Consider the following 72,089-nt stretch of genomic DNA (forward strand, 5'->3'; position numbering starts at 1 on the left):
ATCCCAGTCCACTGAGTTTCCAAATCTTTTAATATGAACTGACCATTAGCTTTCCCAAATAACTGGCCTGTCCTAATCCACTGACTCTCCCAATGCATTGAACCTTCCAAAGGGCTTTGATAAGATAACACGTAGTAGACTCGTGACTAAGGTCAGTGCATGTGGAGTCAGAGGGCAAGTAACAGCATGGATAGCAAACTGGCTACAAAACAGAAAGCAGAGTAGGGGTTAAAGGTCGTTACTCAAACTGGCGGAAGATGGAAAATGGTGTTCCACAAGGATCCGTACTTGGACCACTGTTGTTCACCATTTACACAACTTATTTCGGCTCGATAATCAGAAGTACAATATCAAAAGTTGTGGCTGACACCAAATTGTGGGATAATTAATACTAAGGAAGACTGCCACAAAATACAAAAAGAATTTAACAAACTTGCAGAATGGTAATGAAAATGGACAATGAATTTCAACATAAATAAGTACGAGGTGTTGTATTTTGGTGGAGGGATTAGGAGGCCACCTACTCCTAAATAGAAATGACGATAAACTTGTATAGAACATTGGTCAGACCGCACTTAGAATACTGCGCAGAGTTCTGATCTCCATATTACAAAAAGTATGTAGAGACACTGGATAAGGTGCAAAAAAGATTTAGGTGGATGATACCAGAACTGAGAGGATATAACAATGACGAAAGATTGAACAGGCTTGGGCGCTTTACTCTGGAAAAGAGAAGCCTGAGGAGTGAACTAATCGAGCTCTTTAAAATCATGAAGGGGCTCGATTGGGTAAACAAAGAGCAAATCTTTCAGATTGGGGGGCATCCAAAACTAGGGGCCATAAATATAAGATAGTCACGAATAAATCCAATAGGGAATTGAGGAGAAACTTCTTCAGAAGTCTGAATATGGAACGTTCCACCACATGGCGTAGTTCAGGCGAATAGCATCGATACATTTAAGGAGAAGCTGGAAAGTAAGGTCAATTCAGATATTAACATTGAAAAATGATGGACAGCTGGTGTGTGACATCTGGAGTATCATGTCCAGAGTCACTAAGGGTGCATGGAAGCAGCGCAGTGGCCAAGCAGGGAAGCCGAAATATTATGCAACAAAGAGCGCGGGTTCTACTCCTGGTAGTGCCTTAGTTTTGAATATTTAAGGCGATGATCACGCTGCACCCCCTCCGAGGCCAATATATCCTTTCTGAGTGCAGTGCCCAAAACCGAATGAAGTACTCCTGATGGGGTCTGACCCAGGCTTTCTACAACTGAAGCATAACTGCTTCCCATTGTATTCCAGACCGCTTGAGATAAAGGCCAACATTCTATTAGCTTATTTGAATGGGCCACTAACAAGTTACTCAACAAACATTAAATCGAATGGGATCCTGCAGCATTTCATTTATTTTTAGTGACTTGTAGTGAAGTAGAGTGTGTTAGTGAGTGAGATTTCCATGGTGAGATTTCACTAACAGGTCAAGTCTGTTTTTTATTATATACAGGCCTAAGATAGTGACTGAAAGTTTCTGAATTAAAATATTATCGAAAGCACTGAAACTGTTGAATTGTAGCTGGCCTTAGCACCAGCAGTTTAATTCCCCTTTTCGTGTTAACAATCCTCTAACTAACATAGAGATGCCCCAGGAACATCCAGGACCTGAGTGTGTGCGAGACAGTACGGTCACTCCACCAGAAAATGTAAAAAATGACAAGCTGTTTCACCTTTTCCAGAACAGTAGAACCAGAGGACACGGCCTGGGCTTGAAGGGGTTAAATTCAAAACCAATCTGCAGAAACATTATTTCAGTGAACGAGTGATCGATCGATGCAACAGGCTCCTTTCCCAATCAGTATAATTAAAATTAGAGGATATGGGAATTTAGAGCAACGCAGTAACTGCTTAATTAGAAATAGAGGATGAAGTAAATTAGAAGAACATGAGCTGCTTAATTAGAAATAAAATAAAGGGGCATTTAAGCGGTTAGGGTAACTTTAATTATGAATAGAAAAGGGGGAATTTAGGTGAACACAGTAACTGATTAATTATAAATAACATTCATGGGAATTTAGGGGAATAGAATAACTGTTAAATTAGTTAAGGACAGCAAGGGAATTTAGGGGACTGCAGTGGCCATTTCATTAGAAATAGAGGACTGTGGAATTTCAGTGATTAGCAACTGTTTAATTAGAATTAGAGGAAAGAGGAATTTAGGGGAAGACAGTAATTGTTCAATTAGAAACAGAACAAAGTGGAATATAGGGGGACATGAGTAACTGTTTAATTAAAGGTTGAGAACAGGGAAGATTAGGAGAATACATCAACTCTTCAATTAGCAATGGAGACCAGCGGAATACAACTACCGTTTATTTAGAAGTAGGCGACACGGGAAAACTGAATCTCTTGAATTAGATATAGAGGAGACACAGGCTCTGTTCAATTAGAAATAGCGGAACTCAAGGGAAAATAAGTTTCTAAGTAAACAACAGTTTGTGATTCAAAGCCATAAGGTTGCGATTCCCCGCTCCCCGCCCCGGCGAATCACAACCATGTGGGATTGAATTTGACACGTTAATACAATGGTTTACTTGATCATGACTTTGCTTTCTATTTAACCTGTTGATTTTGGATGATGTGGTGGATTTCACATCGGCCTCCCCCGATTGTAGCTGGGTGCAGATACATCGCTGACCGATTAAATTAAAAACTCTGCCTGCTGCTGCACTCGTGCCGTAAATACAGTTGGTCGTCTGAATGCAGTTAAATGGGAATGTGCGTATTATACGGAACTGCCCACAACCCACCACCATTTCCCCAGAAGATCGATGCCAGCCGGATAGGCACAGCCTGTGATCCACGGAGACCTGCACCCATTTGGAGTTTGTTTTTTTGGAGAACGTCATGATTAAGTGGAACGTTAAAGACGGGCAAAGAGGCCACTTAATCACAATTAATACATGAAGGCCATTCACAATTAAAGTACTAAGGGTATTGTTCGCGAAAGATTTTCAATAAGGTTCTTGAACATTGAAGTGAGTTGTCATGAGTTTATTAAGCACACAATACATACAATAGTACTTAAACATACACTTAAAAGGTTGTACTTACAACCACACCTGATGATGGTTAGTTGGGGAATGAACCGTTTAACAGTTTTGAGCTCAGTATCTTAGCACTTTACGAATCCGAATACTTATTACAAATAGACAGTTTTTATTCATTTTTCTCACTCTCTGTACCTGGAAATAAACACAATTATGGATCACATAATTATATGGAAGTTATAATACAACTCCACAAAAGGAGAATGGAATTGACTTATCCTTTATCAATAAGGATAAGTTTCCTTACAAAACGAGCTCTTTTTCTATTGGGCTAAGACGTTTAATTCCCATGCTTCGTTGTTTCATCGATAGTTTCTCCTTTGATCCATACACTTGCAATTCTACCTCGAACAATAAGTCCATTCTTGTTTCTGTATCACTCGTACCAATTAAATTGGTTATATAAGCCCAAATGTTTTCCTTTGAAGAACTACCTGTTTTCCCACACTGTTAACAAATCATTAAAGTTCTCTGAAATTTATGAATCAGCATATAATGGTCCGTCTTTAATTAAGTTTCTTATTACTTCATCCTGTAATTGATCATTGCTGAAAGGTCAGCCCTGACCCAACAGCCCAGTGGGACCTCAAATTGACGTATACTTCCCTGTTTAATAGGCAAAGGCTAAATGTTATCATTACTACAATGTAAGGAGAAACCAATACAGTATCACATTAGCACTCTTCAGGACAGTATGATTTACCATTTCCTTACAGTGCCCCTTTTGTTGGCGTTTGAATATTTAAGGCCAACATTGAACAATGTCTCATCAGCATTATATATCTGTCTCTGTCTATTCTATTGCACAGATCTCTACCCATTGGTTTTACATACTGTCCAGTGCCACATTAAACATTTCATGTAGTGGTGGTGTCAGCGTGACTGACTTTGTCTTGGACCGGTTGTTCAGCGCAGCTTCATCACAGAATTATATAGAATTATATAGAATATACAGCACAGAAACAGGCCATTCGACCCAAATGACACATGCCGCTCTTTATGCTTCGCAAGACACTCCTTCCACCCTCTTCATCTACCACTATCAGCATTACTTTCTATTCTTTCTCCCTGACGTGTTTATCCAGCACCCCCTTAAATGCATCCATGCATATCGCATGCTGGTTGCTTCAAGGGCAAAACGTCACTTCTGCAAACACAGCGATATCCCAAGATCATGCAGCACGAGACATCCGATACAAGCCATTCCTGCCCTTTCTGGATCTCTCTCAAATGATCGTGAGCTCGGGGGGTGTTTGATTAGAATCTCCCCCTGCACGGTCCCGATGTTTCGGGTAGTGGCCAAGCATCAAATAAATTTTTCCCATTGCTCAGTATAAGCAAAGGACTCAACCATCCAGAATAGAAAGATATCAATTAACTATCTTAACTACACTTTCCTGACTTTCACTGGATTGTTTACTGATACCAGATTGATATCTTTTAGTTAGTCGTGTCCGGGTGATTTAAGATAAGAAGGGACGGGACAGGATAGAAAGAAGCAGACTGCTTCCTTTATTTGATGGATCAAGAAATAACGGCCATAGATTATAGAATAAATGTAAGAGGTTTGGAACGGAGAGTAGGAGAAACATCTTTACATGGAGAGTTTTGAACATATAGAGGAAGAAATCATGTCAATATTCAAGATGAAATTGTACAGATGTGTGAATAAAATTGTTTGAAGGGATTTTGAGACTGCTCGGGTTAAGTGATTGGAACTATTGTCTCGAGTGGAGGGAAAACGCCGACCACGACTGGTTGGGCCGAATGGTCTGTTATAACATACCGACATTTTGATGATCACTTGATATTTTAATAAATATTTGATAACAGGGATACCTAACGTCATATCGACGGTCAAGTTCCTACGGTCTCCATCATTAGTCACTTATCAGGAGACAGAGCCTCGTTCTATTAGGCCAGGAGACAATGGGGAGCGGTGTCTGATGGGGAGACCAGCGCCTGCAACATTCACACCAAGATTACAGAATAATTACAAATAGCCATGATTGTAACACACTTCATTGTTTCTATACTAAAGAAAACTTTATCCATTAATTCAACTAGCGCGTCTCATTCCAGTAACTATGATGTAAAACAGTTGACGCTGAAGCCACATGTTCTACTCCACTGCTGAATCTCAATCATGACTGTTGGCTTTGAATTTTGAGCGGGAAGTGCGCTGTTTTAGCAGGAAACGATTCTGTTCACCTGGGAAAGCAACAGACATCAAACACAGGGCACGCAATGGAAGAAATATTTTCTGATCCCTGTTCATTTCCATAATAACAATCCATTTTCGTCGTAACAGAAAGACGGACATTTTAAAATGGAACACGGACTGTAATTGAGCTCTGGTTAGGACAGGAAGCTTTGGTTTGATTTTTCATTTCTTTAACCAAAATCAGAATAAATGTCAAAGGAGATTTCACCACCTTTTTCAGCTCGTTCCTGAATTTCGTTTGGGTAACTGCATAAATGCACGTGTTTGTACAGGAACTCAAATACATAAGCATGTTTCCAATTTCATAGGCGATAAATGCAGGAGCTGTATAATTGGGTCGGTAATACACGGTCAGACTGCTAGCTAAAGAATTCACGGCAGCTGTCAGCCACAAGATTATAAAACAGCCCGATACAGTGAACAGTAAAATAATAGATTTCCTTCGGTTCTCCATCTCTGGATCGCTCTGATTCTCACTGCTGTGACGACAGAGGCCACTGCGGGCTCTGCTGGCCATTAAAATGCGTCTGACTGTCAAACAATTAAACAGTAATATTAAAAGAAAAGGAATCCATGTAATTAAAATACTTTCTAACCATGTGTACAATATACCTGCAGGCGATGAAAAAAAGGCCAATCTGGGGCGGGAACCCCACTGAACATTGTTAATTATTTGTTTATGTTCAAATGCAAACCAATAGGGGAAGTTTTCCAAATAGATCAGCACAGAAACCGTCATTATAACCGCGGCCGCAGTTCTCACTGTGCAATATCTTGTTTTAAACTTCTGACAACATATAGATACAAATCTGTCAAATGTGAAGGAGACTGTAAACCACACCGACATATCCAGGTTGGTACAATTAATGTACATCATCAACTTACAAACGGCAGTGTAGGACAAGAATGAAAGTGGGAATATTTTACTGAAAATTTGATACTCTATTACATTGAAGATGATGACAAGCAGATCTGCTGTTGCCATGGCCACCATATAGATAGAGATACATTTGGAAAGGCCGCAATTTCCTCTGAAGAGAATCACAATTGTCACCAAGTTCGCTGTAAGAAAGAGGGACAAGAGGTAAGTAACGGGGATATTCAGATAAATCTCACAGCATATTGTGGGGAAATGTTCCATTATTTTCCGACTTAGGGTTCTTATTTAATATAGGCAAGCGATGACGACGCTTCATTTAAAAGAAACAAAACATTAAACACTCAAAACAGAGGGACTGAAAATCCGCCGTCCTTCCTGCTTACTTCAGTCAGACGGGTCAATGCAGCGGGGGTAGGGTCGCTCGGAATCAGTCTTGGGAATGGTAACGGAGAGCGACCCCATGACTACCGACACCCCAGGTACTTATGAGTCAACGGGGGATTTTGACTTTGGGCGATAATGTGAAACAGGCGACATCGGACCATCCGTCCGTCATACATCTGTCCCGAATTTCATTTCCATCTCTATCGCCACTAACACTAGATTGAGGTTCCACTCACACTATAACTGTGCGGTCCAGGCTAAGCTGGAGCACCTCGCAGGGACGGTACAGGTGCAGATAAAAGCGCCTAAAAGGGAAACATTGAATGGTTCTATAAACGGATTTCCTTACATACGTCCAAACATATATTTCAATGCAGTGTTGAGCGCTAAAACCATCCGGCCATGAGGTTTGTACCCATGTGATGCACCGACTAAATTTTATACTTTACTGCTGCGGCCCCATGTGACAATTGATCGAAATTTATATTTCGTTCCTTCAGTTTCTTTGGCGAGCGGGGTCTCGGGAGCTGCATCAGATGTCAGCAGTACTAAATATAATTTCTGGAAAGATATGAATTCAAATAAAATATTCAGCTGAGACAGAAGCTTCAATTTAGGTGGAAACTCTGGGCTTTTTCTATTTATAATCGCCCCGAGGGAGCTGCTCGGTAAGAAAGAGGCTATTGGTGGAACCGCGAAAGTTATTTGCAGCTGAGGGGAGGGGAGCACTTCGCTGAACAGCAATTGATTCGCAAATTATCGTTCAAAGCCTTCTGTTGGGTGGAGGTGGCTGCAGACCGAGGAATTATCAACTGAAAGTAGACAGCGAACATCGGTACAATTAAAAGGATTACCAGGGACACTGGGCAATACATCCTTTAGTGATCTATGTACTATTAATTGGGTTGGGGAATCAGTCTCGCCCTCCCTCAGTATAGGGAGGAAAGTTGATCGCCCGGTGCCCACGATCTACCGATCAGAGCAGCGCCTCACCGGCGGCTCAGACTGCGAGGATTCCCGCTGATATTAACCAAATTATTCCGGTGGATAAGTGACTCGGTAATGAGGATATTCTCGGAATCTGTTACATAATCATTAACAATGAGATCGTGAACAGCTATTAAATAACAGGATTAACTGACTTACCAGGAAAACCAAAGGATGCGAGGACAGGGTAATAAATGTCCTTTATCCGGAGAATTGTTGGCCGTTCCATTTTTTCGAAGAATGTGTGAATTCTGTCCGGCCTCAGGGTTCCGACTGGAGAACATCTGAGATCCGTAAATACTCCCCCTTTATAGAACAATGGGCGCCCCGGTGAGAAAATAATTGGCGTTAGTTACAGTCGCTTAACAAACAATGAGAGATTTTTCGCTTGAGTGCGCCAATGGGGAAATTCTACAGCTCAGTCCATGAAACTCCGTCCATTAACATCAATGAACGGAAAGTAATCCCCGAGTGAATGTGCTCTGTGCACGCCCCGTGAACTGTGAAGGGAACATCCCTCCTGGACACCGCGTTATGTTATTGATGGCTCATATTAATTCAGTAAAATCGTCACTCATCGATTCCACAATTGAAATGTGTTTTGTATCGTGATCACTGATGATGACTCGGCTCGAACATTAGGTGACCTTACTACAACATTACAATTGGCAATTATAATCAAACATTACAGGTGGCGACCCTACACTAACATTATTGGTGGTGACCCTGCTCTAACATTATTGGTGGTGACCCTACTCTATTGGTGGTGACCCTACTCTAACATTATTGGTGGTGACCCTACTCTATTGGTGGTGACCCTACTCTAACATTATTGGTGGTGACCCTGCTCTAACATTATTGGTGGTGACCCTACTCTAACATTATTGGTGGTGACCCTGCTCTAACATTATTGGTGGTGACCCTACACTAACATTATTGGTGGTGACCCTGCTCTAACATTATTGGTGGTGACCCTACACTAACATTATTGGTGGTGACCCTGCTCTAACAGTATTGGTGGTGACCCTACACCAACATTATTGGTGGTGACCCTGCTCTAACATTATTGGTGGTGACCCTACACTAACATTATTGGTGGTGACCCTGCTCTAACATTATTGGTGGTGACCCTATTCTAATATTATTGGTGGTGACCCTACACTAACATTATTGGTGGTGACCCTACACTAACATTATTGGTGGTGACCCTACACTAACATTATTGGTGGTGACCCTACTCTAACATTACTGGTGATGACAAAACTCTGACATTACTGGTAGTGACTCTGATCTAACATTAAGGGCGGTGATCCTAATCGAACATTACAGGTGGTGACCCTACTCTAACATTAATGATGGTGACCCTGCTCGAACCTTAATGATGGTGACTCTACTGTTTCGTTACAGGAGGTGAATCTACTCTAATATTACTGGCGTTGTCCCTACTCTAATATTACTGGTGTTGACTGTACTCTAACATCACTGGTGGTGACCCTATTCTAACATTACTGGTGGTTACCCTACTCTAACATTGCTTTTGGTGATAGTACTCTAAAATCACTGGTGGCGAACGAAATCAAATATTACTGGTGGTGACAATATTCTAACATTAGTGGTGGTGATCCACTCTAAAATTACTTGTACAGATTCCACACTGACATTACTGGTGGTGATCCTACTCCAACATTAATGGTGGTTATTCCACTCTAACATGACTGGCGGTGACCCGACTGTAACATTACTTGTGGTAACCTTAGTCTAACATTACTGGTGATGACCCGACTCCAACATTATTGGTGGTGATCCTACTCTAAACTTTCTCACGGTGAACCTAATCTAACGTTACTGATGGTGACTGATGATAGGAGTAAATACAGTGTCATCCCGGGCTCAATGTAGCCCTTTCACACCGTGATGATTGGAGTAAATGCAGTGTCAGGCTTGGCTCAGTGTAGACCTTTCGCCTCTAACTCAGAAAGTTGTGGATTCAAGTCCCACTACAGAGACTTGAGCACAGAATCTCGGCTGTTGGAGGTGCCGTATCTTGGAAAGCCCTTAAACCGACGTTAAGACGTCTGACCTCCCGGGAGGATGTAAAAGATCCCATAGCACTGTGTGGAAGAAGGCAAAGGGTGTTCTCACCTACATCCCGGCCAATATTTATCCCTCAACGAACATCATTAAAACAGATTATCTGGTCATTATCACATTGCAGTTTGTGGGAGTTTACTGTGTGCAAATTGGTAGCCACGTTTCCCACATTATAACAGTGACTACACTTCAAAAGTACTTAAATGGCTGTAAAGCGCTTTGGACGTCTGGAGGTCATGAAAGGCGCTATATTGGAATTTTTTCTTAGGTAAGCATAAACTGCTGTAGAAATGTGCAGGACGGTCACTCCTTACAGTGAGCATTTAACGAATGGTGATGTGAATGAGGAGACCTGGTACACTGAGCACTGTGGAGGAGCAACCAAACAAACAGAAGACTGATCTACATCACCCAATCAATGTGATGTTACAGGCTCTCATACTGCAGCTGTGAAGTGCTCCAGTCAGGACTGACCCTGGGCACTGGCCTTACTTCTGGTCACCCTTGTACAAGGCTAGATTCCACCGCTGAGAGCGGGGTAGGAAGGAGCCACTAGACAGAGGTCCAGTGCAAGAGATCTCGTCCACCAGGGAAGTGAAGGGAAATGTCACATTGTTCAACCGTGAAAGGCGGCGCAAGAACATATAAGCACAGGAAAATTGCGACAGGAAAAGACCAGCTGGTTCATCAAGCCTGCTCCACATTCATGTTATCAGGAGCATCGCGACCAAACACTTTCTACCTCTCCGCAACCTTGTCATTTCCTGGGACAGCTCAATAGCAGAAAAAATAAAGGGCCACTCAGGGGAAAAAGCTGCAAAATTCCTCCCATAACCCCTCAAGCAATGGAAAACAGTCCAATAGATTACATGGACCAAGCGTACATCAACTATTAATCCATTTACCTTCTAAATGATGCAATCTCTGTCCAGGTCAAGAACCAGTCCAGCTCCCTATTGAAGGCGTGCAGAGAATCAGCACACACCGCTCAAACTGGCAACACATTCCCCAGGCTCACTACCCTCTGGGAAAAGTAGAGCCCCCTACTATCTAGCCTATTCCTACTTAAGCATAATGTAAATCCAAGTCCCCTGATCCATCCCAATCTGTCAAACTGAAATAATTTCTCAACAGGCACGCTCTTCGTTGTTTTATATACCTCATCAAGGTGGCCTCTAAGAGTGTGGACCCTGTGGACTTAGTCAAGGCACTGGGGGTGGGGGGGAGGGGGCGGGGGTACACAAGGTTGATCGGAAGCAGGATAAACGATAAAGAGGAGTAAAGGGCCAGATCTTGGACCAGGAGGCAATTCTTCACACTTGGTTGACTGAAACTTGAAGTTGTATTTTGGGTACGGGGTAGGGGGAGACTGTTGAATCATTGAAGGAACAGTTACAGACGGTAATGGAATTGTGGATCCCAATGGATTGATACGCTCGATAGACCGAATGTCCTGCCTTATCTTTACTTACCTGAGTAAATTCGGGCAACACCAGAGCTCGGAGCACACAAGGAAGAGTCGGAACGTTAAACAGAGGATCACTAGTTATTGCACTGAACATAGCATTAAGCGGCCAACAAGGGGCTTGATTAAAACTAGTAAATGAATAAACCAGCACATCTAAGGATTATCCATAATTTTGATTATAGTTTGATCATAACTAGTTACTGTTTTAGACAGAGGACTGAGCTACATTAAGAGATTAGTAAGATATTTGTTATAGTTAGTGAGACTGGGCATTGAAGGGTTAATCCTGGAATTTATTTTAGTTATTTCATTAGACACCGAGAAATTAACAAAGCCTTCAAATGTACCTAATTACTGAATTCAACATGACAGTAAGGGGTTAATAAATGTTTGGTTACAACAAGTATTAAACAGAACATTGAGAGCTCAACCACAGCTTTCGTTTTACCAAATTCAATGAGACAGAACACCAAGGCTGTTGACCCCAGTCAGCTGCTGGATTGGAGCGCGGGGGTTAATGATCCTGTTGGACAGATGCCCTGAGCGATTAAACAGATGATGTGAGCAGGCTCGCACACATGCTCTGTCACTCACACATGGACTTAAAGCTCCTCCTGCTTCACCAAACGTGTCAGTATTTTGGTCTGGTCAGCTCTGAGCTTGCCCGTCTCAGGTCAGGCTGAAGGAATCTGTGGTGCCCCCAGCAATGTCAGGAAGCCTGAAGGTACGATCCTCTACGAATCCCTTGGAAAGTCTGAGCCTCTCCATTAATGAGAAGATCCTCAGGGAATGTCACTTGCTCTACACGGACTCGAAGCACGGTAAGCGTTTTAGGGATGGTATTGAGCTGTATTTTCTACACATGTTTACAGCACACAGCCCAGTCCCTCCCCGCGTATGTGAAAGGCAGCAACTGACAAGTTTATTTCGGTGCTTCTGAGTCATTTGACTCTCGGGTTTCACTCAGCCTGAGTTGGCACCGATTTCACTTTGTGATGTTACTTTCAGCGTGACTTTGTCAGATCTATCTCTCAGAGATCTGTTTGGGTGAAACATTTTTCTTTCAAACATATTTAAAATATCTATAATGCTTTAGTTTTATATATATTTATATCTATAGATGTGTGTGTATATATATATATATATATATACATCAAGTTTTAAATATATCCATAATATATATTGGAAACGCAAGCTCAGTGGTTTACTCCAGCTTTAAGGATTATTTTTGCTTACAATGCGCTGGCTCCAATGGTACAGGTACTGCAGGGCAGTAGAAAGAGGAAGGATCGGAGTGAAATTTGTATTGCGAGTGAATGGGAGTGAGATTTACAAGGTGAGGGAATTGGAGTGAGATTTGCAGAGTGAGGAAATGGGGGTGTGATTGACAGAGTGAGAGAATGGGAGTGAGATTTGCAGAGTGAGATTTTCAGAGTGAGAGGATGGGAGGGAGATTTACATTGTGAAGGAATGGGAGTGAGATTTGCAGAGTGAGATTTTCAGAGTGAGAGAAAGGGAATGCGATTTACAGTGTGACTGAAAGGGAGCGAGATTTACAGAGTGAGATTTACAGAGTGATGGAATGGGATTGAGATTTACAGAGCGAGAGAATGGGAGTGCGATTTACAGTGTGAGTGAATGGGAGTGAGATTTGCAGAGTGAGAGAATGGGAGTGAGATTGACAGAGTGAGGGAATGGGAGTGCGATTTAGACTAAGCAGGAATAGAAGTGAGATTTGCAGACCGTGAGAATGGGAGTGAGGTTTGCAGAGCAAGAGAATGGGTATGAGATTTGCATAGTGAGATTTGAAAAGTGAGGGAGTGGGAGTGAGATTTGCAGAGTGAGAAAATAGGAGTGAGATTTACAGAGTGAGAGAATGGGAATGAGATTTACAGTGTGCAGGAATGGGAATGAAATTTGCAGAGTGAGATAATAAGAGTGAGATTTACATAATGCGGGAATAGGAGCGAGATTTAAACAGAGTGCAGGAATGGGAGTGAGATTTACAGAGTGTGGGAATGGGAGTGAGTTTCCATAGTGCAGGAATGGGAGAGCGATTTACAGAGTGCGGGAATGGGAGTGAGACTTACAGAGTGAGGAGATGGGAGTGAGATTTACAGAGTTAGATAATATGAGTGAGATTTATTGTGTGCGGGAATTGGAGTGTGATTTGCAGACTGAGAGCATTGGGAGTGAGATTTATGGAGAGCGGGAATGGTAGTGAGATTTACAGAGTGAGGGAATGGGACTGAGATTTACAGAGTGAGGGAAGGGAGTAAGATTTAGAGAGTGAGGGAATGGGAGTGAGATTTACGGAGTGAGGGAATTGGAGTGAGATTTGCAGAGTGAGATTTGCAGAGTGAGAGAATGGTAGTGAGATTTAGAGAGTGAGAGAATGGGAGTGAGATTTAGAGAGTGAGAGAATGGGAGTGAGATTTATAGAGTGCGGAATGGGAGTGAGTTTTACGGTGCGCAGGAATGGGAGTGAGATTTAGAGAGTGAGAGAATGGGATTGAGATTTAGAGAGTGAGAGAATGGGAGTGAGATTTATAGAGTGAGAGAATGGGAGTGAGATTTAGAGAGTGAGAGAATGGGAGTGAGATTTAGAGAGGGAGAGAATGGGAGTGAGATTTATAGAGTGCGGAATGAGAGTGAGATTTGCAGACCGAGGGAAAGGGAGAAAGATTTGGAGAGTGAGAGAATGGGAGTGAGATTTATAGAGTGCGGGAATGGGAGAGAGATTTAAAGATTGCGATTTGCAGAGTGTGAGTTGCAGAATGAGGGAATAGGAGTGAGATTTACAGAGTGCGGGAATGGGAGTGAGATTTACATTGTGCTGGAATGGGAGTGAGAATTGGAGAGTGAGATAATGGGAGTGAGATTTACAGTTTGCCGGAATGGGAGTGAGATTTACAGAGTGAGGAAATGGGAGTGAGAATTACATTGTGATGGATTGGGAGTGAGAATTGCAGAGTGAGATAATTCGAGTGAGACTTATAGTGTGCAGGATTTAAGGAGTGGGAGAATGGAATTGAGATTTGCAGAGTGAGATTTGCAGACTAAGGGAATTGGAGTGAGATTTGCAGAGTGATTGAATAGGAGTGAGATTTACGTTGTGCTGGAATGGGAGTGGGAATTGCACAGTGAGATAATGGGAGCGAGATTTACAGTGTGCCGGAATGGGAGTGAGATTTACAGTGCGCAGGATTGGGAGTGACATTTGCAGAATGAGATAATTGGAGTGAAATTAGCATTGTGCGGGAATGGGAGTGAGATTTACAGTGTGAGATAATGGGAGTGAGGTTTACAGAGGGCGGGAATGGGAGTGAGAATTGCAGATTGCGGGAATGGGAGCGTAATTTACAGAATGTGGGGATGGGAGTGAGATTCACAGAGTGAGATAATGGGAGGGAGATTTACAGTGTGTGGGAATGGGAGTGTGATTTGCAGACTGATATAATGGGTGTGAGATTGATAGATTGCGGGAATGGGAGTGAGATTTACAGAGTTCAGGAATTGGAGTGAGATTTACAGATTGCAAGAATGCCAGTGAGATGTGCAGATTCAGATAATGGGAGCGAGATTGAAAGCTTGCAGGAATTGGAATAACATTAAAAAATTGAGATAATGAGAGCGACATTTACAGAATGTGGGAATGGGAGTGAGGTTTGCAGTGTGCAGGAATGGGAGTGAGATTTAAAGAGTGCAGAAATGTGAGTGAAATTTACAGAGTGCGGGAATGGGATTAAGATTTACAGAATGAGGGAATGGGAATGAGATTTACGGAGTGCGGGAATTGGAGTGAGATTTGCAGAGTGCAGGATTGTGAATGAAATTTAGAGAGTCCCGGAATGGGAGTGAGATTTACAGAGTGCGGAAATGAGGGTGAGATTTACAGAGTGCGGGAATGGGAGTGAGATTTCCAGAGTGAGATAATGGGAGTGAGAATTACAGTGTCCGGGAATGGGAGGGTGATTTGCAGACTGGGAGATTGGGAGTGAGATTGATAGATTGTGGGAATGGGAGTGAGATTTACGGAGTGAGGGAATGGGAGTGAGATTTACAGATTGCAGGAATGTGAGTGAGATTTGCAGATTCAGTCAATGGAAATGAGATTTACACCGTGCAGGGATGGGAGTGAACTTGAAAGTGTGCAGGAATGGGAATGACATTTACAGAATGAGATAATGGGAGTGAGATTTACAGAGTGTGGGAATAGGAGTGAGATTTGCAGTGTGCAGGAATGGGAGTGAGATTTACAGAGTGCGGGAATGAGAGTGAAATTTACAGGGTGAGATCATGGGAGTGAGATTTGCAGAGTGAGCGAATGGGAGTGTGATTTACAGAGTCTGGGAATAGGAGTGCGATGGACAGAGTGAGCGAATGGGAGTGAGATTTACAGAGTGAGGGAATGGGAGTGAGATTTACAGAGTGAAGGGTTGGGAGTGACATTTACAGAGAGAGGGAATGAGAGTGAGATTTACACAGTGAGGGAATGGGAATGAGATTTACGTGGTGAATTAACGGGAGTGAGATTTACAGAGTGATAGGATGGGAGTGTGATTTACAGAGTGATAGGATGGGTATCGGACTGAGATGGACAGAATTTGAGAATGGAAATTACATTTATAAGTTTGTGGGCCTGAAGGTTAGCCTTTGTGCAAGAAGTGTGAGAGGGATAAACCATTTAACAATAGACCAGTCCACCTATCGTCTCCTTAGTTCAAAATTAACTTGAATGGAACGGTAAATCGGATGGAGAGCGAAGCGGGCTGTCAATTCACTATCGCTGCCGAAGATAAATCCATATAACCCCACTTCCGCCCCCCTTCTCTCTCTGGGAGTAATTATAATTTTGGGCGATGGTGTAGAACGAGTGATATTGAATTAGACGCCCATTATGCAATACGCCCGAATTTCCTTTGTACTGAAGTCAATAGACAGGGAAATCGGTGGGTGTACTTTGGGCGGTCAATGATACATCGTCCATTTTACACCATTGCCCAGAGTTAAAATTACCGCCTCTGTGTTTTTCTTACAAACAATTTGCATGTACATTAAACAGGCATTAACTTCCTCTATTTAACGTAGTTACTTTCTCCATCCGGCTATCGTTCTCTGGGTGGGGGGGGAGCTTTAACTTCTGTTAATAATGTAAAATTGAGAATATATAATTGGCCTTCCATTGACTTCAGTCGAAAGGAAAATGAGGTCACGTATAAAATAGGCGGCTAATTCGATCTCGCCCGTTTTACACCATCGCCCACAGTTAAATTCGCCCCTCTGTGTGATTTCTACACACACCGAACCGACAACTTTGCTGTTTTGAATGAGATGACGAGAGACCATTTTGTTGTTGACAGGCCTGTTGGGCATTGCCAACCGGTTGGGTCTCGGCCTCTTGGCTCCAAGGAAGAAGGTCACGGTGATGCTGATGGGAAACCATTCGGCTGGCAAGAGCTCCTTTATCAACTGGTGAGTATGTCGTTTTGTTCATTTCTCCCGGGACGTTGACAACGCTAGAAAGGCCACACTTATTCCCATCTCTGGTTGTCCAGCTGGCATTAACACTCACGGGGTGTGGGACTGGAGTCAAGTTTAGGCCAAAACAGGTAGCGGTTAATCAAAGACAAGCAGCACGGATTTGTTAAAGGAAAGTTATATTTAAAAATGTAGCCTTTTTTATCAAAAAAGAAGTGAACAATTCGATTGATAAAAGGTCATTCTTATGAAACATATAAGATTGTGAAGGGGCTTGATCGGGTGGATGCGGTAAGGTTGTTCCCAAGGATGGGTGAAACTAGAACTAGGGGGCATAATGTTTGAATAAGGGGCTGCTCTTTCAAAACTGAGATGAGGAGAAACTTCTTCATTCAGAGGGTAGTGGGTCTGTGGAATTTGCTGCCCCAGGAAGCTGTGGAAGCTACATCATTAAATAAATTTTAAAAAGAAATCGACAGTTTCCTAGAAGTAAAGGGAATTTGGGGTTACGGTGAGCGGGCAGGAAATTGGACATGAATTTAGATTTGAGGTTAGGATCAGTTCAGCCATGATCTTATTGAATGGCGAAGCAGGCTCGAGGGCCGATTGGCCTACTCCTGCTCCTACTTCTTATGTCCTTATGTTCTTATTCTGTAAATGTAATATATATGAATTTTCCGAAGGCGTTTGATAAGTTGTCTGACAGGAAGCTTGTTAGAAAATAAAGGAAAACGATATTCGAGGAAATATCGCACAACATTGAGACAGTTGGTTGCCGCAGGGGAAACAAGGAGTTAAGGCAAATGGGGATAGCTTGGCTTGGAGAAGGGGTATAAATGTTATACTCCAGACGCCAGCACTGGGTGCGTTTTTGCTTTCGGTGCATAGAAATGATTTTGAATTGAGCATAGGGAGCAGAGTCTCAAAATTTGCTCATGAGACAAAGCAGCGATTTGGGAAACAGAGAGGGCGTGGAGTACAGGAACGAAATTTTGGGCACCCCATCAGAGAAATGCATTAAAGCATAGATTCACCAGGGTGATGCCTTCACCCCGAAGTAATTATGTTTTGCTGTTTCAGAGAGCGTTCAGAGTTAACCACTGAGGCAGAAGTCATGTGTGGGCCAGATCAGGTCGAGGTGATAGATTCCCTGCCCTGAAGGCCTTCTGTGAACTAATTGAGTTTTTGAACTGTACTGTAACTTTTATTATTGTTATTTTTTCCTGCTGCATTCCTATACTTTACCAGAGAAAATGAATTCAACAATTTCCCAATATGCTACAGTGGGATTTGAATTCGTGGAGCATCCTCAGTTACAAGTCCAACACCGTATTTAACTTTGCAATAACGGAAACAGAACCAGGTGCTTTAATACATTAGGAAATGCCTAGCTGCAGGTGTTAGCTGTGGCTCAGTGGGTAGCACTTTCGCCTCTGATTCAGATGGTTGTGGGATTAAATTTCACTCCAGAAACATGAGCACACAATCCAGGCTGACACTTCAGTGCAGTACTGAGGGAGAGCTGCACAGTCGGAGGTGCCGCTTTTCGGGTGAGAAGTTAAACGGAGGCTTCTTCTGAGCTCTCAGGTGGACGTAAAACATCCCTTGGCGCTATTTAGAAAACAAGCACTGGAATTCTCCCGGTTGTCCTGGACAATATTCATCCCTCAACCAACATCACTAAAACAGGTTATCTGGCCACATACTGTTTGTGGGACATTACTGTGCGCGACAATTCAAAATTGCTTCATTGGCTCTGAAGTGCTATGGAACGCAGTAAAAGGTGCTCTATCAATGCAAGTCTTTCTTTCTTTTACCAAATGAGCTGGTGACAGAATGTATTAGTGCCATATTAGTACAATAATGGTGTAGTTCAATTAGAGTCATAGAACCAGAGATTCATGTAAGCACAGAATTATTGAGTCACTTAGTAACGGAATTGAAGAATCACAGAACCACCTTATAATAAAATTGGAGAAACACAGACCTCGATTATAACTTCCCACCCACTGGCGGAAACCAGACAGTGGGCAGTTCAGTAGAATGGGGGACTTACCGAATCCTTTCCTGCCCCGATCTGACTGCCTGAAATTTTAAATTGCAGGCCGCAATGACAACCATTCCAAAATGGTGGGGTCCACTTAAACATGCGGACAAGGCTCCGATGACGCCATCGGAGCCCGGTCTGCTATTTTAACCAATGGCCTAAGCGGAGGAGTAGTGGTAGATTCTCTGCAAGGCCAAACGTACTGGGAGCTGGATCAAGGGCCAGAAGAGGCCCAATGTAAGTTTTTTGATGTTTGTTTTGGTTTCTTTGTGGGCCAAGAGGAGCAGAAGTGCTCTTCCGTGCTTGACAAGGAAATCTTGGACCTCCCTTGAATCGGGCTTCCTATCCCCCGATTGCCAAAATTTTGCATTTTGCTACATTAGGCTTTATCTGGCACCTCCCTACCCATCCGATCTGACTATCTATTTATGCCTGCAGCTTTTCACAGTTCTCAGAACAATTTTACTTACAGCCAATTTGTCGCCATCAGCAAATTGTAATATTGTTCCCTTGATTCAGACAGCCAGGTCATTTTGCATATGGGCAATACGAACAGTCCCACCACATAGAACTGTATAGCGCCTCCCAACGTGCATTTCTATATATGGACAATACGAGCAGTCCCAGCACACAGCCCTGTGGAGCAATACTCACTGTGCATTACAATTTGTTTTGCCAATACCCTCGTCTTTCCCTGTGGTCACAGTGCCCCAGTGTGGAAACTGTTCAAATGCCCTTTCAATAATGGCACGATTATCAACATGGATTGAATAACAAAGGGAATGAATAAAAGATGAACGTTTGGGACAGTCATATTCCTGTTTTGTTTAACCATGTTATCCACCAGAAATGACTTGGAAAATAAGTTACGTCTTGGGCTTGGGGGCTTTAAAAGCATTGCATATTATCACTAGATTTTTGTTAAGAAGAGAAAGGGTTGACGAAAGATGGATGATGTGCTCATTGGAACTTAATTTCAATGTGGAAAATTGCCCCGGTATGTCCTCTCCACAAAAAGCAGGACAAATCCAATCCGGCCAATTACCGCCCCATCAGACTACTCTCATTCATCAGCAAAGTAATGGAACGTGTCGTTGACAGTGCTATCAAGCGGCACTTACTCACCAATAACCTGTTACCGATGCTCAGTTTGGGTTCCGCCTGGACCACTCGGCTCCAGACCTCATCACAGCCTTGGTCCAAACATGCACAAAAGAGCTAAATTCCAGAGGTGAGGTGAGAGTGACTGCCCATGACATCAAGGCAACATTTGACCGAGCGTGGCACCAAGGTGCCCGAGTAAAATTGAAGTCAATGGGAATCAGGGGGGAAACTCTCCAGTGGCTGGAGTCATACCTAGCACAAAGGAAGATGGTAGTGTTGTTGGAGACCAATCATCTCAGCCTCAGGACATTGCTGCAGGAGTTCCTCAGGGCAGTGTCCGAGGCCCAACCATCTTCAGCTGCTTCATCAATGAGCTTCCCTCCATCTTAAGTTCAGAAATGGGGATGTTCGCTGATGATTGCACAATGTTCAGTTCCATTCGCAACCCCTCAAATAATGAAGCAGTCCGAGCCCGCATGCAGCAAGACCTGGACAACCTCCAGGCTTGGGCTCATAAGTGGCAAGTAACATTCGCACCAGACAATTGCCAGGCAATGACCATCTCCAACAAGAGATTGTCGAACCACCTCCCCTTGACATTCAACGGCATTACCATCGCCGAATCCCCCACCATCAACATCCTGGGGGTCAACATTGACCAGAATCTTAACTGGACCAGCCATATAAATACTGTGGCTACAAAAGCAGGTCAGAGTCTTGGTATTCCGCGATGAGTGACTCACTTCCTGACTCCCAAAGCATTTCTACCATCTACAAGGCACAATTCAGGAGTATGATGGAATATTCTCCACTTGCCTTCATGAGTGCAGCTCCAACAACACCCAAGAAGCTCGACACCATCCAGGACAAAGCAGCCCGCTTGATTGGCACCCGAAACATTCACTCCCTTCATCACCGGCGCACTGTGGCTGCAGTGTGTACCATCCATCGGATGCACTGCAGCAACTCGCCAAGGCTTCTTCGACAGCATCTCCCAAACCCACAACCTCTACCAACCAGAAGGACAAGAGCAGCAGGTACATGGGAACAAAACCACCTGCACGTTCCCCTCCAAGTCACACACCATCCCGACTTGGAAATATGTTGCGGTTCCTTCATCGTCGCTGGGTCAAAATCCTGGAACTCCCTTCCTAACAGCACTGTGGGAGAACCTTCACCACACGGACTGCAGCGGTTCAAGAAGGCGGCTCACCACCACCTTCTCGAGGGCAATTAGGGATGGGCAATAAATGCCGGCCTCGCCTGTGAGGCCACATCCCATGAACGAATAAAAAATACTTCTTCCATAAACCAAACAATAAGCACATCTCTAGTTTGTCTGGGTATTTGGAAAGCGGCCTCTCACCCAATGTGTTAGAAAACCCTTTGATCACCATCAGAAACGGGCGGGCTTTTTACACAATGAGATTGGCTTTTAAAAATCAGAATACAGAGAACAAAATGGCAGTCTGTTTTTTGGAAAGAAGACGTGAGTGGATAGTAAAGCAAGAGAAGGCTGGGAATGGAGACAGGCGGAATGGAGAGGGCTTATTCTGTACATTATGTAAGACAACCCACCAAAGTGGGATAGTTTGGTCTATTCTTTATTTTGCATTGTTCCATGAAGTTGTATCGATTGAGCTAAAGGGCTCTGAACATCCTCGTTGCTCTGTATGCTTCACCTTGCTTTGGAGTAAAACAGTTTACAATTCGAACCAACCAAATCACACGATTACTCAGCTCATATCGTGGTTGGGTTCTATTGTTACTCCCATGGGTTCTGGTATCGTACAAGTAGATATCGAACAGTGTGAGTCAACACCCATCAAAGTGAAACATTCGGCCCACTGATGGCACTGAGCCTGGGAAGGATCTACCAATGGCCCGAATCTGCTGCATGGATTGAAAAAACCAAATGACACCGGCATTACAAGTTTGAAGCATTCCATGACTAAATTATCAGAGAGCTTCTATTTTCAATAAATTACCAATCCTGATATATCTGATTTATGCGGCATCACAGCGCACATAACTCAGCATTCCTGCATTGCGGCTCTTCCACGGCTCACATTTCAGAATGAGTTGTGAGATTCCTATTTGTGTTGCTATGGGAATTCATTCAAACACTGAGTCAATCAAACCAAAATGGTCTCAGTTTGGATTCATCGGCTGTTTGTGCTCAAGTACATGATCTCAGCTCGGTCCATAACCAGTAGGTCCGCGTCGACTAGACAAGGGAAAATGAGCCGGGTCTCTGTTCCTGGTCCAGAGACTCCTGATCTAAAAGTGCGCTTACATACATGTTGCATGGAGATAGGATGGGGATTCATTATGATGCCCCCCATGACTGAATGGCTTGCCGTCAGTTCCTGTGATCAGACATGAAGCAGTAATGAGACACTAGGAAGTTGAATAATCCCACAGTGTGTGGCAAAACTGAACCATAGTGAATCAGGATCCAGTTTATACACCGCCCGATTTACCTTTCCGAAACTGACCCATAGTGAATCAGGATCCAATTAATACACCGCCCGATTTACCTTTCCGAAACTGACCCATAGTGAATCATGAGCCCAATTGATACACCGCCCGATTTCCTTTTCCAAAACTGACCCATAGTGAATCAGGATCCAATAAATACACCGCCCGATTTACCTTTCCGAAACTGACCCATAGTGAATCAGGATCCAATTTATACACCGCCCGATTTCCTTTTCCAAAACTGACCCATAGTGAATCAGGATCCAATTCATACACCGCCCAATTTACCTTTCTGAAACTGACTCATAGTGAATCACGAGCCCAATTTTTCAAAGCCCAATTTTCCTTTCTGAAACTGACCCATAGTGAGTCAGGCGCCCAATATATACACTGCCCGATTTGCCATTCCAACTGAATTTAATGGAAAAGAGAGCCAAAGCAAGATACAAGGGCTTGGAATGTTGTTGTGGGATAATAGGTACAAATGCCTTCAGCCTTCCTCTTCATTTCACCTCCCTGTTATTTTAGGAGAAGCATTTCTTACTCGTTTCTCTGTCCTTAAGAAGCAATCTGTCTCTTTATCTGTCCACTCAGACGCCTTGTCGCCCATCCGGCTATCTGTTGGGAGTTTTTGAGAGCATCAAGTCAGACAGAACCTCTAAGTTTTATTCCACTGTTCATTGCGTTTTGTAGGTACGTTGAAGAACATATACAGAAAACAGGAGTTGCAACAGAAACACAAGGATTTACCTTCGTCACCAGTGGCAAGAGAAGGGAATGCCTCACGGTGAGTAATTCCACAAATTAACCCCGAACTCCGACTCATTCTGTGCTCCTGATTGACTGTCTGAGAAGGAACTTCAGTAAACACGACAGCACCCTCGGTACAACACAGTGGGACTCTCAGCAAACACTAGAGTAGAGGATATCTACTCCCGCGCCAAAGTGTGAGGGCTCGGACATCCTCCCGCTCCCCAAACGCTCCGAATCGCTGGAAATCCCATGGGAATTCCAAAAGGGTGCGTAAACCCGGTGCGATGGGAACCTAAACCTTTATCGCAGTTTTATAACTAGGAGAGGAAACCATCCCTCAGACAGCATTACAGAGGGTTAGAAGTGATGCGTCAGTTGGCGAATCGGTAACATGAAGGCAGACACAGAGCATTGTCACTAGATGGGGGAGTTAGACGCTTTTGTTTTCACACAGAGGAATCACTCCGGTAGAGTTTCCTCCGTAACTTCGGAGAATACCCAGCAACAACAATTCGCATTTATATATCACCTCTCTCAACCCCTCCACTGCCTCTGATTTGTCACGCTGCTTCTCCGGATTGAGGACTGCAGGAAACAATCTGTCCTGGGATCTTTTAGTTGAATAAACTGTAATATCTTATAAAAGGGAATTGGGTTCGTATTTGAAATGGAAGAACATAAAAGCACGCAGGGCGGAAGTGGACCAATGGAATTACATTAAGCACCTCCAGTTGAAGAGACAACAGTGACACCGGTGTGATGGCTGAAAGACCTCGTACGTCGCTGCGTTTCCTATGCCTTTTTTCCAATCCAACACTGCAAGATAATTCATTCTATTGTGGTGACCTCTGAATAAGTAACCGCATTAAATGAATTAACTCTTATTTAATAAATATGTCAGCTCTTATCGACCTGTCATTTATGACCAATTGATTCATTTAATGACTAAGAAAGGGGAAGATATTTTCGCCTTGACAGCCTAGGCTTTAAGGATCAATTGAAAGGAAACTCAGGCGGGATCTGTTTGACGTGTGATCCTTCGCGCCCGATTTTCCTCTCTGCGCTACGTCCAGGCGAGGCTTAACGCTCAGGCAGTGCAGAGGAACATCTACTCCATGAGGCTCCTCACCCACGAACTGGCGCTTAAAATACCCAATCAGCTACTGCGCCATACAGACCAGGGAGCTCCATGGGTCAATCCCTACTCCGGACTGAGTTGGCTCCACAAAACCAGCAAGAATTCGGGATCCTACCAGGTGACCTTGACACTCATTGAGCAGGAAAAACTAATACATGGAACAGTGTTCTGGAGACACGTAGCATTATTCTGCATTTAATTGCTATTATCCTACCGTCGAATTTTATATGGAATCAGCGTGAGTCCATTTCATCTTTTACTTTATCCAAGAACGTTTGATGTTGACTCTTGGTCCAAAAGTAGTTTCCACTCTGCAGCAATGTACATTCAATGACTCATTTGACCTGTCAAACCCAGGACATCCACAGTGCCCTCTCTACCGCCACCTGCTGACCTCTCCTTCAAGGAACATTAAGTTAGTGCACTCCCTCCCCTCGAAAAGAAAGTGACGCTAATATCTATTTGATCACCACTTATGCTTTACAGTGGGTTTCACTCCAGTCCCCAACACTTGTGTTCTGTAGTAAACTGTATTTCAAATACTTTTATTCACGTCTATGTTTTTGGGAAGATTATCCAAAAGAGGGATGTCACCCGCTTAGTGCCAATGTGCTATTATACCTTGTGAGGCATCACCTTTATGGTGCCCCATCCAACGTCCGCAATCATGGATTTTCCAGCATAGCTGAATTGATAGGAAACCTGAACAGTGTATACCTGTCTAGCGCAAATGGATTTGGTTAGTCTGCTGTGATCACTGGTTGAGATGAGCAAACGTCGCACGGACCAGTGAGAGAAACTGGCGCGTTACTTGTATATCTCGTTATCACACTGTGAAATACTCGTCTAATAGGTGCTCTAAAATGAAAAAAATAAACAAGCTACGAGGATTGAGCGTTTTTTGCCTCTAATCTTTTTTAAAATTTTCACAGGGCTATGCTACACTCGACCTTTACCCGCACTTCCAAGCCCTCGAACAGATCGAAGGTAAATACACAGTGACTCTCAGAGTTAGAGACAACAGGAAGGGAAATGCTCACTTTGTCAGTCACCGTAATCCAATAAAGTTTCAACTGTTGAACTGTGAGCCTTCCACAAGCAGCATGCCTCCGAGAATAATCGATGATTCCTATATGTTACGAGGAGGGATTGGGAATTGAAAATAGGAGGTGACGTGTTAAAGCAACGCAGCATTAAACAGTGAGAACGTGCTCCATTGGCCGGGAAACCGTTCGAATACATCCTCGGGAGTTGATCGTCATTTTGTGTGGGCTGCGTCATGTTGGAAATTGTGGGTTGATAGGCAGGTTATCCAATTGCGCTTCCCAGAGTAAGTTTTGATATTGGTCTTTTGGCAGTGATGAAGAGATAAGCGAGTGAGAAAGAGAGATAGAGAGGAAGCAAGAGAGATAGTAAGAAGTGAGAGAGAGAAAGATAGAAGCAGACATATGAGACATATTTTCCATTAGAACAAAGAAGGTTAACAGACGATCTGATAGCGGCTCAGAATTATGAGGGGTTTTGAGAAGGAGAATCGAGAACATTGCCACTGATCGCTGAATCGATAACTAAAGGGAATAAGTTTCAAATTATCACCTAAATAGAGAGGTTAGGAGAGTTTTTTCATGCGGTTGGTTGTTGGAATATGGAAAGTCCTGCTGGTGGGGGACACAGATCCAGAATAGCTTTTAAAAGGGACGGGGATAAATAATTAACAAAGGAACAAAAAAATTAAAGATTACGGGGAAAAGGAAGAAATGGGATAATTCTGTCAGAGAGCTAGCACAAGAGCAATGCGCCGAATGGCCTCCTCCTGCTTTGTAAAATTCTGCAATTCTCTTTATTTGTTGTCAGGATGTATCTATTTCCACGTACATGGGATGCTGAGGATTTTATTTGTAGTTTAACCTTTATTATGTTAGTGTTCATGAGACAAGTAATACAAAGGCATTGGAAGGCTTGGAGCACGCATCAAAAAGGTTGGTTTGAATAAAAGAGCCGATTGTGTCAGCCGTAGCTCAGTGGTAGCATTCTCACCTGAGTCAGAATACAGGAGGTTAAAGGTTTCCAGAACTCGAGCACATATTCCAGGCTGACATTTCAGTGCAGTATTCAGGGAGGTGCCATATTTTGAATGGTTAAAGCGAGGGAGAGAAAAAACAGGGAAATACAGGCCAGTTAGCCTAACTTCAGTAGTGGGGAAAATGCTAGAGTCTATTATCAAAGATGTGATAACAGAACACTTGGAGCGCATTAACGGGATTGGACAAAGTCAGAATGGATTTAAAAATGGTAATCAGGCTTAACAAATCTACTGGAGTTTTTTGAGGAGGTAACTAGTAGAATAATTCGGGGAGAACCAGTGGATATGGTGTATTTGGATTTTCAGAAGGCTTTTGATAAGGTCCCACACAAGAGGTTAGTGTGCAAAATTTAAGCACATGGGATTGGGATTGAATGGATTGAGAATTGGTTGACAGACAGGAAACAGAGAGTAGGAATAAACGGGTCTTTTTGCGGGTGGCAGGCACTGACTGGTGGGTACCGCAGGGATCAGTGCTTGGGCCCCAGCCATTCACAATATATATCAATGATTTGGATGAGGAACTAAATGTAACATTTCCAAGTTTGCAGACGACACAAAACTGGGGTGGAATGTGAGATGTGAGGAGGATGCAAAGAGGCTCGAATTTGATTTAGACAAGTTGAGTGAGTGGGCAGGAACATGGCAGATGCAGTACAACGTGGATAAATGTGTTTGTTGTAAAAACAGAAAAGCAGATTTTTATCTGAATGGTGATAGATTGGGAAAAGGGAAGGTGCAACGAGACCTGGGTGTCCTTGTACACCAGTCGCTGAAAGCGAGCATTCAGGTGCAGCAAGCAGTTGGAAAGGCGAATGGTATGTTGGTCTTCATTGCAAGAGGATTTGAGTACAGGAACAGGGATGTCCTACTGCACTTATACAGGGCCTTTTTGAGACCACATCTGGAGTATTGTGTGCAGTTTCGGTCTCCTTATCTGAGGAAGGATTTCCTTGCCATGGATGGAATGCAACGAAGGTTTACCAGACTGATTCCTGGGATGGCAGGACTGACGTGTGGGGAGAGTTTGGGTCGACTATGCCTATATTCACTAGAGTTTAGAAGAATGAGAGGTGATCTCATCGAAACATATAAAATTCTAACAGGACTAAACAGACTAGATGCAGGGAGGATGTTCCCGATGGCTGGGGAGTCCAGAACCAGGGGTCACAGTTTCAGGATACGGAGTATGCCATTTAGAACCGAGATGAGGAGAAATTTCTTCACTCAGAGGGTGGTGAACCTGTGCAGTTCTCTACCACAGAAGGCACTGGAGGCCAATTCATTAGATGTATTCAAGAAGGAGATAGATATATTTCTTAATGCTAAAGGGATCAAGGGATATGGGGTAAAAGCGATAACGGGATACTGAGCTAAACGATCAGCCATGATCTTTTTGAATGGCCGAGCAGGCCCGAAGGGCCGAATGGCCTACTCTTGCTCCTATTTTCTATGTTTCTATGTTTCTATATTGCTCCCTCAACCAACACCAACAACACAGATTATCTGGTCATTTATCTCATTGCTTTTTTTCATTCGCTAATGGGATGTGGGCGTCGCTGGCGAGGCCGGCATTTATTACCCATCCCTAATTGCCCTTGGGAAGGACCTTGCTGTGCATAATGACTGATCCTTCTTGGCCGTGAAACACTTTGGGACACTGTGAGGAAGTGAATGGCTTTCTATAAATGGGAGTTATTTCTATGTATCAACTATTAAACCGACCACTAGCTGTCTCTTCCTGAAGGTTTTTCTGTTCTCCCCATCGATACACGTGGATCTCCTCGTTCTGATGAAGTATCCCAGCTGAAACCTTAACCTCCCTTTTCTATTCTAAACGGTGACTGATCTGCTCGGTATTTCCGCTGTTTTCTGTTTTCCATTTAACCACCCAATCTGTTGATGTTTCTCTTTTATTCTCTGGTGATGCGAATTTCGCCGTCTCTAAAAATTTCACAGCAGAACATCGTTTTCAAGGATACATGTTTTGAGATTAGTGATTGGAATTTTTTTACTTGCAATTATTTTGATTTGAACCAGGATTGTGATCCTACAACACACAAGAGATTATTCCACAAGACAGGAAGGGATGGAAATAGAAGGGAGGTTTCTGTAGGAGATTGAAAACTGTCCGCTCTAAAGAAAGCAAAGCACGGTTGTGATGGGATATTTGTGGACAAGGTGAGAGTTCACTAGCGGGTGTTACATAGCTCAGTGCCAGTACAATTTCTGTTTACGGGCCATGGAATAATTATGAATGGGAGTCAGATAGGTCTGAGTTTGACGATGATGCCAAATCTGATGGAGTGGTGTGAAATAGCAGAGACAAGACAAACCAAATAAAATGGGTCTGTGTGGGTTGGGAAGGTGGGCTGAAGAATGACAAATGGCATTTAATGTGGGCAGTTTCAAGGTAATGAAAGCGGAAAAGTGAAATGAATAGTGGGGATTTGGACTAAATGGTGAATAAAGAACCGGGATTGAAATTAAATGGGAAATCAGCAAGTGAAATATAAACTAAATGGGGAATAAAACGGGAATAGAAATTAAATTGGGAATAAACAGGGGGAATAGAAGTTAAATTGGAAATTAACAGGGAGATTAGGAACTAAGTGGGGAATACACGGGGAATAGAAACTAAATGGGAAATAAACAGGGGAATAGAAACTAAATGGGAAATAAACGAGGAATATAAACTAAATGGAGAACAAACAAGGGAATAGAAACTAAATGGATAATACACTGGGAACAGAAACTAAATGGGGAACAAGCAGGGGAATAGAAAGTAAATGGGGAATAAACGGGGAATAGAAATTAAATGGGCTATAAACAGAAGGAATAGAAATTAAACGTGGAATATACAGGGAGAATGGAAATTATATCGGGAATATACAGGGAGGATAGAGACTAAATGGGGAATATACAGGGAGGATAGAGACTAAATGGGGAATATACAGGGAGAATAGAAATTAAATGGGGAATATACAGGGAGAATGGAAACTAAACGGGGAATATACAGGGAGAATAGAAACTAAATGGGGAATATACAGGGAGAATAGAATCTAAATGGGGAATATACAAGGAGAATAGAAATTAAATGGGGAATATACAGGGAGAATGGAAACTAAACGTGGAATATACAGGGAGAATAGAAATTAAATGGGGAATATACAAGGACAATATAAACTAAATGGCGAATATACAAGGAGAATAGAAATTAAATTGGGAATATACAGGGAGAATAGAAATTAAATGGCGAATATACAGGGAGAATAGAAACTAAATGGGGAATACACAGGGAGAATAGAAACTAAATCGTTAATATACAAGGAGAACAGAAACTAAATGGGGAATATACAGTGACAATAGAAACTAAATGGGGAATATGCAGGGAGAATAGAAATTAAATGGGGAATATACAAGGAGAATAGAAACTAAATGTGGAATATACAGGGAGAATAGAAACTAAATGGGCAATATACAGGGAAAATAGAAACTAAATGGGAGATAAACGGGGAATAAAAGTTAAATGGTGAATAAATAGGGGGATTAGAAAGTAAATGGGAAATACACAAGGGAATAGAAACTAAATGGGGAATAAACAAGGGGAATAAAAACCAAATGAAATATAAATAGCGAGAATAGAAACTAGTAGAATCGAAACTTAGAGCAATTTGCAAAGCAGAGAATTAGAGTTGGGTGGAGCATGGACGTTTCTGTGCAATGAAGGTTGAGGAGCTGGGTGATAGGAAACTGAGGTACTACAGCACCGCCACTGACAGAAGATGCAATTACAGTGTGATGTTTACAAAGACAGTTTCTGTTATGAAAATGAATATCGGAATTTATAATGCAGAAAAAGTTGACAAAAATGTGTGACAGAAACCTGACTTGGGGAAAAAATTCAGGCAGGAACTGTGTACAGACATGAGAATTATTTTTCCTATATTTATATAATATAGCTAGCCCTTATTTTCTATGCAGGATATTATAGTGGGATCACTTTTGATTTAAAACAATCTAATATAAAAGGAGTCTGATCTACAACGAAAGCATTTCGCAATTTAAAAGACATGAAATGAAAGTCCCATTCCGGCAGCTGAACCTTTACTTCTGCTTCTGCTCACTGCTCGTTCTGTGCTCCCACAGGAATAGCAGACTACTTGGCCACCGAGATCAGCAGCTCCAAACAGAAGAAGTTTAGCCTGGTGACCTTTATCGATACCCCAGGGCTTGTGGATGGAGATATGACCTATGAATTTGATGTGGATAAAGCGCTGATCTGGATGGGTAAGAGATCAACCCGCACCGTGAGACACACATCAGTGCTCCACTATCACTTGGAAATTGCCGTCAGCACATTTTAATATTCAGATGTGGCAGATTGCTATAATTTTGTTTTATATTCATTCTTGGGATCTGGGCGTCGCTGGGAACCTTGGCATTTATCGCCAATCCCTCGTTGCCCTGAGAAGGTGATAGGGGATGTTGTTCTTGAACTGCTGATTCCTTTCCTTTGACTGAGTGGCTTGCTAGCTTGCTAGGCTACTTCAGAGGGGAGTTGTTAACCATGTTGTTGTGGGGCTGGAGTCACATATATGCTAGACAGAGTAAGGATGGCAGTTTCCCTTCCCGAAAAGACCATTAATAAACCAATTATTTTTTTAAATGAAAATCCGACAGCTTCATGGTCACGTTTACTGATAACAACGTTTTATTTCCAGATTATACTTTATCTCGCGTATTAGCATAGGCCTCTGGATTACTAGTTCAGTCACAGACTCAACATTAGCGTACCGTCGATTACTAGTCCAGTAACATAACCACTGCATTTCTGTGTCCTGTATTACTAGCTCTATAACATAACCAGTACATTATCGTACCCTGGATTACTAGTCTTGTAACATAACCACTACACTATCGTGTACTGGATTATTAGCCCCGTAACATATCCACTACACTACCGTATCTAATCCAAGATATCGGGAAATCAGGTGCCAAAGGAAACAGGGAGACCTGAGGGAGACCTGGGAGCTGTTCAAAAATGAGCAAGGGATTCTCTTGCTCTAAATTATTACCTTGCATCAGTTTTTAGAAATTAATCTAAGTTCAGATCTAAGTACAGCCTTCGGAGCCATGGTTTTAGGGTTCAGAAACTGAATGAAGGCTTGGTTGAAAAACTGAATTAAATTCGCTGTTTAAATGTGGAAAGAAAAGTGATAGGTTTAAGGAAAGAGTTTGAGCGAGTGAGAATGAAGTTGGTGATAGGACTGAGGAAGTGGAATGCACAGATAGTCAAAGTCAGAGGGCAGAAGTGTGTGGAGTAAAAGTGAATGGTATGGGAGGGGAAGTGAAGGATATGGGAGGGGAAGTGAAGGATATGGGAGGGGAAGTGAAGGATATGGGAGGGGAAGTGAAGGATATGGGAGGGGTGAAGGATAAGGGAGGGGTTGAAAGGTATGGGAGGGGATGAATGATTTGGGAGGATAAATGAACGGTATGGGAGGAAAAGTGAAGGATATGGGAGGGGGTGAACGGTATGGGTGGGGAAGTGAAGAGTATGGGAGGGGGTGGAGCTTTATAGAAGGGGAAGTAAAGGGATTGGGAGTTGAAGTGTGGGTTATGGGAGGGGCTGAAGTGAATGAAAGTGGAAGTGATGGATATGGGAGGGGAATTTATGAGTATGGAAGAAGAAGTGAAGTGTATGGGAGGAGGTGAATGCTATGGAAGGGGATGTGAAGAATATGGGAGGGGGTGAAGGGTGTGGAAGGGGAAGGTAAGAGAATGGGAGGGGGTGACGTGTATTGGAGGGGAAGTGAAGAGTATGGGAGGGGGTGAAGGGAATTGGAGGGGAAGTGAAGAGTGTGGGAGGGGGTGAAGGGAATTGGAGGGGAAGCGAAGAGTATGGGGGAATGTGAAGTGTATGGGAGGGGAAGTGAAGAGTATGGGAGGGGGTGAAGGGTATTGGAGGGGAAGCGAAGAGTATGGGGGAATGTGAAGTGTATGGGAGGGTGTGAAGAGTATGGGAGGGGAAGTGAAGAGTATGGGGGAATGTGAAGTCTATGGGAGGGGAAGTGAAGAGTATGGGAGGGGGTGAAGAGTATGGGAGGGTGTTAAGAGTATGGGAGGGGGTGAAGTATACGGAAGGGGAAGTGAATAGTACGTGGTGGGGGTGGAATTTGAGACTGGAGGAGGTTCCCGAAATAGGGTGGGGTAAGAGCTGCAAAGAGAACTGAAGGCTGCATGAGGGTTTTCAATTCAAGGAACCTGGAGAATAAGGATACAACGTAGGGAGTGAGGATGGGAGTGATGGGCGACCAGGACACAGTGTGACAGGATATGGGAGGCTGCGGAAGGAATTTAAAATGAATGTGTTAAACGAGTGTTGGCAGCGTTACATTTCATCATTTCAGGAATTGAAATTCCACTCAGGTAGAGTTTCAGTTTGCCTGTTGTACAATCAGATTCACTCTCCATTGTTCACATCCACTAAGAAAGTCCACACATGCTGGGGTAAAACCAACACCAATTACTGGTAAACGTCCCACTGATTGTTCACCCGGTGGTAAGGTTGTGTTGTCCTGCAGGGCCCTCTGAAATGAAGTAGGAGAAATACCGCCCACCAGCGACAGTCTACCCCATATCTTCCAATTAAAGAATGAGATGGCTGGTCACTCAGCGTATCCTAGAGTAGAACGGAACTTGCTTGGCTCAGGAATTAGATTTACTCAGTCTGTCGTAGAGTTTGGTTGAGTTCCAATCCAGAATTTCATGTGTAAAATGATCAATTGTTTCAATTATTCTGAGGATGAGGGCCGTACTACATTTGTCGACCATCCGTAGTTGCCCGAAGAAAGTGGATCTCTTTGAAGCAATTGTACAACTGGGTGTCTTTCTACATCACTGCAGATGACATTAAGTAACAATCACATAGTACGGGAGTGGAGTCACATATAGGGCAGACCGGGTTGGGCTGGCAGGTTCCTTTCTCCGAAGGGATGCGAGTGAATGTTAGTTGATGTTTTTTATGACAATCCAGCAGTTTTCATAGTCATTTTTCTGGTGCCTCAGTCCGACACCTTTCAGTGTACTTACCCACCCGGTGTGTTACGTCATTGTACATTATTAAGATACACTTTGGACATATTACTTCGAACGTGGAGATACCTCTTCGTGCATAATCGAAATTTTCAATTGTTTTCTGTCTGCAGGTGAGCAGGCCGATCTGATCTTTGTTTTCTTTGACCCGATGGGCCAGGCCCTGTGCAAGCGGACACTGAACGTGGTGGAAAAGCTCAACGAAAAACACGGCGATAGACTCAAGTTCTATCTGAGCAAAGCCGATGAAGCTGGTCTTGAGAGTGACAGACAGGTACAGACACAATTCATTTTATTGCATCCGAGAATCCCCTTCCTGGATGAATTTCCAAATTCTGAGATTTTATCACGGTGCTCTATGAAAAGAATGACCAATTAAGGACAATAAAAGGTAGATGCAATGTGGAATCCATGTGCACAATGAGATTCTGTATTCACACCGCCTTCAATTTGTCCTCGCACACATATAGTAAGGTACTCCATTTGAATGAGAGCGTTATGCCATTAAAAGTCCCAAGCCAACTCATTAATTAAATAAGAGGGTGTGCAAATGGATTCCCATTTAAAAGTCATATATTCTGTCCTTGTTTTTATATGCTACTTTGATTTCATATTGTTACTTATAATTAAGTAGCAAAGCTCACTGCAATTTGGGAAGTCGATTTTGTTGAAGCTTGTTGGACTTTCTCTGCTCAGGAGTGGGGAGACGTAAACCTGATTACGGTCCAGCGCCACCACACTGGCGGGATATAGTTACAGGATAGTTAAGTAGTTTCCATTATAAACGTGATAAAGGAATTCATAACAGGAAAAAGATTGACACGGAAATGTGACAACAGGATGTTAGGCGTTGTACACACGACGTACGCGCAGACATTAGATTTTAGTATACTGTAGGTAATAAAATGATTAACAGTTGACAATTGCAGTCTGTTGCAATAGCAGACAAAGTGCTCCATATTGCGAACTGTACTCCAATCCTGACTCTGTGCATCGGGTCTAGATTGACGACATCAGCAGCATCTGTCGAGTGGCACAAACACAAAGTAACGTAAAAGAGATCTGGGATCAGATTAACAGCACAGTAAATCCATTTAAAATAATGTTTTGATGGTACTAGAGGAATGTCGCGCAAAACAGATACCAGGCTGGACTCCATGTGTGGTCGGGTATTCAAAGGTTAGCACCCCAGATGTCGTGAGTTCAAAACCCACCACAGGAAAGTGTGAAATTTAATTCAATAAAATCTGATAATTTGTGGACTTGCACCAGAAGAAATGACCGAGAATGTTACTGAAGTTCAAGAGGACATATATGATCCCCAGGCAGGGTTCAGGGTTTGAAGAGGATAGCGGAATCGGCTAACATTCATTCCTGAACCAACAGCACAAATGGAGAGATTAACTAGTCATTTATCTCAATGCGGCGTTTGTCCTGAAATTCCAACATGTTTCCTAATGTCGTTCAGGAAAGGGAGCTTGCCACTACTACCTGGTGTGTTCCAACACATAACTCCAGTTCCACACGACGAGTTGAACCCTTACTGCTCCCAAGGTAACTAACGATGGGCAATAATTCCAGCTACGTCCCAAGAGCAAATTTAATAAAATGCTTGTAAGGGCAGTACAAAAACGTGAAAAGAGGGTGGGGAATTGATGTGATACAAGCTATTAATGCCACTTCGTTGCATTCGTGCTCCTTCTCCGGCAGTTTGATCATCCATTCATCCCTCCATCTCATCACAATAAAGCAGCAGATAATCTCATTCCCAGCAGGATCTAAAAGAGAAAAGTGAAAAACTATTTTGGATTCAGTGCCTAAATATCTAAAACAGTAAACTGTCTTCCCTTAATTCAGGTACGTACTGAGCTGCAGTGAATCTCCAGAGTCCTCTGCTGTGTTTCAGGTTTCAAGTGCAGTCTTTGTAAACCATATTAATTCAGATATAATTGATATTTTGCAGATCAACACTAACGTTACAAGATATATAAGAGGATGCAGCACTGATTGGCTTTCACCAGCTTCACACTGATTGCACAGATGGCTCCCATTTATTCCTAATGTAAATAGTAGCACACTCGCCTCTGAATCAGGAGGTCATAGGTTCATGCCCCATTCTATAATTTGGACCCATAATCTAGGCTGACACTGCAGTGCAGTGCTGGGGGAGTGCGGCACTGTCGGAGGTACCGCCTTTTGGATCAGAAGTTAAACTGACGCCTCGCCCGCCTGTTCAGGTGGATGTAACAGATCCCCTGGCACTATTTGAAGAAGAGGGAAATGTTGGCCAACATTAATTCCTTAACCAGAACGACGATAAGACAAAATAACTGTCATTTTTCTCAATACTGTTTACAGGACCTTGCTGTGCGCAAATACTCCACCGCATTAGCCTGTAAAATAAAAGTGACTGTACATTAGATATGTTTCATTGGTTGTGAAGCACATTGGGCATTTTGATGATAGGAAAAGCTCTATAAAAATGGCAATTCTTTATTTCTAATCCAATGTTGTTTCCTAAAGGCCGGACGTGTGCTCAAATTTACAGTGGGATATGTTTGTGTTCTTCTTCAGAGAGTGATGATGCAGATAGTACAAGAGCTGTGCAAGAGACCCGGGCTGAACAAGTGTGGCTTTGATATGCCGACCATCTACATCCCAGATCCAAATAGGGTAGGGCCGTCTTTTAGGAATGTTAATCAGAAATATACTGACCTAACAGACGCAACGGTCTATGAAGGTTAACCGTGTGTTTGCAATGTGCATGCTGGATAAGAAACTGATTGCAATCTCGTAGGCAGAGGTAGGGGTTGATCCACATAAAGCCAGATCACAATTTCAGTCCTGTAGGGCACGATGTTGGTTGACTGCTGTAAACCAAATTCATAAATGATTTGAAAGAGAGACCTGATGGAGTGTTAACAAGGTTCCATATCACACATTTGCGCGTGGGAGTTGGGAATTTAAATCATTTTCCTTTAGTTATTCTCTACATGGAGGTAGTGCTGCCTAGGTCGTATTCATTGTCCCTCCCAAGCTAACCTGAAAGGTGATGGTGGGCCATCTCTTTGATTCTTTGAAGTCTTGTGATACTGGTGCTCCCAAGATGGCTTCAGGTGAGCCATTACGGGATACTGACCCAATAAGATGAAGGAATCGTGATGTAGGTCCCTGTGAGCCTGATGTGTGACATGAACGGGAACTTGGAGGTGATGGAGTTCCCATGATTTTGCTGTGCTTGTCCTTCTTGGTGGTAGAGTTCGCAGAGGAGAAACGTGTTGATGAAGTTCCTGGTTGAGTTGCTGCAATACATCCTGCAGATCATAAAGTAGCCGCATTGTGCCGAAAGTGGAGGGGTGGGTATTAGGTCGAATACAGGCCGATTGAGGGGTTGGGTCCCGTTGTCGCGGATATTCTTGATTTTGGATAAGTGTGGGGTGAGGCATTTGGGCCTGGGAAACTCCAGAGATGTGCATACAATGCAAGATTACGTGAACGGTTAAGAAGTTGGGAGGAAACGTGGGGATCGTAACTAATAAATCATTGAACGTCCAAAAGCAGTGTTGCAAGGACATTGTGAAGGTAAATAGAGATTTAGGTTATATTGCTACAACAGTGCAATATAGAACTAAGGACACTATACCGAGACATTGATACCTGGAATATTGTGCCCAGTTTTTTTCGCCACACATGGTGAGGGATGTCGAGGCCGGGAGAAGTTACAGAGGAGAGCGATAAAAGCAATACCCATTCTTGGGCTTCTTTTTTATTGGGGTAGGCTAGATAAGTTTGAGAGACTTTCATAAGAGGAATGTTAGCTCGGTAGAGATACAACTGAGGGTATTAAAACGATGAAGAGATTCAATTCTGCTCAGTTGTATGGATCGTGAGTATAAAAAACGTCAGCAAAGTGTTTATTTTAGATATTCGGGCTCAGAGTTCTCAACCCCTGGAGTATTTACGGGGTCGCATTGATTGTTGTGGTATCCTGGAGCTTTCCTTGATTACCTTAGAGGGTCAGAGAAGAATTTCACTGAGTTTTCCGAAATTGATATCAGTTCTTTTTCTGTGTTTTGCCTTTCCCAGGAGACTATGACTAGGAGGAGGTCGATATTGTCCGTTGGCTGCAATGTGTCTGTGGGGTGGGCTTTATCAATCTAAGGACCTTTAAACAACTTTTAGGTATATTCGTATGTGTATCCTAATTGAGAATGTCAAATAACTCCGCTTTTATTGAAAAGCCTAGGCGAGGGCACAAGGATTATACGGAGGTTGAAAAGAGCGGTAGAGCAGAATAAGGAATGGTCAAACATCGTCAAATTTGGGTTTGAAAAAACAGTGGATACTGGGACGAAAGGGATGGTCATGTCGGCCGGGAACCTTTGTATTCTGGCGTCCATAGAAAGATTGGGGTAATTTTAAATTTGAGCGTTAGTGTAGAACGGGCGATGACTGATCGGCAGCTCGTTGCACAACTCTCCTGACTTTCCTTTCCATGGCAGCCATCCAATATCTAACCAATGTCGCCATTTTCACACAATTGCCAAAAGTTCAAATTACCCCCATTCAGTTAGAGTAGAAAACAATGCCATTAATCATCAGTTCAATACAGTCAGGAGGAAGGGAGCTCGCCGAATTATCAGTTCAATCATCAACGTGGATAAGAGAATGCTCAGAGTAGCTTTGGGTATGAGATGCCACTAATGAATCAGTTGATTCTCTTATGTCCATTGGATTGGCAGCCAGCACGTTGTGTGAATCAGATCCAAGAGGTGTGCACGACAATAGAAAAGGCGATAAACCAGAGAGTTCAGAACACGCTGAACCAGCTGGAGAAGGACTGCGAGCTGATCATCCACTCAAGCAGGTGCAAACTCGAAGAGAGCAGGTGAGGCTTTAGTGTGTGTTGTGTTCAGGACAATTGCAGTAAGACTGGGGAAACAATGATGGGGATAAACAACATTGTCAGGAACAGTTACAAAAAAATGATATTATAATTGAGGACGGCATGGGGTTCTTTATCATGTTCGGAAAGTTGGGTTTGTTTTCTTCAGAAAATATGATACTTCAAGGTGATTTAATCGAAGATTTCAAGTTTATGTGGGGAGGTGACAGAGATTATTGTGAACTGTTCATATACCAAGGCACACGAGGTAGAATCGGGGAATTAGGAGCAAGAAGAGCAATCGGATGACACTTTTTATCCAAAATGTACTGAGAACGTAACTCAGTTACCAAAGAAGAGAATTGAAGCATGGAGGACGTAAAACCTGGAGTCAGGTTTGAGTTATGTGTAAGTGGATGTACAAAGCTTTCAAAACAAAATTGGACTTTGAAGCATTAATAACTATGGAGGGATTGGATGTAAATGTTACGCGAGCATATCTTAGATTTGGACCGGACAGATTGCTGAATATTCCAGGTTTCGCCCCTGACTCACCCATCTACTGCTTAAATCTTCATCAGTGCTTTTCTTACCTCCAGGTTCGACGATTCGAACGCTCTCCTGGCCGGTCTCTGATCTTCCACAGTCTATGCACTTCAGCTCATGCAAAACGCTGCTGCCCATATCCTAACTCGTAACAAGTTCCGTTGACGCATTATACCTGTGCTCGCTCCCGGTCCAGCAATACTTCGATTTTAATATTATCATCCTCATGTTCAAATCCCTCCATGGCCTCGCTCATCCTTATCTCTGTAACCTCGTTCAGCGCTATAACCCCCCGAGATCTCTGTGTTCCTCCTTCTGGCCCCTTTTTTTTATTCGTTCATGGGATGTGGGCGTCGCTGGCGAGGCCGGCATTTATTGCCCATCCCTAATTGCCCTTGAGAAGGTGGTGGTGAGCCGCCTTCTTGAATCGCTGCAGTCCGTGTGGTGAAGGTTCTCCCACAGTGCTGTTAGGAAGGGAGTTCCAGGATTTTGACCCAGCGACGATGAAGGAACGGCGATATATTTCCAAGTAGGGATGGTGTGTGACTTGGAGGGGAACGTCCAGGTGGTGTTGTTCCCATGTGCCTGCTGCTCTTGTCCTTCTAGGTAGTAGAGGTCGTGGGTTTGGGAGGTGCTGTCGAAGAAGCCTTGGCGAGTTGCTGCATCGCATCCTGTGGATGGTACACACTGCAGCCACGGTGCGCAGGTGGTGAAGGGAGTGAATGCTTCGGGTGGTGGATGGGGTGCCAATCAAGCAGGCTGCTTTGTCCTGGGTGGTGTCGAGCTTCTTGAGTGTTGTTGGAGCTGCACTCATCCAGGCAAGTGGAGAGTATTCCATCACACTCCTGACTTGTGCCTTGTTAATGGTGGAAAGGCTTTGGGGAGTGAGGAGGTGAGTCACTCTCCGCAGAATACCCAGCCTTTGGCATGCTCTTGTGGTCACAGTGTTTATATGGCTGGTCCAGTTAAGTTTCTGGTCAATGGTGACCCCTGGGATGTTGATGGTGGGGGATTCAGCGATGGTAATGCCGTTGAATGTCAAGGGGACGTGGTTAGACTCTCTCTTGTTGGAGATGGTCATTGCCTGGCACTTTCCTGGCGTGAATGTTACTTGCCACTTTTGCGCATCTCCCACCTCCTTCGCCGCACCATTGTCGGCCGTGTCTTCAGCTGTGAAGATCCTAAGCTCTGGAATTCCCTCCCTAATCCTCGCCGCCTCTCCACCTCTCTCTTCCTTTAAGCCACTCCTTAAAAGCTACCACTTTTGATCAGCTATCCTAATATTTCCTTCTTTGGCTCGTTGCCAATTTTCGTCTGATTACGCTCCTGTGCAGCGCCCTGGGACATTTTACTGGGTTAAAGGCGCTATATGGTTAAAGTTTGAGAAATGGAGGGGGAAAGGTGGTGGTGAGGCAGTGCTAGCGAACGATTCTGTAATAACGATAGAACGTAGTGATATCCTAGACGATGCAATGAGACAGAATTTAAGTGGATAAATTTAAGGAATATGAAGGGCTATGGTACAATTCTCGATGTGAATTACAAAACATCAAACCTATGAGATAGAGGGGGGGAACAGCAACCAGTTCAGAGCGATAATGTAATAACAACCAGTCATTAATATTGGGACGTTTTAGCAATCCCAAGGTAGACGGGAATAAACGTAATACACCTGGTCAAAGTAGAGAAAACTTCTTGGAACTGCAGCAACAGATCAATAAAAATGGATCTGTCCAAAACTACCTGAGCAAGAAAGTTGACAAAAGGGTAAATCGGTCAGCAGTGAGAATATTGAAATATGAGGTAGAGAGTTCAAATAAATACATTACTAAAAGGAGAAAGGGGTGCATCAAGATAGGGAGTAATTTTACCGTGAGCATTAGTGTAAACTGGTGAGTTTGTTTCGGCCGCCTGTTTTACGCCCCGCCCTATTTCCATTCCTATTGAAGTCAATCGGGAGAGATGGAAAACGGGCGGTCGCTTCGTTAGCCCCCATTTTGCACTATTGGCCAAAATTAAAATTATCCCCCATTAAAAGTCAACTGAAACTTAAAACAGAGACATCCAATAAAGTTTGGGCTAACGATATTAAAAATAAGGAATTATAGAAAGGCTAGTGTGGGATTTTAAAGGGAGATTGGAAAGGCGAAAATGGAATATTACAAAAAGGATAGCAGATAATTGGAACGCAAATAGTAAGGGGTTTTATGTATATATAAAGTATAAACAAATAGTTAGAGAGGGTAGGACTGCTAAGTAATTAAGAATTCAGGGTGGGTGTGGCGTTGGATAATTTTAACTCTGGCGATGGCGTAAAATGAACGATATTGAATTTGCCGTCTATTAAACACCAGGAAGTCAATGAAAGGCAAAATCGCGCGGGGAATATAATGGGCGGAAAATTCGTTTCCACCTGTTTTGTATCCCTGCCCATGTCCAATTCCACTTCCATTGAGTGTAAATGAGATGAAGGTGTAGTATGGGCAGATGAACTCAGATATTAAGAAATGTTCCAGTTTCGGATCACTGGTGTTGATTTCTGCTGTCATGCGGTGCTAAGTGACCATTATTACAGTAATTTGGTGGAGGTTAGGAAGCTGTTTGCCGCCAGTTACTTAAGACAGTGATTGCAGCTTTCATTTCAGCGAACAAGCATCTAAGAACAGGTCAGCCTGGATCAAGCGAATGTTCTTCAGCTCCTTGGCATACCTCGTACCACTCTCACTGCTGACAAGTTTCATCATTTCCAACACATCAAGAGAAAGCCTCAACGATATTATGGGAGAGGACATGGCCAACATTTCGCAGATCTGGGCGGTATGGCTCTCTTTTAATATCCTGAGTATAAACAGTCAGAGTCCGTCAGTGCTAGCGGCCTATCTGTTTGATGGGACAGTGTGGAAGGTGCACTACCCTTTACCTGACCAGTGTTGTACCTGTCCTCTGACTGTTTGATGGGACAATATAGGAGCTTTACTTTATAGCTAATATGTGCTGCACCTGTCCTCTCAGTATTTGATGGGACAGTGTAGAGGGAGTTTTACTCTCTATCTAACCTTGGACTGTTTGATGGGACAGTGTGGAGGTCGCTTTACTCTGTACCTAACCCGTACTGTACCTACCCTGGGAGTGTTTGATGGGACAGTGAAGAGGGAGCTTAACTCTGAATTTAACGGTGCTGTACTTGCCCAGGGTGTGCTTGATAGGACAGTTTAGAGGGAGATTTACTCTGTATCTAACCCGTACTGTACCTGTCCTGGGACTTTTAGATGGCACACTGGAGATGGAGCTTTACTCTGTATGCAACCCGGTCAATATACTTTTTTTTTATTCTCTTCTGGCTAGTCGTGCGTATCTACAACCTGGAACTGGCTAACTGGGGACAGCTATCTTCTGGCCCTGATCCTGCTGATTGGATTCACGTTCGTTTCGCTGTTCCTTTCAAAATCCTACTCCAGGTAATATGAACATTATTCTTACTCCTGACTCCTGACAACTGTTACACACTTAGGAATGAGATTTCCACCCTGTGAGAAACATACCGTGTCACTCAAACATAAACTATGTAAGCTAGGAGAGAAAAACAGAAATAGAAAGACAGGTATAGAATCAGAGACACTCAGAGAGAGATGGGGAGTCAGAGGCAGGGGTCGAAACAGAAAGACAGAAAAGACACAGAGAAAGATAAAGAGATATATTTAAAGAGACCGAAGGAGACAGAGACATCCTTCATGACCTCTCAACATCTGACCAACAAGGTTAAGTCTGAACACTTTCTAGTCTCATTTGCCGTACTCACCCCTGATCCGCTGTCAACATTCCCATTCTCACCATCCATCCATGAGGAAAAAGAAACTCTTGACTAGTTTCCTCACAAACTTCCTGACAATTTTCCGACTCCCTCGCCTTTAGATTAACATCTCCCCTCTCCAAATTCTGCCTTGCTCCGTACATCAGTTGTTCTCACAAGTCGAACCTTCGCTCCTCATGCTACAGAGGGGCAGATTTCTGTGTATCCTTGCTAACAACTCGGCCACTCATCACTTTTCAGATATGGCATCCAGATACACTGTACAGTTCATATGTAACTCTATATACACTGTACAGATTATGGGTAACTCTATATACACTTTCCAGTTGATGGGTAAATCTATTTACACTCTACAGTTCCTGGGTAACTCTATACACATTGTACACTTTATGGGTAAATCTATAAACACTACTCCTTTGGCTAACTCTGTACATTGTGCACTTAAGGGGTAACTCTATACGTACTGTACAGTTTATGGGTAACACTATACATACTGTAGAGTTTATGGGTAACTATATATACATTGTACTATTGATGGGTTACTCTACATACACGATACAGTTTATGGGTAACTCTATATGTATTGTACAGTTCATGGGTAACTTTATAAACACTGTACCGTTTATGGGTATATCTATATATACTCTGTACAGTTGATGGGCAACTCTACATACACTGTACAGTTTATGGGTAAGCTTATGATATATTCATTGTGAAGTTTAGAGATCACCCCCAGGTATATATATTTTACAGTTTAAGGTTGCTTCTAAGTAAATACATTGCAGCGTTTGGAGATTATATTATGGCATAACTGTATACAGTTTAATGCTCAGTATAAGAATTTACATTGTACGCTTTATGGATCATTCTACCATATGTACATTGGACAGGTTAAGATTCACAGTGCGGTAAAACATTCTACATTTTAAGTGTCGTTTTATGTAAATGCAAAACACAGTTTAAGGATCACTCAAAGGTATATATATTTAACGTTTAAGGGTCACTGTAAGTATAAGAGACTGTTAGCTAAGATAGAAGCTCATGCAATCGAGGGAAAAGTACGGACTTGGTTAGGAAGTTGGCTGAGCGAAAGGACACAGAGAGTAGGGATAATGGGAAGGTACTCACATTGGCAGGATGTGACTAGTGGAGTCCCGCAGGGATCTATCTTGGGGCCAAAATTATTCACAATATTTATTAACGACTTAGATTAAGGCATAGAAAGTCTCATATCTAAGTTTGCCGATGACACAAAGATTGGTGGCATTGTAAGCAGTGTAGATGAAAACATAAAATTACAAAGCGATATTGATAGATTAGGTGAATGGGCAAAACTGTGGCAAATGGAATTCAGTGTCGACAAATATGAGGTCATCCACTTTTGATCAAAAAAGTATGCAACAGGGTACTTTCTAAATGGTAAAAAGTTAAAAACAGTGGATGTCCAAAGGGACTTCGGGGTCGTGTACATAGATCATTGAAGTGTCATGAACAGGTGCAGAAAATAATCAAGAAGGCTAATGGAATGCTGGCCTTTATATCTGGAGGACTAGAGTACAAGGGGGCAGAAGTTATGCTGCAGCTATACAAAACCCTGGTTAGACCGCACCTGGAGTACTGTGAGCAATTCTGGGCACCGCACCTTCGGAAGGACATATTGGCCTTGGAGGGAGTGCAGCGTAGGTTTACTAGAATGATACCCGGACTTCAAGGGTTAAGTTACGAGGAGAGATTACACAAATTGTGGTTGTATTCTCTGGAGTTTCGAATGTTAAGGGGTGATCTGATCGAAGTTTATAAGATATTAAGGGGAACAGATAGGGTGGATAGAGAGAAACTATTTCCGCTGGTTGGGGATTCTAGGAGTAGGGTCACAGTCTAAAAATTAGAGCCAGACCTTTCAGGAGCGAGATTAGAAAACATTTCTACATACAATGATACTAGCTCAATTGCTAAATTTAAATGTGAGATGGATCGCTTTTTGGCAACCAAAGGTATTAAGGGATATGGGCCAAAGGCAGGTATATGGAGTTCGATCACAGATCAGCCATGATCTTATCAAATGGCGGAGCAAGCACGAGGGGTTGAATGGCCTACTCCTGTTCCTATGTACATTATACATTTTATTGGTCACTCTAAATATACATATTGTTGATTTTTAGAGGACAGTTGTCATAAACCGAACAGTTTTATGGGCCTCACCTGAAAGGAAAGCGTTTATACTCAGCCAGTGTGGTTCCGTTGGAAATAACCTCAGCTCCAAACCAGATGGCCTTTGTTGAAGTCCTATTGCTGAAGCCCATAATCTCAGCTGAGAAATTCGGGCCTTCAGTGAGAGCCATCGACCTGTCCCAGTGGATTCAGGTGGACGTTGAAGACCCCATGACCCTATTCGAAGATGACCAACGGGTTCTCCCGTCATTGCCAACATTGCACAGTCACCCAACACCACTGCAAACATACCAATTGGTGATTGTTATTTCTGGGATCTAATCACAAAAAAAATCTCACTTCTAATGTTCTGCCGAGAGATGGGATGTAAATGCAAGTATTTGCTTAAGGTGATTACACAAGATTATGAGACACAATATACCTCTGATGTTTTCTTAGGAAGAATTCTGTAGTTGCAGTTTGCACATGTTAAAAAAAGGTAGTTTACAATTGAGGAGAAATGGAAACTGCTCTTCCACAAATTGCATCTTGGGCTCTGCTGAATTGCTGTCTCTATTTTTCAGCACCAAAACTACCCTATCGAGGAAGGATAAAAAGAAACTAGAGGCAAAACTTGATTACGTCCAACGTGTTGTGGTTCAGAAAAAGGTAAAATTCATCTGTCTCCCCGCCCGTTAACTGGTTTTAAAACTCGATCAGCGTTTATTTGTACATCTACATTTGCATTGCATTGGCCTTTGCAGGTCCTGTATTTACCTTCTGTATGTACATCTCTGTATCTCGACAATGATTGCAACTAGGCAGTCCAGTGTTTGATATAAATTCACTACTGGATCTCCTTTATTAAAACGGAGGGCTCTCTTTTCCCTGTTGCAGACACAGCTCTATGAGATGTATCTCCATCAGTGCGTCTCCGAACAGGACATGAGCTAAAACTGATCAGCATTAGAACTTTGGAAAGAGCCTCCCTTGAGATAATAATATGGTGAGATTTCTAACGCTGCGTTCCCGTGACCACCTGTGACTAATTAAGCTTCCAGCAGGACTGAAGCAGCTACTTGCAGCTGCCTAGGACAACCTATGGAGCAAGTTCCCACATATCTACCTATCTGTTGTATGAGTTACACCCAGCCTTCCCTTAGTGTGCTTCTAATGCTCCATCCGACACACTCTTCCTCCTCCCTGTATCCCCATTGCTTTGGACTCATGAATCGTCGTACTGTCTCCAAGTTCCAATTCATTGGTCTCAGATACTGAAAACTGTGGGACTCTTTACCGCGTTCGTTCAATCCCTGCCTCCATCAATCTATATATGTAAAATAAAACATTGGCCTCATCCAATTACTACATCTTGATTCATGGTCTCATTTTCTCACCTTTTGATAGCTATGTAGTGTCTTGCTTTATATCGGTCAGAAATGTCATCTCAGGATACTCAGCAGATTACTTGGGCCTTGTGTTGCAAAACCCCCGTATCGACAGCTAAGCACATGTTTCAGTCACGTAATCTCAAACCCTGGGAATCATTCATCTCGGATTCCCTGGTCATTGTCCACACATTAATGTGGACCATTTGTTTTGTTGGTTCTGAAAGGAAGAACATTATTCTGATTAATTATAATTTCTCATTCAGTCGCCTAAACTCGCTGAATTAAATCGGGATTCAAACAGTCTTTCTGAGGAAGTATAATGATGAGATGTGCTTTTAACTGTGGCAAATTGAATTCAATGTACACAAATGTGAGATCATCCACTTCAGATCAAAAAAGAATAGAACAGGGTACTTTCTAAATGGTAAAAAGTTAAAAACAGTGGATGTCCAAAGGGACTTGGGGTTCAGGTACATAGATCATTGACGTGTCATGAACAGGTGCAGAAAATAATCAAGAAGGCTAATGGAATGCTGGCCTATATATCTAAAGGACTGGAGTATAAGGGGGCACAAGTTATGGTGCAGCTATACAAAACCCTGGTTAGACCGCACCTGGAGTACTGTGAGCAGTTCTGGGCACCGCACCTTTGGAAGGACATATTGGCTTTGGAGGGAGTGCACCGTAGGTTTACTAGAATGATACCTGGACTTCAAGGGTTAAGTTACGAGGAGAGATTACACAAATTGGGGTTGTATTCTCTGGAGTTTCGAATGTTAAGGGGTGATCTGATCGAAGTTTATAAGATATTAAGGGGAACAGAAAGGGTGGATGGAGAGAAACTATTTCCGCTGGTTGGGGATTCTAGGAGTAGGGGGCACAGTCTATAAATTAGAGCCAGGCCTTTCAGGAGCGAGATTAGAAAACATTTCTACACCCAAAGGGTCGTTTAAGTTTGGAACTCTCTTCCACAATCGGCAATTGATACTAGCTCAATTGCTAAATTTAAATCTGAGATCGATAGCTTTTTGGCAACCAAAGGTATTAAGGGATATGGGCCAAAGGCAGGTATATGGAGTTAGATCACAGATCAGCCATGATCTTCTCAAATGGCGGAGCAGGCACGAGGGGCTGAATGGCCTACTCCTGTTCCTATGTTCCTATGTTACCATGTTCCCAGATAATAACACCTGCACCACATGTATTCAGACATGAAGAGGCGCCTATTTCCAAAAAAATGCATTTTATAACTGCGTGCTGCTTAGTTCTGGTAACAAAGTGTGGTTAGTTCCGGTAACAGTTTGGTTCGGTTCTGATAAGAGTGTGACACAGTTCTGGGGAAAAGAACTAATGCTATATTCTGGTAACAAAGCGTGGTTAGTACTAGTAACAGAATACAGTTCGATTCTCTTAACATTGCAGTGTAGTTCTTTAATAGTGGATTGCTCAGGTCTGGTAAGACGGCTGCAACTCGCCGCAGGTAATAGAATATGATTCAATTCTGGTGATAGTGTTTGGTTTACTTCTGTTAAGAGCGTGGCTCAATTCTGCAACTACAGTTCTGTAACAGAGAGCAGTTTTGGTTACAAAATGCAGTTTAGTTTCTATTATTCATGGAGATAACATAGGAACATAGGAATTGCTGGACGAAAAAAAGACCAAAGTCCATCTGGTTGGTCTTCTTCCATCCTGGTCGCCGTATCATACATCGATAATGGAGTTGTTTACTAATCATGGCAATCATTCTCTATCAATTAGTTTACAACAGACCCAGACATGAGACGAGGAAAACCCCAGTGGTGAAAAACATTGGGAACCATCGGTCAAACGTCACCTCTCCCTCCCAAGCATGTTACACTTACCACATGTCCTGTCTCAAAAAATTCATATACTCTATCCAGAAATATTATTTTTCTGTATAACGACTTGCCTTAGGCATGATAAATGACATAAGGTTTACTCTCATTTTTCAGAACCAAGGGTCTGCCCAGGCTTACACGTGCAATGCTTCTGCCTCTGGGTGTGGGGATAGAGGATCAGTAATGATTGGTGTCTGGCCACCAGCAATGCAAATGTACATCCCACCAGAATGGATGCAAACTACAGTGAGCTTACTGAGTTTTACAATGATTCACAGTCATTTCAGAACTCGGTTAGAACAGTTTCCATCTCGAAGGTGATGGGACAATGGGAGCGCCATTTAATTCAATCCTCACACCGAATGTAGTTCTCCATTTAGCAGTCAATGAAGTTTGATTTTCATTATATTATATGTAAGTGCCTGATTTTTGCAGGAATATATTATTAACAGATCAGATGATGAAGGCGACTGCAAACTCAGCCACGTGAACTCTAAACTCTTGGCTCTGTTCCACCGCTGTGCTGAATTAATTGATCTCAGCCATGGATGGGAGCAGGGACTGATGCTATTGGCCTTGGAGCCCAAAACTGTGGAGAATTGCCCAGGAGTTCATGTTGCTCACGGGTATCGGATGATTGCCGCTAGGTGTATTTCGGGTAACGAGAGGATCAGATCAAATGATGTTCACACTAATTGCCTGAAATCTCACCCCGAGAATGGGCAGTTGGGCGCAGTGCTGGGAGGGCAACCTGTCAAGAGGGTAGGACAAAACTGGTCACAAACTTCAAGGGAATCTGTTTAATCTCCTATATTTAACTACTTTATACTGCGGTCGGTGAGTGTATGGAATGGAGGGCGGCAGGTGGGCGCTTTATGAACAAATTCAACAGTTGGATAAATCTCTGGGTAGAAATTGAATACAGGAGAATGATGGGTGAGGAGGGAGATGGGATTTTACAGACACAATTTCCCATCAGATGGGACCACATGGGGTTATTTTCTGACCTGTACCATTCAATGCTCCTGCGGGGAATAATCTGTCCACAGCAAAATGAAAAAGGATGCAGCAGGTGAGTAGATCACAAAGATATGGAGAAGCGGGAAGCTAACAGAAAGGAGAGAGGCGGGAGCGAAAGGAGAGGAGAGGGGCGGGGAGCTAACAGAGAGGAGAGGGGCAGGGAGATAACGGAGCGAAGAGGGGCAGGGAGATAATAGAGTGGAGTGGGGCGGGGAATAACAGAGAGGAGAGGGGCGGGGAGCTAACAAAGAGGAGAGGGGCGGGGAGCTAACAGAGAGGAGAGGGGCGAGGAGATAACAGAGAGGAGAGGGGCAGGGAGGAGAGGGGCGGGGAGCTAACAGAGAGGAGAGGAGCAGGGAGATAATAGAGAGGAGAGGGGCGAGGAGATAACAGAGAGGAGAGGGGCGAGGAGATAACAGAGAGGAGAGGGGCAGGGAGGAGAGGGGCGGGGAGCTAACAGAGAGGAGAGGGGCAGGGAGATAATAGAGAGGAGAGGGGCGAGGAGATAACAGAGAGGAGAGGGGCGAGGAGATAACAGAGAGGAGAGGGGCAGGGAGGAGAGGGGCGGGGAGCTAACAGAGAGGAGAGGGGCAGGGAGATAATAGAGAGGAGAGGGGCGAGGAGATAACAGAGAGGAGAGGGGCGAGGAGATAACAGAGAGGAGAGGGGCAGGGAGATAAGAGAGGGGAGAGGGGCGGGGAGCTAACAGGGAGAAGAGGGGCGGGGAGATAACTGAGGGTAGAGGTGCGTGGAGCTGGCAAAGAATGTGGGGTACTCGGGGAGCTAGCAGAGAATGCGGGGACTGGGAGCTGGCAGGAAACGAGAGGGGTCCAGTGAGATTGAAGGGAACCGGGGAGCTGGTAGAGAATGAGCGGAACTCGGGAATGTGGCAGTGAATAAGGGGGTATCAGGGAGCTGGCAAAAAATAAGGGAGACGATGGTAGCTAGTGGAGAATTAGGTGGATTCGGGGAGTTGGAAGAGAATAAGTCGGCGTGGGGGAGGGGTGGATGGACCTGGCAGAGAATGAGAGGGAGTCGCGGAGCAGGCAAAGATAATGAGGATTTAGGGAAGAGGACTGGTAAAAATTGATAGCAAGTGTTGGGGGAGGGTTAGAGAGTTTGTAGCAGGAGATTCGAGAACTGTCCCCGTGGATTGAAATATAGCAAATGTAGCCTTGCTTTCAAGAAAGAGGGGAGAGAGAAAATTGAGAACTGTAGGCCAGTTAGCCTGACATCGGTGGTAGGAAAAATACTAGAATCCATTATTAAAGGCGGAGTAACAGGGCACTTAGAAAATCATAATATGATTACGCAGAGTCAACGCGGTTTTATGAAAGGGGAATCGTGTTTGACATATCTATTAGTTTTTTGACGGTGTAACTACTCGGGTTGGTAAGGGGAACCACTGGATTTCGATTTTCAAAATGCATTTTATCAGGTGCTACACAAGAGGCTGTTACACAAGATTAAGGCTCATGGGATTCAGGGTACTATATTAGCATGGATTGAGAATTGGTTAACCGAGAGAAAACAGAGCGTGTAAACAAACGGGTCATTTTCGGGTTGGCAGGCTGTAACCAGTGGGGTGCCGCAAGGAACAGTGCCTGGTCCTCAGCTGTTTACAATCTATATTAATGACTTAGATGAGGGGACCGAGCGTAATGTATCCAAGTTTGCTGACGATACAAATCTAGGTGAGAAAGTAAGCTATGAGGAAGATGCAATGGGGTTGCAGAAGCACATAGACAGGTTAAGTGAGTGGGCAAGGTGGTAGATGGAGTATAATGTGGGGAAATGTGAAATTATCCATTTTGGTAGGAAGAATACAAAAACAGAAGATTTTTTAAAAGGCGAGAGACTAAGAAATGTTGGTAGTCAGAGGGATTTGGGTGTTCTTGTCCACGAATCACAGAAAATTAACATGCAGGCACAGCAAGCAATTAGGAAAGCAAATTGTATTTTATTGCAAGGGGTTTGTAGTATAATAATAAGGGGGTCTTGCTGCAATTATATAGGACTCTGGTGAGACGAAACCTGGAGTACTGTGTACAGTTTTGGTATCTTTCCCTAAGGAAGCACCCCCTTAGAGGGGGTGCAACGAAGGTTCACCAGATTGATTCCTGGTTGTCCTGTGAGGAGAGATTGAGAAGAATGGTCCAATATTCTCTGGAGTTTAGAAGAATTAGAGGTGATCTCACTGAAACGTATAAAAATCTAAAAGGGCTTGACAGGGTATATGCTGAGACGCTGTTTCGCCTGGTTGGAGAGTCTAGAACTAGAGGTCATAGTCTCAGCATAAGATGTCAGCTACTTAGGACCGAGATGAGGAAACATTTCGTCACTCAGAGGGTTGTGAAACTTTGAAATTATCGATTCCAGAGGGCTGTGGATGCTCCGTCGTTGAGTATATTCAAGATTGAGATCGATAGATTTTTAGACGCAGGGGATATGGGGATCGGGCGGGAAATTGGAGTCGAGGTAGATCAGCTATGAGGTTATTGAATGGCGGAGCGTGCTCGCGGCGCCGTATGAGCTACTCCTGCTCCGACTTCGTATGCTCTTATGTTTCTACCAAAATCTATCACTTCACACTTCTCTGCATTAAATTTCATCTGCCATGTGACTGTTCATTTCACCAGTCTGCCTAGGTCCTCCTGTTACCATCCTCCTCATTTATTACTATATTTCCGAGTTTCGTGTCATCTGCAAACTTTGAAATTATAATCTGTATACCCAAGTCCAGGTCATTAATATATATCAAAAAGAGCAGTGGTCCTAATTCTGGCCCTTGGGGAACACCACTGTATAATTCCCTCCAGTCTGAAAAACAACCGTTCACTACCTCTGCTTTCTGTTCCTCAGCCAATTTTGTAACCACGCTGCCAGTGTCCCTTTAGTACCGTGGCTTTAATTTTGTTAACAAGTCTATTATGTGGCACTTTATCAAATGCCTTTTACAAGTCCATATACACAACATCAGCCGCACCATCCTCATCAACACTCTCCATTTCTTCATAAAAGGGAACTACTTGTACCAGAGAAGGACTGTCACCTCTTGCTTAAGTGTAGAGGATCCTGTTGACCGGAAGTCACCGGTTAACGGTTTTGGCTTAGGACACAGAGGAAGAGTCAATTCTCTCTTAATTCTCAATTCGCTTTATTAACGTTAATAGATCATGCACATACCGCTTATACGTCTAGTTAGATATAGGCATGTAGTTTACAGCAGGTTATACAGGTTTATACTCAAACTAGGATTTAAACGCACACCCACTAAGTTTCCTGAGTAATACTCCCCGAGTATTAGGCTTTAAACGCAAACCCACTAGGTTTCTCTAGTAATACTCCCCGGGTATTAGGCTTTAAACGCACACGCACTAGGTTTTCCTGACAACATTCCCAGAGTGGTCCCAGAATAGAAAGGATAATATATTGCCCGGAAAGGAGAGACGCTGCTGGCCAGGCAATTCTCCCTCTTACTCCCGACGTCGTCTCCACGTCCTTGACGCAGTCTTTACGTCCCTGACGTAAGGTATTCACTTCCACGAGGGTTAGCCTCCAGAGTCTCCTTCACAAACAAAGACACACCAACAAAAACACACACACACACACACTCTCTCTCTCTTGCTCACAAACAAACAAAGACACACACTGAGCCCAAGCCAGCAACTCTTCAGTTTTTATTCCCCAAGTCTGTCTTTTCGAACGATGCTGTCTTCTCCGGTTGGCTCAAAGTTGCTGGAGTGACCGATGTCATCCCCTGATTGGTTCTGTTCCAAGGGGTCAGGTAGCATCACCGTTCCTTTGTCTCTGTAAGAAGCGGAACGAATTCAAACCGGTTCTGGCCAGTTCAGACCAGTGACTGAACTCCAGGTCACCTCAGTTCAAAAGGTCAGTGTCTTTGTTAGCACTTCGAATTCAGCTCAGCAGTCTTCTGCAGCCTCTGACCAACATCTCCCCCCTTTTGATCCAAAGATGCCTATCTTAGGATCATTATTCTCCCTTTCTGTGTACTACTCCTGAGGCCGTCATTGTCCCCCAGTGGGCATGTTACATCCGCGATTTCATATGATTATAGAAAAAACAATATAAATGGTTATATAAACAATACAAAAAGGAAGCGTATAAAATATACTTCACACACTGTCCTTATGTTGATAATCGCTTCTTCTGTTTCATTATAGCACTAACACTCAATTGTTGCAAAATTTCATTTTCCACCTTCTAAGCTGATATACATTGAATATGACAAGTATTAATGCACATAAAATCACAATTACAGCAGCATGTGATAAAATCCTGACCCATGGATGTATTTGAACATTAGATCCCCAATTCCAAAACTTATTCCAGAACCCGGGGTCCTGTAACAGTTCATCTGCTTTATCAGCATGCATTTTAATTATTTTAGTGTGTTTAGTCCATTGATGAATTATCTCATTAGCTTCCTCCGCTATTTGCATCCAATCTGCAGTCAGGTGCGGAATGGGTGGTAGTTCGGTAGGAACATATTTCCACAGATCTTGGTCTATATCGGTACGTTGGACTGTGATGTTTTCGTTTATTACCATCCTCATTATTGACTTAGGCAGAACTTGTCCACCGACAACCAAGTCTGAGTTCACATTGTTAATGATCACATTGTGTCCTTCCAGAGGGCACTGTTTCCATCCTTTATTATAGCCCATCGCCGCTGTGGCTATGTAATAGGTTTGTCCCACAAGGGCGTATTGTAAAAAGGACTGGTTGTTAACTGGCAAAATGGACAATGAACAATTTTCATAAGTACTGAACCCACAATTAGTAAGTCTCTGTCTCGTTATCTCTTCTGGACAGGCCCAGTGATTCCCTCCTTGGTGACACTTTGACAAATCTACCCCTTTCTCAGCACCGTCCATTACAATAGCATGAGATGGTGGATTGCTCAAAGATATCCAAGTCCCCTCATGATACTTGCCCACGTTATGAACTCTTTTTAACGGATAGGTCAAATTGCTTCCGTGCCGGGGAATATGAAACACCGCCCCAACGTAATATGTCCCTTTATGAGTCACTACTCCAGTCAATATTTACATAGGTGTGGTCCCAGTGGACCATAATTTTCCTCGACCGTCGCTCCCCCATGGTCGCTCCATAAATGGACCCACAAATTGATTAATAATATTTCCCTCTGGGATTACCGATAATGTCACCTCTAGAACTGTGTTACATGAAAACCGTACTCCCGCTCCCTCCGGTATACCCAAAGTCTTTCCTACACACGCTAACCCATTCACTCCCGTATAATACAAATTTAAATCCTCCCTTTTCCCTTTGTTGGTTCGGACAGTCTTATTCTGCAGAGCAAAGTTGTCCCTGGTCTCTGGATATCCCTCCGTCGTCGACACTGCTTCAGGCACGTTCATTCGTCGTGACGGCTCCGAGGCAGGTTCAACCACAGTTCTGATGACGATCAATCCGATAGCAACAAAATGCATCATTCCCTTCATTCTAGGCTGGACCTGGAATAAACAAGTGTAATTTCTGCTCTTATGTACAGTTTCTTTTAGGTACTATCATAAGTCCAGTCTCTCCATATACTGAGCCAGACCGTCCAAATCCTGTTCCCAATTTGTTTCAGATTCTAACCGTCCGTTTCTTCGAACCCACTTACTCCCCCTTTTTGTTTTATGTTCCTTTCGTTTTGTTCCTGGATTCGCGTCTGCATGCGAACGGACAGTATCAAATTTGTGTTCAATCACCTCCTCTTGGACCAGTAGCTGGTTCTGTTCTTGATCTCCCTGACCTTCAGAATTCAGAACATCGTTAGCATCGAGCAGCACATGCCAATGATGATAATCTTGTTTTTCTCCGACCAACTTTAGCTGATTAATGTGGTACCAGCCACCCTTATCTGGTGCCGTTAATATCCTGTATACAGATGGGCGAGCTTTGTCTACTATCTCATAGGGACCGGCAAACTTTGGACTCAAGAATGAGGTGGGCTGGTATATGTATATCCCACAGCCAGTTCTCCTTTCCCCATCCTGTACTGATGAAGAGCCATCCACAAAAATTTTAAAAGCGGGTTCTTCCTTTCCTGTTTCCTTTGTCTTTCTGCTTTCAGGCCCCGTCTTACCCCGTCCTTTTTGTTTTGATACAAATGGGTCCTTGGGGTCATTTGCTATCATCAATTAACACTCATGTTTTTCTCCCTGATAAACTAAGTTGTCTGCTAACATAGTGGTGGTTTTTACCCCCTTTACGGTTATATTTCTCCCTTGCAGCAACAATGTCCTTCTAGCGATTCTATTTTGGCTAACTGAACCATCCTTAATCCTTCCATCTAACAGTAACTGTACTGGGGTGTGTTCTGTTAATATTGTAAGTAGATTTAGTCCCACTATATAAGTAAAATGCTGCACTGCCCAAAAGACAGCTAGCAAGTGTCTTTAGCATACCGTATACCCCTGCTCTACCGGTGAGAGCATACGTGAGGCGTACGCTACTGGTCGTAATTTCCCGTGTGTCTCCTGTAACAGAACTGCCGAGAGCGTGGTGTCTGTGATAGCCACCTCCAATGCAAATGGTTCCGTTGGATTTGGGGTTTTTAAAGCAGGCGCAACAGCTAGTGCTTGCTTTAAATCAGTCATGGCCTGGCTGTGTTCTGTTTTCCACTCCCAGGCCACATTCTTTTTTAATAATTCCATCAGTGGGGCCGCCTTTGTGGCGAATCCATCAATATGGTCCCTGCAATATCCCACCAACCCTAAGTAGGACCTTAACCCTTTTACATCCCCCGGAACAGGGAGTCTGCCGACTGTCTCTACCCTTCGTTTGTCAATGTCCCTTTGTCCCGGCGTCAGAATCATTCCCAAGTAAGTAACTTTTTGTTTCATGGTCTGCGCTTTTTTAGGGTTAATCTTTAATCCCAAGTCATGTAACAACTGCAGTAATTCACTTAGCAGTTGATAATGTTCCTTCTTGGTTTCAGTTTGTAGGAGTAAGTCGTCTACATACTGCACTAGACATTCAGGCCTTGAGAATCCTTTTAACCCTTCCCTCAGCCGTTGGTGAAATATGGACGGGGAATTGTGAAACCCCTGCGGCAGGGCGGTCCATGTATATTGCTGTCCTTGGAACGTAAATGCGAATTTAAATTGACATTCTTTCTCCAGTGGAATAGACCAAAAACCGTTACTTACGTCCAAAACCGTAAACCACTGCGCATCCTCATTTTGTCGAACTACTATCTCTGGGCTCGTTGCTACTGTCGATGCTGTTAGCGGGGTGACTTTATTTAATTCTCTGTAGTCTATCGTTAGTCGCCACCTACCGTCGGGTTTCCTTACTTGCAAAATAGGTGCGTTATTAGTGGAAGCTATTGTTCTTAATATCCCTTGCTGCAGCAGACTCTGTATCACCTTCTCTATCTCTTCTTCTGCTTGTTTTGGGAAACCATACTGTTTCTGTGGTTTGGGGTCTGGACCTTGTATACACACACTCCCGGTCATTTTCCCACAATCATGTTTATGTCGGGCAAATACGATTGAGTTTTGTACAATAATCTGTTGTACTTCACGATCGTTACTCATTTCTCCTGGTTCTATCCACATTTCCCCGATCGTGCATATCCTATCCTGATATTCCCCCACCGGGACGACTGTGTGATTTATACTGCCCATGCCCAAAGGCATTTGCCAAATCATACAATTAACAGGGTCGAAGCAGAATCCCGCTTTGGCCATATAGTCACTCCGTAATATATGTTCTTGTTCTCTAGGTAATTTAATAAGGACCACTGAATGCTCTATCATTATGTCTCCCACACCGACTTCCAACGGTACACTCACATATCCCACTTGTGAATGCCCTGTGAATCCACTGAGAATAATTTTATTTTGAATTTTCCAATCTGTGTCATTGATCTGAGTGGTGTTAACGGTGGTTCGGGATCCCCCTGTGTCCCAAAGGAATGTAAGAGGGCGGCTTCTGACCCTACCATTCACTTGGGGTCTCCCCATGTCATCCAACCGCGCGTCACACACCCATAACGGAGAGGCCTGAGACCGTCGTTGCAGTTCGGGGTACAACCCGGAACTCGGTGATATTTCTATCGTATCACACTGAGGACTTGGTCTATTCGGCTCTTCCACGGGTCGGCTCTGATTTCTTCCCTGACCTGCATTCTCTCGTCTCGTATTCGGGCAGTCCCTTGCGAAGTGTCCCTCTTGGCCACAGTTATAGCATTTGGACACCTCGCCTGGAGTTCTCCCCGTTCCTGAGAAGTTTCCTCTGCCTCTACCTCTACCTCTTCCCACTATCTGATAAGCTAGAGGGGGTTCCCCCTGAGTCGGTCCCCTCCCTTCATTTCTCCAAATTATCACCTGATCTTTAACAGGCATTGCTCTGTCCCCGGATGCCTTGGATTGTTTTGGTATTTCCCTTTCCCATACTCTAACCATCTTCCTAATTATCCAGGGTTCCGTATGTGTGTCATCAGCGGGGTCAAACTGATCTCGTGCCTTCCTCGAATCCTCAGTGCCATGCGACACTAGTGTTCTCAGCCATCGGTTCCTAACCTCCCGCTGTAAATTATCCCTATCTAATTCTGTACCATAGACACCTTGAAACACCGCCCAAATGCGGGCCGAAAATACAGCGTGGTGTTCACCTTTCCTTTGATAGCATCTCATCAGCGCCTCCACTGGATCCCCTCTGTTATCACCCATGACAGATAATACCTGGTCCTTTAAGGCCACATTCGTGCCTCTACCAAGTTTTTGTTCCTCCGGTAGGGCGGAGTGTATATGTGGGTATAGGCACATTAGGATTAATTTCCTTTCCTCAGCATCGTCTAAGCCGTGTATCGCTCTCTGTTGCCTGACCGCTGGGAACAACTCCCTGGGATCATCCCCGGGCGCACACGTTCCAATATCTTTCGCAATAACCCTCAGTTCCTGTACCCCAAGTGGGGTGGAATATGTCATATCCTGGCCATCTTCCCCCATCTGTGCTCTGGTGGTTACAAGGGGGGCCATTGGGGCAGACGGTTCTTTCTGCTCTGGAGCATATGCTGGCGGTGGGTACCCTAGTGGAGGTTCCCTATCACCGCTGCTGTATCTATCCACCTTGTCTGCTCAATCATCCCAATCTACATCCCCCAGACCACTTTCTGCACCTCTTTCGGGTGCAAAAGCACATAATATGCCCCTCTGTGCGGCTAGCTGATCTTGCAGCCTCCCTATCAGTTTCTGACACGTTGTGTGATCGCGAGTACTACACCTCTTCTCCTGAGCTGATCTGTGAATCACATTCATAGCAGTTTTTAAATCACTACATTGTTGTTTCCATCTCTCCACCTCAGCTTTAGCTGCTTGGGCTTCTCCCTCTCTCTTACTCTTTTCATTAGTTAATTTTTCGCACTGTAACTGATATTGGTTCATGTGCATCAAATCTGCACTTCTCTGTCCCTGTAGATCAGTTACTTTCTCACTAAGGCGGGCGATCTCCTCACGGAGTGTTTTATTCTCTACTTCTAATCCGCCTCGGATTTCCTGAGTCTCTTCTCTCTCTATCCTAGCCTGCTGTCGGCATTCTATCCATTCCTCAAGCAAACATCCGATCGCTACGGACTTCTGTATCTTTTTAAATTTCCTATCTGACATCTTTGTTTGCGCAATTTTCCAAAGGACCCCCCCAACAGGCGTTGCCTTGTCTCCAATGTGACCCGCATACTCCCCGTATTGCGGCCACTTCCCTATTACGTCTTTTTGAAGGAGTCCCTTCCAATCAAAACAGTCCAAGTCCCCAGGGCTTGGTGACTTCCATTTATTCGTCATCTTGTGTTATTAACTATGAATTAACCCAAACTCCTGTTCTCTGTATACTTTGCCAAATTCGGTTCGCCTCGAGGCTCCCGCTGACGCAACGGAGAGATTTATCCTCGAGCCCACCCAGGGACGCCAAAGATGTTGACCGGAAGTCACTGGTTACAGTTATTGGCTTAGTACACAGAGGAAATGGTCAATTCTCTCTTAAATCTCAATTCGCTTTATTAACGTTATTAGATCATGTACATACCGCTTATACGCCTGGTTAGATATAGGCATGCAGTTTACAGCAGGTTATACAGTTTTATCGTCAAACTAGGATTTAAACGCACACCCACTCGGTTTCCCTGACTAACACCCCCTGAGTATTAAGATTTAAACGCACACCCACTAGGTTTCTCTGACTAACACTCCCTGAGTGGTCACAGAATAGAAAGGATATTATATTACCGGGAAAGGAGAGATAACGCTGGCCAGGCGATTCATTCTCTCTCTCCGAACGTCGTCTCTACGTCCCTGACCTAGTCTCTACGTCCCTGACGTAGGGTTCCTACTTCCGCGATGGTTCGTCTCCGGAGTCTCCCTCACAAACACACTGGCACCAAGCCTGCAATTCTTCAGTTTTAAATTCAAGCCTGTCTTTTGGAATGATGCTGTCTTCTCCGGTTGGCTTTAAGTTCCTCGAGTTGTCGGTGTCATCCCCTGATTGGCTCTGTTCCAAGGGGCTAGGTCGCATCAGCTCACTACTCCTTTTCTAAATAAGGACTGGTGTCTCATCACATCTCCTTTGTCCCTCTAAGAAGCGGAAAGAATTCAAACCGGTTCTGGCCAGTTCAGACCAGTGACTGAACTCCAGGTCACTTCAGTTCAAAAGTTTGTGTCTTTCTTAGCAATTCGAATTAAACTCAGTAGTTTTCTGCAGCCCCTGGCCAACAGAGAGATCGCTCTGTCTGCTGCTGTTTGTCCGCCTCCCGCACTCTGGGGGAACCGCCGAGGTCGGTCTTCATTTTTCTCTTCTGGATCCGGCCTTATCCGTTTGTTGTTGACCGGAGTGCGTCAAATACCAAGTCAGTGAGAAGCGGGTGCAAATCACATCGGCAGAGCCGCTCGGGGAAGGCGACTGGTTTAATATTAAGTTTTTTAAAAGGAACAGACTGTACAATGATTGGATAATAATAATGATCAGAATTAAGTTTGATATGATGAAAGTTTTTTCAGATATTTTCAATTTCCACCTTCACCGGTTTTATATAGTAACAGGTAACAATGTTTAAGGGATGTGATGTACAGTGTTGGTGGAATCAGTGTAATATAACTTGATACATTGTAGAATCTCTTCTATATCCCAGGCTCTTACCTCAGGTTTAGACCCTCAGCTAGTTTAAAATCGGTCACTCACTGATATAAATTAACCAGTAACAACCCAGATTCCACGGCTTTTAAAGGTCACTGCGGATGTTCAACGAAGCGCATCTTGATTGGAGGCATCTGTTTGAGAACAATCACCAAGCGATAATTGAGAGATCGACAATGTTTGACGGGAGCACTGATTTTATCAATCAGGCGCCGATCTTGTTGCACAATTGGTCAGCGTGCGGTATTTTTATCGGCTCCAGAAATGCCCATGTTGTCAGGTCAAGCCTAATTTAAAATAGTCAAACCTTTTACTACGAACATTTTGACCGGAGTTGAAGGTACAACTGGTATGTTCCATAACGCATTTACTTCTTCGTGTTTCCATGTGGACACTAAGGTTCCTCTGGCCTACCGTCTTTCAATAGCAGGTGCGAGTTTACTTGTTTATAGGGGGAGAGGGGGCTATTGCGGCAGTCGTTAAGGCAAAGGGGCCGGTCCGATATCTTTAAATCTAATGAACCAAACACACAATTCTTCATTTCGTTAAGCGGATATTTATCGGTTGGAAGTTTCGTGTGTGGAAAATTTGGAAGGGAAATATTCTGCCTGTTGTCACTGTGCAACGGGAGAAATTATTCAGCTTACAGATGTTAATACGCTGAAAGGTCGAGAGGCCTTTTCCAACTCCCGTGTGGGACAAGTTTAGATTTTGAGACATTGGGTAAAGTGTTATTTTAATTGGTGCAAACGAATGACAAAACATTTGGCACAAACAAGAAGAATTGTAAACTCACGAGTTCACTGTCCATGTTTCTTTCATCATGTTCAACAGAAACAAGGATTCTCCTCAACACGTTACTGAGAATTTTATAACAGGGATCCTCACCATCTTTCGAGGTCGACGAGGGATAATTCAAAATCCTACCAAGAATCTATACAATGGAAGTTTCTCTAAAGCGATCCTGTGTAGCTCAGTCGGCACAGCATCAGAATTTTAAAGCGGGGAGAGATCTGAGGTTCCAGGGTTGAAGTCTCTGTTCAGGCTGTAAATTTTGAAAGAGTTGGCAAGTTCTGTCTTTGCAGCGGAGCAAGAACCGCGGGACAGACGATGCCTGCGATGTGTGGTCAAAGCTTCGGTAGATTCTTGTTTCCCAGGGTTGGGCAGCAATGCACTGTCTGAAGCGGCATTCGCTGCTTTCCACCAGGAACGTGTGATTGGAGAGAGTGGAGCCGGATAGGCGGCCTGTCGTGGCCTCACTCAATCCGGGAGCTGGGGAACATCGAACATCGAAAAACCGATGTGTTTGTTGCCGCGGCTGCAATGTTGTTTAGAATTGTAATTATTAACCGAGGCATCGCTGCAGGATCCTTTAATGATCTCTCACAAATCAACAGAAATCAGTCGCAATGTATAGCTTTGAGAGGGGCTTTCTGCACCGTCGGGACAGGAAACGGGAGTGAGTGGGAGACACTGTCGGTATCTGTGTAGTGTTTGAGTGTGTGTAGAACTGGACAGAGAAAGGAAAATATACCGGTTCTGTGAGGTGTTGTATTTTATTCACATTTAAGCACAGAGTGAATTCTTGCTTTTTTATAAATTTATTGACTTTTGGTGGATAACTTTTAGAAAATGTTTCCGCCCAGTTTTGCACTGGGGACCGTTCGCGTGCTAGGCAAACGTGATAACCACTACACTACGGAAACTCTATTGCGATGGTTAGTATAGGAAAAACTTAGAAGATAGCTTCCGCCTACAAATGCTCTCAATGTGGGAGACGGGTCCGGTTCCAATCGCCATTAATCAATCTGTAACTCTCTGTTTCAGACTGAAGGCAATCCTAATATTTTTTTCAATCCATTTATGGGATGTAACTCGTCAGTCTGATCTACACTCGCCAGACTCATGCTCAGATCTATCTTGTGTTTAATTGACGAGATTTTAGTGGCCAAGGCCTGTAATTGAGGGGCATTCTATGGGATATTAGAGAATCCCAGCTCAGCTCCTGCCCCATCTGTTTTTGCTACTCGTATTGGTCTCATCACCGCTTGGGGAGTTTGGTATTTTTCATGAGGTCCTGATTCCAGACCCTGGTCCTCCTGCTCCCTGTCTCGGTCGTACTCTTACTGACGGGCAGCCTGTACTCGTTCTCTGAAGTCTATCCCTCCCCGGAAAGGTTTACTGTTGAACAGCCTGTACTAGCGCTCTAAAGTCTATCCCTCCTCGGAAAGGTTTACTGCTGAACGGCCTGTACTCGTTCTCTAAAGTCTATCCCTCCCGGGAAAGGTTTACTGATGGACAACCTCCACTAGCTCTCTAAAGTCTATCTCTCCGGGAAGGATTACTGACGGGCAGCCTGTACTCGCTCTCCAAAATCTATCTCTCCGGGAAGGATGACTGACCGGCAGCCTTCACCAGCTCTCTAAAGTCTATCTCTCCGGGAAGGATGACTGACGGGCAGCCTGTACTAGCTCTCTAAAGTCTATCTCCCCGGGAAGGATTACTGACGGGCAGCCTGTACTAGCTCTCTAAAGTCTATCTCCCCGGGAAGGATTACTGACGGGCAGCCTGTACGAGCTCTCTAAAGTCTATCTCTCCGGGAAGGATTACTGACGGGCAGCCTGTACTAGCTCTCCAAAGTCTATCTCTCCGGGAAGGATTACTGACGGGCAGCCTGTACTCGCTCTCCAAAGTCTATTTCCCCGGGAAGGATTACTGACGGGCAGCCTGTACTAGCTCTCTAAAGTCTATCTCTCCGGGAAGGATTACTGACGGGCAGCCTGTACTAGCTCTCTAAAGTCTATCTCTCCGGGAAGGATTACTGACGGGCAGTCTGTACTAGCTCTCTAAAGTCTATCTCTTCCCATGAAGGATTACTGATTTCTCTATCCCGTGAGAAATTTAAGTTGTCTGTTATGGCATACATCATGCTTTTCTTCTGCTTTAATCTTTCCTCCAGCTCCTGTATTTTTTTTGACAGTGGTTATGGTCTCCCCCTCCTCCTACTCTACATTGGTCGTCCTGTTACTGACTTAGGACACCCCGGAGGGCACTACTTAACTCATCTATCTTATTTTTAGTCATATAAAGTTGCCAGAAAAAGTAGTAATCCTGAGGATTGGGAGCAATTTAGAATTCAGCAGCTAAGGAACAAGAGTCTGATTAAGAGGGGAAAAATAGAGTATGATAGTAAATTTGCAAGGAATTTATAAGTGGACTGTAAAAGCTTCTACAAGTAAGTAAAAAGAAAAAGATTAGTGAAGACAAATGTAGGTCCCTTATAGTTAGAAACGGGAGAATTTGTAATGGGGAACAAGGAAATGGCAGAGCAATTAAACAAATACTTTGGTTCTTTCTTCACAGAAGAAGACACAAATAACTTCCCATAAATGCAGGGAAACCATGGGACTAGTGGGAAGGAGGAATTAAAAGAAATTAGTATTAGTAAAACATAGTGCTGGAGAAATTAACGGGACTGAGAGCCGATAAATGCCCAGGAACTGATAATCTGCATCCCAGAGTGTTAAAAGACGGAGCCGTGGAAATAGTGGATGTATTAGTTGCTGTCTTCCAAAATTCTATACATGATGTAACAGTTCCTGCACATTGGAGGGTGGCAAATGTAACCCCACTATTTAGGAAATGAGGGAGAGAGAATATGGGCCGGTTAGCCTAACATCAGTCGTAGGGAAAATGCTAGAGTCTATTATAAAGGATATGATAACAGGACACTTAGGAAATATCAACGTGATTAGAAAAATTCAACACGGATTTATGAAAGGGAAATCGTGTTTGATAAAACAACTGGAGTTTTTTGAGGATGTAACTGATAGAATAGATAAGGGACAACCAGTGGATTTGGTTTATTTGGATTTTCAGAAGGCCTTTGATAAAGTCCCATATAAGAGGTTGATGTGCAAAATTAAAGAACAGGGGATTGGCGGTAATATACTGGCATGGATTGAAAATTGGTGAACAGACAGGAAACAGAGAGTAGGAATAAATGGGTCCTTTTCGTGGTGACAGGCAGTGACTAGTGGGGCACCGCGTGGATCAGTGCTTGGGCCCCAGCGATTCCAATTTATATCAATGATTTGGATGAGGGAACCAAATGTAATGTTTCCAACTTTGCTGATGATACAAAACTAGGTGGGATCGTGAGTTGTGAGGAGGCTGCAAAGAGGCTTCAAGGCGATTTAGACAAGTTGAGTGAGTGGGCAAATATATGGCAGATGCAGTTATCAACTTCGGAAGGAAAAACAGAAAGGCAGAGTATTATTTAAATGGTGATATATAGGGAAATGTTAATATACAAAGCGACCTGGGTGTCCTTGTACACCAGTCACTGAAAGCAAACATGGAGGTGTAGCAAGCAGTTAGGAAGGCAAATGATATGTTGGCCTTCATTGCAAGAGGATTTGAATACAGGAGCAAGGATGTCTTACTGCAGTGATGATGTGGAAATGCCGGTGATGGACTGGGGTTAACAATTGTAAACAATTTTACAACACCAAGTTATAGTCCAACGATTTTATTTTTTAATCCCACAAGCTTTCGGGGGCTTTCCCCTTCCTCAGGCGGTGTGGAAGTGGATATCCTTTCCACTGTGAGCCGGCAGTTTGTGGTGTCGATGGTAGCCATGATGTGGAGATGCCGGTGATGGACTGGGGTTAACAATTGTAAACAATTTTACAACACCAAGTTATAGTCCAACGATTTTATTTTTAATCCCACAAGCTTTCGGGGGCTTTCCCCTTCCTCAGACTTCCACACCGCCTGAGGAAGGGGAAAACCCCCGAAAGCTTGTGGGATTATAAATAAAATCGTTGGACTATAACTTGGTGTTGTAAAATTGTTTACAATTACTGCAGTGAGACCACAGCTTGAGTACTGTGTGCAGATTTGGTCACGTTACCTAAGAGTAGGGATGGAATCCGTGCCAAGGGTATTGATATTATGGGGCCAAAGATCATGAGTTCCCAATTTTTATCTTGCGGAAATTGAGGCTAATCTATAACAGAATGTGGGTCTGACAACACAAAGACATTGGAAGGGTCAAGAGCGGTGGTGGTTTTGTCAGTGTATATTTGAAAGCTGGTCCTTATCTGTAGTCTACATCACCAAAGGGTAGGATGGAGATGAGAAAGAGGAGAGAGCCAAGGATTGAACCTTTTAAATCACCAAAGATAAGGATAATAGGGTGGGAAGAAAAGCTTCTCCTGGCTATGATGAGATAGGTGAGTGGAACCAAGCGAGGGTAGTCCCACCAAAAGAGGCCAGTGTCCATTGAATAAGGAGGTCATGGTAGGCCGGCCAGGAACGCATTGGAGGAAGGGAGTCTGGAGGGGACAGAGGCATCGTTGAGAGTGTCAATGGCAATGGGATGAGTATGGAATGAAGGCGAGTGAGGGAATCACGGCGCCTTTGCGATGGAGGTAAAATTGGGTCATGTGCTTAGCTGGGTGTTACACGGGACCAATTTCACTGCAGCCATTCACCAATGTAGAATATCTGCAGTAAAATAGCGGAGAGAGGAATCTCATTGGGGCACGTTCAGTGTCCGTCCCCTTTTATCATCTACAGTAAATTGTCGGCTGCAATCCGGAACGTGGCCTTCAACTGTCCTCCTGTCAGACACTCAAAATTTATATTTTAACTGGTAAACTGCCGGAACAGAGTGAAACAAGTCTGCTTGTGTCATTGGATTAAGTCCACACTGCAGGGAATTCGGTAAAATTTGGAAATGAATTGGCAGAATTGCACATGTTCAATACAACTATATGAAAACTGAGAATGAAGCCGTTCATTATTGTGGGATCAGTCCTGTATGTGTACAGCCTTTAGTCTTATTCCCAAGAGAACGCTGATTAAGATAATCTCCTAGGCTTTGAGATGTTTGTGTTATATGCACCACACAATTAATATTGGAGTCAAAGCTGCTGATGTAATGTGTTTGTTCAAGTGACTGTAACTAGCAGTAATGATCAGGGGCTTCACCTTGTGAGGGGAGACTTATGCCCTGTATAAATCAAGGCTTGTTGGAATGGATCAGCTCAGAGTGCCTGCCGGAGCTCTGGGTTTCAGGCCAACAGAAGTCAGTGCTTCTCACAGAAATGGAATACCCAGTAATCTATCAGATAGAAGACATTTACTATCCTGTTCTTGCAGCCATTGGAACTTCTGGTAAGCGATTATCTCCAGCTGTTAATGTTGTATATCGGTATCAACTCTGCTGCTGTACTTGGTATTTTATTTCTCCCTGCATCTTTTACACAGCCGCCTCTTCTGTCCTATCATTTGAATGATGAAATGCCCTAAGCGAGTGCTCTTTCTGTCTTGTAGCAATTGCATTATTATTTGTAATGATCTTTTTGACAGTTGTGATGAAAGGTCTTCGACTTGAAACAGTAACTCTGTTTCTTTCTCCACATATGCTGCCTGACCTGCTGAGCTACTCCAGCATTTTTTGTTTTTATTTCAGATTTCCAGCACCCGCAGTATTGTGCTTCTTTGCATCAAGCCTGGCATTGTTGCTGGAATATTATCTGTGCTGAATGTATAGGAATCATCTATCAGGGGTAAGAGCTGGTATCAGACCATTGGGAGCGGTTAACAGTTTCATATTCTGGATCTAAAGTGTCTTGGAATATTTTTTTCATTAATGTGTTTTCAGTGATTGATCATGAGACAGCTCACGGTCTCAGTGTTACAAGGAGGCGTCGCAACGTCAGCTCTCCCCAGAACATGCTTCAGTTTAACTGGGATTTCAATGTATTTATTGGTTATCACTATTATGAAGTATTATTCGATTATGTTTGTGTCTGACGTTGCCTCAGATGTCTGGCTACTGAACTGAGTTTGCTGCTGACTCTTTCACATCTCATTCTCTGCTTCACTTTTGATGGATTGATTGGCTGTCACTGGACTGCATTGTGAAATGAAATGTTTTGACGTTATGTTGTATCAGTTTGCACTGTATCTGTTCGAATCTGGAGTACTTCGATTTATCTGTAGATTATAAGTCGTAGTGATAACGTTGGCATTTTGTTCTTTGAACAATGCCGCCACCTATCACTGTATTTGATAATTACAGGAGAAGAAATTTCAATTATTGTGAGATCTGTCTTGAAGAGGCAATCCATTCTGTTTATTCCATGCAATATAGAGGAAGTGAACAGCGTAGGTGAACAGGTGGAGACTTGGGTGATCTGCAGCAGCATTAAACTATTCACAGAGGCTTCAGCATTTTATAAATTGACACTAAAAATCGGATCGTTGGAACAGGGGACTGGTGAGCAGAATGCAGGCGCAGGATGATAGGATTTCATCGGATATGAAAAGGGGCATTGAGAAAGAGAGTACAAACATTGCGGAGAGCTAGAGAGGAGCGATAGAGAAAGCGACTGAGAAGCAAAACGAGAGGGAGGGGAGATGGAACGCGAGGAAAGAGATTGAGAGACCAGGCAGAGAGAGAGAGAGAGAGCGGCAGCGGTGTAAACAATTCATGGAATGAACTGCTGAAATTTCCAGTACAATTATGAGGAGGAAATGTTACTTGAAGGTGTTGTTAGGATGTTGTCAGATTGTGAGAGTTTAAATGTACTCTCGCCGGCTGTGTTTATGGCTATCAGATCCTCAGTCTGTTTAAGTGAATGTTCCTTTTACTTATTTACTGAATGAATACACAAACATAATTGAAATGTATTTAAAGAATAGAATCAGTGATTTCTTGATCGTAATAAACTATTAGGTACTGTATTCTAAAAGCTATGTGTCAGCTTAATTCAATAAAGAACGAGGTGATTTAATCAATATATATGAATTTAATTTTAATTGAACGTGCAAAGTAAATTTATTGAACACATTATGTACCCCACTAGCTTTTCTTTGACAACAATAACCACAGACATGAACAGGTTAATTTATTAATTGCGTTGTGCTTCTGGGGCCTATAGATTAGAATACCTCCAACATTCTGCTGCAGTCTCTCCCTGTGAATCCCAGTCTCTCCGCCCACTGCACTGAATCCTCTGTCTCCACATCCGTTGCTTCAGTTGATCCACTTTAGTAAACCATCTGATCCTGATTCCCCTCCAGCTCCTCCTTTTCCTTGTCTCCCTCCCAATCTCACTCACTGGCTCCATCACCACCTGCCTTTCCCATTTAGTGCTAGCCCCTGTTAGCTCTCTTAATCCAAATCAACAAACCAGCTGCACCTCCACCTGTCCCCTCACCTTCGTTCTCGTTCCCGCCCATCTGAAGCCCAAATCCAGTCTTAATACGGTGAATTCCGGCTCGGTAAAACCCCTTCTCCCGTCCCCACCGGCACTGCGCCCTCACTCAGCCCTTCCAGTGGATCCGGTTCTCACTTTACTCACTTTCTGGATCGATCTTCCGATTCATTATTGATCATTGTGTTTTAAACATCTCTCGGTTCGAAAACGCTGCCCAGTTCAATTGATCTGTTTCCACCGTTCGATGCAGCAACAAAGCTGGAAATTTCTCCCCAGATCCTCTCAAGCTGCTGCTTTGGCTCCAGGTCAGATCAATAATTTATCTGCATTCTTTCCTCTCTCTTACAGTTAACTTGATGGCGATTGTGATCCTGTCCCGAGGAAAGTGCGGTCTTTCCAAATGTATCAGTCGCTACCTGATAGGAATGGCAGTGGCCGATCTCCTGGTCGTTGTCTCTGATGTGATATTGAGGCGGATTGGTTGGAATTATTTCTCATTTTCATTCCTGAACATTACTCCAGTGTGTAGTCTCATTTACTTCCTGGTTTATGCAACCATGGAAGTTTCTGTCTGGCTCACAGTCGCTTTTACCTTTGATCGATTTGTGGCCATTTGTTGTGAGAAGATGAAAACAAAATATTGCACGGAGAAAACGGCGGCTGTGGTTCTCGGAACAGTGAGTGTGCTGAGCTGTTCAGTGTGTGTCCCCTGGTACTTTCCATATGAGCCTGACAACATCGTTGACAATGTTCCCTGGTTTTGTATCCTGAAAACGATTTTCTTTACTTCCCCCGCATGGGCCGCATTTGACATGTTTCACCGCATTTTAACCCCTTGTGCTCCGTTCATTCTGATTTTGTTGCTCAATGTTCTGACGGTCAGGCGCATTTTAGTGTCCAGTCGAGTCCGCAGGAGACTCCTTGGTCGCAGTAATGAAGAGAATCATAAGGATCCAGAGATGGAGAACCGAAAGAAATCCATCATTTTACTCTTCAGTATATCGGGCAGTTTTATATTGTTATGGGTGGGCCGGGTTGTGTATAACATTTATGTGCGAATTGCAGGCAGTCGATACTATTACTCCTACACTGACCCTGTTTATATCGTACAATCCACAACTGGAATGTTGCAACTTTTCAGTTCCTGCACAAACACTTGTATTTATGTCCTGACCCAGACTAAATTCAGAGAGGAACTGAAGAACATCGTGACATACCCTTTCAATTTAATTGTTAAATTAGGGAAATCATAAAAAAAGCTGAAGGGTTTCAAGCACTAGAACTAAATCCAATTTCATACTCCATCCCCTACACTTCCCCAGGACGGAAAGTACATCTTATATTAGCAGCACAAAGCCATGAAATGATCTTCAGTCTGGTTCTGACATATTGTGTTGATAATCTGACCAATTGAGGCAGGAATGGCTCTGCAGACACATGAATTGTTCCTCAAAAAGGCGGCACTAAAGAGCTCAGCTGGACTTCAACTAAATGGCCGACCTGCACCTACATCAAAATGGGCACACTGGCCAATCACAGTCACAGACGTGGGCCTGATCAGAACAAGGTGCACTCCACCAAAATGGAGAGACAGAAGGGTAGAGTGTGAGAGAGAGAGAGAGAGAGAGAGAGAGATATCGAGAAACAGGGAGAGAGAGAGAGAGAGACAGGAGAGAGAGAAAACATACAATATATAGAGAGACAGATAGGAGCAAAGGGGAAAGAAGAACAAAGAAAGTGAGAAACAAAGGGAGTTAAACAATGAGAAAGAAAGAGAGAAGCACAGAAAAAGAGGGAGAACGTGAAACGGAGAAAGACAAACCAAGAAAGAAAGGACGGTGAGAACATAGGAAAATAGAAACAGGAGTAGGCAATTCAGCCCAACAATCCTGTTCTGCAATTCAATTAGATCATGTCTTGGATCCGTATCTCTTAATGCCCTGAATTAGATCACCACTTAATTTTCTATAATCAAAGGAATACAAGCCTAGTCTATTCAATGTGTTCTCATCATTTAACCATTTTAGCCCTGGCATCATTCTGGTGAATCTGGACTGCACTCCATCCGAGGCCAACATATCCTTCCTGAGGTGCGGTGCCCAGAACTGAAAGCAGTACTCCAGATGCAGTCTTACCTGAGCTTTAGACAACTTTAGCATACGGTTTCTTTGGATTTATAAATATAAGCATAGAGTACAAAAGCAAGGAAGTTAGGCTAAACCGTTATAAATTAATATTTAGCCCCAGCTGGTTAATTGCTTCCAAATTTGGGCACAGCACTTTAGGAAAGATATCAGTGCCTTTTAGAGGTTGCAGAAATTTACTAGAATGGTATCAGAGATGTGGGGCTTCAGTTATATGGAGAGACTGGAGAAGTTGAGGTTGTTCTCCTTAAAATAGAGAAGGATAAGAGGAGATGTAATAGAAGTGTTCAAAATCATGCAGAGCTTTGATAGAGTAAATAAGGAGAAACCGTTTCCAGAGACAGATGGGTGAGTAACCAGAGTTGACAAATTGGCGTTAGTCATCAAAGGAAGCAGAGGCGAAATGAGGAGAGATGTTTTTTTTTCACACAGCGAGTTGTTATGATCTGAAATGTACGGCCTTAAAGGTAGTGGTAGCAGATTCAACAATAACTTTCAAAAGAGAATTGGATAGTACTTGAAGGGGAACTTTTTCAGGACGATGGGGAAAGGGCAGGGAAGCTGGTCTTATTGGATCGGTCGTTCAAAGTGCCGTAGCAGGCACGATTGGCCAAGTGGCCTCCATCTGTGTATTCTATGATTATGTCGTTCTAACTTCTACCACTTTCTATTCCAGCCCCCTTGAGACAAAGGCTAACATTCGATTAGCATTTTTGATTATTTTTTGTAAAGTAAGGGAGAAACATAAAATAGAGAGACAGAGAGAAATAAACCTTCTGGATCTTTTACTGTACAACTTCCACCCATAGTATTCCCTTCAGCTGCACTTGGAAAGTGACAGTGAGAGAGAAAGAAGCGAGAGAGAGATAACGTGAGAAAGGGGAATGAAGCTTTGGTTACTGAGGCAAAGACACAGCAAGCGGCAGACTGAGGGGGAACTGAGAGAGAGGACAAGTCAAAAACAGAGAGAAGGAAAACAGCTAGAAACGGCTACAGAAGGGAAAGGTCGGAAGACAGATCGATCAAAAGAAAATGAGAGACAGTACTAAAGATTAAAAAGGGGCAGAGAGTCATAGACAAAAATAACAAGGTAAAGAAAGAAAAACACGTGGAAGACTAATAAAAACACAACGAGACAGAGGGCGAGAGATATAGATAAAGAAACTCGCAGACGTGGAGACATTCAGACAGAGAAAAAAGATAGACAGGAAGAGAAAGCAAGAGAGAAAGAAAGAAAGTCGGAGGCAGAGAAAAGAGAAAGTGAAAGAGAAAAGTGAAAGAAAGGCAGAGAGCGCACGCACATACGGAACAGTAACATTAATACATTAAAGAGAGACCGGAAATGAATAACACAGATTAACATTAAAAGAGACGGTGAGTATGTGTGATTGAGAGGGGAAAGGGGTAGAGACGCGTACACAGATGGAGAAATATACTGAGGAGCAGAGACAAAGTTCGATGGAGTGTGAGTGAGAGATGGGGGGAAATAAAGAAATGGATTGGGAAAGGGAGACAAAATAAAACAGAGAGCAGAGAGAGGAGGAGGAAGAGGCAGAGACA

At 43.5% G+C, this 72,089-nt stretch overlaps 1 protein-coding gene and 1 non-coding gene across 4 annotated transcripts; one reads left to right on the forward strand and one right to left on the reverse strand.

The window, feature by feature from the left end:
* Positions 1-11,749: 11,749 nt before the first annotated feature.
* LOC137318767 (uncharacterized) lies at positions 11,750-46,083 on the forward strand. 3 transcript variants are annotated; one of them, XM_067981417.1, is made up of 12 exons: positions 11,750-11,958; positions 16,501-16,612; positions 22,944-23,037; positions 25,074-25,128; positions 30,374-30,514; positions 33,436-33,596; positions 35,846-35,995; positions 38,065-38,210; positions 41,387-41,570; positions 42,099-42,211; positions 45,300-45,384; positions 45,613-46,083. In XM_067981417.1, exons 1-12 carry the CDS (start codon positions 11,844-11,846, stop codon positions 45,667-45,669), a joined length of 1,413 nt encoding a protein of 470 aa, XP_067837518.1. In that variant the 5' UTR covers positions 11,750-11,843; the 3' UTR covers positions 45,670-46,083. The 3 variants fall into 3 exon arrangements, with proteins under 3 accessions (XP_067837518.1, XP_067837519.1, XP_067837520.1); XM_067981418.1 differs by having other exon boundaries at positions 41,399-41,570; XM_067981419.1 differs by having other exon boundaries at positions 35,897-35,995.
* A 15,701-nt stretch (positions 46,084-61,784) lies between these two features.
* On the reverse strand, positions 61,785-61,857 carry trnaa-agc (transfer RNA alanine (anticodon AGC)). Its single transcript has one exon. It is a non-coding gene; the product is annotated as a tRNA-Ala (tRNA).
* Between the last annotated feature and the right edge of the window lie 10,232 nt (positions 61,858-72,089).

The sequence above is a fragment of the Heptranchias perlo genome, unplaced genomic scaffold (assembly GCF_035084215.1).
Source record: "Heptranchias perlo isolate sHepPer1 unplaced genomic scaffold, sHepPer1.hap1 HAP1_SCAFFOLD_73, whole genome shotgun sequence".
Taxonomy (NCBI): Eukaryota; Metazoa; Chordata; class Chondrichthyes; order Hexanchiformes; family Hexanchidae; genus Heptranchias; species Heptranchias perlo.

Bases quoted from the DNA above. Each gene is read 5' to 3' on its own strand.
- LOC137318767 (XM_067981417.1), top strand. From the start codon at position 11,844: ATGTCAGGAAGCCTGAAGGTACGATCCTCTACGAATCCCTTGGAAAGT. The intron at 11,959-16,500 runs GTAAGCGTTTTA...TGTTGTTGACAG, and splicing joins CTACACGGACTCGAAGCACG to GCCTGTTGGGCATTGCCAAC. The intron at 42,212-45,299 runs GTAATATGAACA...TCTATTTTTCAG, and splicing joins CTTTCAAAATCCTACTCCAG to CACCAAAACTACCCTATCGA.